We start from the raw sequence: 72,089 nt of genomic DNA, 5'->3' as shown, positions 1-72,089 counted from the left end.
CTCGGAACCTTGTTGCGGGCGCAGGACACACAGGCAGAAACAAAGTCTATTACATCCTTGTGCAGGGTAGGCCACCAGTAGTGCCGGGAAATAAGCTGGAGGGTCTTCTTCTGACCAGCGTGGCCAGCCAGTTTAGACGAGTGACCCCAGTGAAGGATCTTCTCCCGATCAGGTACTGATACGAACGTCTTTCCGGGAGGGAGACGATTTAGACTCACGGGAGCCACCTGCATTACTCTGGCGGGATCGATGATGTGTTTCGGATCTTCCTCGAGATCAGATACCAGAAAGGATCGAGACAAGGCGTCCGCCTTGACGTTTTTGTCAGCCGGGCGAAAATGAAGGACAAAATCAAAACGAGCAAAAAACAAGGACCACCGGGCTTGGCGCGGGTTAAGTCTCTGGGCATGCTGGAGGTAAGCCAAGTTCTTGTGGTCAGTGTAAATTATTACCGGGTGAAGAGCCCCCTCAAGCAGGTAACGCCACTCCTCCAATGCCAGTTTGATGGCCAATAACTCTCGATCTCCTATGGAATAATTGCGCTCTGAGGAGGAGAAGAGTTTAGAGAAGAAGCCGCAAGTTACCATCCTCCCGGAAGAAGATTTTTGAGTAAGTACCGCTCCAGCTCCAGAGGAGGAGGCGTCCACTTCCAGGAAGAACTGCTTGTTGCCGTCCGGGTGATGCAGCACCGGGGCGGAAGAGAAGGCCTGTTTTAAGGAAAGAAAGGCTTCTTCTGCTTCGGGCGGCCACTCTTTGGGATTAGTACCCTTACGGGTGAGCGCGGAAATTGGGGCAGTCCGGGAAGAGAAGTGTGGTATGAAGAGGCGGTAGTAGTTGGCGAAGCCCAGGAACCGCTGAATGGCCTTCAACCCCTCCGGTCGGGGCCATTTCTCGATGGCAGACAGTTTCTCTGGATCCATTCGTAGGCCGGTCTGAGAAATAATGTAGCCCAAAAACGGAAGCGAGGTCTGCTCAAAGAGGCACTTCTCGTATTTAGCGAAGAGGTGATTCTGCCTGAGCCTGAGCAGGACCTGACGAACGTCCCTCCGGTGAGTCTGGAGATCCGGAGAGAAGACCAAGATGTCGTCCAGGTACACCACTACGCAGGAGTAGAGAAGGTCCCGGAAGATGTCATTGACCAACTCTTGAAAGACGGCAGGAGCGTTACAGAGACCAAAGGGCATTACCAGGTATTCATAGTGGCCGTCCCGGGTGTTGAATGCCGTCTTCCATTCATCCCCTTGACGGATACGAACCAGGTTGTACGCCCCACGGAGGTCTAGTTTGGTGAAGATTCTAGCCCCCCTCAGACGATCAAATAATTCTGGAATGAGCGGAAGGGGGTACTTATTCTTCACCGTGATCTGGTTTAGGCCTCTATAGTCTATACAGGGACGGAGAGAGCCGTCCTTCTTTTTGACGAAAAAGAAGCCTGCTCCCGCCGGGGAGGTAGATTTCCGGATGAATCCCCTGGCCAGATTCTCCTCAATATATTCGGACATCGACCGGGTCTCAGCAGCGGATAAAGGATAAATACGCCCACGGGGAGGAGTAGTACCGGGTAACAGGTCGATGGGACAGTCATATGGTCTATGAGGGGGTAATGTCTCTGCCTCCTTTTTATTAAAGACATCAGCATAAGACCAATAAGGAATTGGAAGTCCAGGTAGATTAGCTGGGGTAGGAGAGGGACGGACGGGATGGACGGGAACCAGGCAGGTCTTATGACAGTCTTGTCCCCAGCGAAGGACTTCTCCGGTTTGCCAGTCAAGGACGGGTGCATGTTTCTGGAGCCAAGGCAGACCTAGCAAGAGGGCGTGAGAGAGTCCAGGCAGAACATGAAAGGAGATACTTTCAGAATGCAGCATTCCCACCTGCAGAGTAATGGATTCGGTGATGAGTTGGATGGGGCGTGGTAAGAGCCCCCCATCCACGGCAGCCACAGACAAGGGTACAGCCAGGGGTTTGGTGGGGATGCGGTATTTCTCTACCAGGGACTGTGAAATAAGATTCCCGGCTGCTCCAGAGTCCAGTTGGGCTAGTTCGAAATAACGGTTCTCCCCGTAGACGATTGAAACTGACAACAGCAGGGATGGAGAGGATTTATTCTTGTCTAGGTGGACCTCTCTGAGCGAACCTAGACACAGGCGTTTCCCGACCTCTCCGGGCAGGCACGGATCCGGTGCTCCTTACTGCCACAGTAGAAGCAGGTCCCCTCGGCACGGCGTAAGTCCTGACGGGTCTTGACCATCTTGGTCTGGTCGACCTGCATAGGCTCAGGAGGGTGTACCTGGTTAGAGACAGAAGGAGTGACGGGTTTCTGAAAAGTAGGAGCTAGACGTGGTAACCTCCTCTCACAGGTGACCTCTCTGGCACGCTCCTGGAACCGTAGGTCAATCCGGGTGGCAAGAGTTATTAAGTCATCGAGAGTGGTAGGAATGTCCCGACCGGCAAGTTCATCTTTAATACGGCCGGACAGACCCTCCCAGAAGACGGAAACCAGAGCGTCGTTATCCCAGGCCAGCTCCGAGGCAAGGGTACGGAACCGTATGGCATATTGGCCCACGGTGAGACTCTCCTGACGGAGGCGTAGCAACGATGATGCAGATGAGGTCTTCCGTCCGGGTTCGTCGAAGACTTTCCGGAAAGCCGTGAGAAAAGCAGGCAAGTTGGACACCAGGGGGTCTCCTCTCTCCCATAGAGGATTTAGCCAGGCCAGGGCCTCCCCGGTGAGATGGGACATGATGAAGGCAATTTTGGCCCGGTCGGAGTTAAACTGGTGGGACAAAAGTTCAAAGTGCAGGGTGCACTGATTTAAGAAGCCCCGAGCCTGGACGGAGTCGCCTCCGAAGCGAGGAGGTGCAGAGAGCCGGGGTCCGGGGTAGGATACCATGGTATTAGTGGGCAGCGGAGCTGCCGGATTGCAAGATATGGCACTGGCGGAGGTTGTTGGTGGATCAGACAGAGTGTTCAGGCGAGTATTGACATTCCGCAGGTGACCCAGGATGGACTCCTGTTGGGACCTCTGACGGGACAGTTCAAGACAGAGGTCCGAGAGCGAGGGAGCTTGGGTGCCACCGGGTTCCATGGCCCGAGCAAACTGTAACGGGTCTGGGAGGCGGAACCTCTGGGCTACAATACAACGGGGCGGTCCTTGTAAGGGAGCGGGTGGCGACCAGGCAGGTAGTCACAGGAGGTGACCAGGACAGTCTCTGGGTGTACGGGCAGGAGGACACGGCAAGTGATCGGGGCAGTCTCTGGATAAAGGGTAGGTACGACCTGAGATGGCTGAACCTCCAGGTAGGCTAGCAAGGCAGATGAAGAATGTGTGCTCCCAGGTGAGCAAGCGAGAGTCTCTGGAATAGCAGGTGGTCACAGCACGTGACGGCGGAGCCTCCAGGTAGGCAAGCAGGCAGGTAACGGAGAAGCGCTCCCAGGTGAGCGGGCAAGAGTCTCAGGAATAGCTGGTGGTCACAGCACGTGACAGCGGAGCCTCCGGGCAGGCAAGCAGGCAGGTAGCGGAGAAGCGCTCCCAGGTGAGCGGGCAAGAGTCTGGAGTAGCTGGTGGTCACAGCACGTGACAGCGGAGCCTCCGGGCTGGCAAGCAGGCAGGTAACGGAGAGGCGCTCCCAGGTGAGCGGGCAAGAGTCTCAGGAATAGCTGGTGGTCACAGCACGTGACAGCGGAGCCTCCGGGCAGGCAAGCAGGCAGGTAGCGGAGAAGCGCTCCCAGGTGAGCGGGCAAGCTGGTCCATAGACAGACTGACCGGAGTTGTAAGGCAGACCGTCGGACCTCAGGCAAGCAGGCAGGTAGCTGAGGTGCGCTCCCAGGTGAGCGGGCAGGCTGGTCCTTAGACAGACTGACAGGAGTTGTAAGGCAGACCGTCGGACCTCAGACTAGCAGACAGGTAGCAAGTAATCAGGCAGGAATCTGACAGGTAACTGGCAGGTAACTGGCAACGGGACCTGAGGGCTGAAGCACAGGTGAGACACAGGTGCAAACAACATTGCTCGGGCACCTCCATTTTGGAGGAGGTGCCTTATATATGATGAAGTCCTCCGGCCATTGGCCGGGGACTCCTTAGGACGGCGCGCGCGGCCCCTTTAAGAGGAGGGGAGCGCGCGCGCCCTAAGCACAGGGGCCGGGAAGGAGCGCGCGCTGAGAGCAGAGCGGGAGGAGGACGCCGGGAAGGAGCGCGCGCTGACAGCAGAGCGGGAGAGGGACGCCGGGCACGGGGCAGAGCGGTGAGGGGAGCAGCGTCCCTGCCTAGCAGAGGGCAGGGACGCCGGCACTACACAGCATAGAAGAGACAAATGAGTTTCCCCCGAAATTAGAGCATGCTGTGCCACATGATTTTTGGGCCTCAGACAAAACAGATGTTGGTAGGTTAAGAGTTCAACCAGTGATGGTGAAATTAAAACCAGGAGCAATCTTACCTCAACAGAGGCAGTATCCCTTTAGCTCGGCTCAGGAGAATGCCATAGCCCAGCAAGTCCAAAAATTACTACAGAGAGGAGTCCTAGTCAAAACCCAGTCCCCTTGCAACACTCCCCTGTTCCCAGTAAAGAAAAAGAGCGTGCCAGGACAACCAGCTGCATATAGAATGGTCCATGACCTCCGGTTTGTTAACAAAGCCACAGAACTTCTAACACCAGTTGTGCCCAACCCGCATACTCTTCTGTCACAGATACCTTCTAACTCTCTTTGTTTTTCAGTGGTCGATTTGGCAAATGCATTTTTCAGTGTACCATTACATCCTGACTGCCAGTACTTGTTTGCTTTCACATTCCAGGGTAGTCAATATACATGGACGGTGTTGTCACAGGGTGCCCAGAATTCACCCACAATGTAAACTGCAAGTCTGCAGGAAATACTGGAGGGATGGTCTGAACCACATATCGTTGTTCTGCAATATGTCGATGACCTGCTCATTTGTGCCCCCTCCAGGAAACAATGTCATAGTGCAACTATATCGCTTATGTTGTTTCTCTATCACGCTGGCTGCAAGGCATCGAAAGATAAGCTTCAGATTTGTAAATCTTCAGTCACCTTTTTGGGACATTGCATTACACCAGGAGCCCGTCATTTGACAAATGCACGTAAACAAGCAGTACAGGCATTCACCGTCCCCATTAATGTTGCAGCCCTCAGAACTTTTCTTGGACTTGTTTCCTATTGCAGACAGTGGATTCATGCCGTCTCTGTTTTAATGCAGCCCCTCTATGACTGTCTTACTCCAACACCTTTTGTACTAACACCAGAGGCAATAGACTGTTTTTATTCTCTCAAGAACCGTATTTTGGCTGCTCCAGCTTTGGGTACCCCTAATTATGAGCTCCCATTTACTCTGTACCTTCATGAACAAGCTGGACATGCAGCAGGAGTTTTAACTCAAACACACGGTGATAATCAGAGACCTGTTGCCTATTTTAGTGTCAGATTGGATGCGGTAGCCAGAGGTGCACCATCCTGCGTACGTGCTCTGCATGCTGTTGGACTATTACTCCATAAATCCGCAGACATTGTTCTTGACCACCCGCTCACCGTTCTAACACCTCATGATGTCTACACTATATTGAACCAAGTGCAACCCGCTCACCTCTCAGCAGCACGTCATCTTAGGTTACAATGTGCACTGTTAATGCCTCCCAATGTTTCCTTACAGAGGTGTACTACCCTGAATCCAGCAACTTTGTTACCTCTCTTGGATCTAAAGGAGGGGTCAGGTACTGTGCTTTATAAGGAAGATCCAAGAGAGGAAGTTCCTCATGACTGTGTACAAATGATGGCACAAGAAACGGCAGGTTTACCTACTGTATTTGAACATGAATTACAAAATGCAGATTTTGAATTTTTTGTAGATGGATCCCGTCATCAGGACGATTCAGGTACTTTCCATACTGGATATGCAGTTGTCTCCCTCAATGCAGTAATCAAGGCAGAACCAATGCTCCCACACCAGTCGGCTCAAGAAGCCGAACTTAGGGCCCTAACCGAGGCCTGTAAATTAGCGGAAGGTAGTATTGTTAACATTTACACGGATTATTCTAGGTACGTATTCGGTATAGCGCATGATTTTGGTCCCATATGGAAGTCAACAGGTTTCCTGACGGCAGCAGGACACCCCATAAAGAATGCTGATGCAGTCCAGCAGTTAATTGATGCACTACAACTACCCAAACAAGTAGCTGTCATAAAGGTAAGAGCACATACCAGACGCACCGACCAGGTAAGCAGAGGAAACGCGATGGCAGATGCAGCGGCAAAACCAGCAGCCTGTAAGCCGCAACAAGGGTCAACAGTACGTCAGATAAGTGCCCCTAAAAACCCCTTTGTGTCGGAGGACATCTTATCCCAAATGCAGGCTCAGGCTCAAAAGGAGGAGGTTGATAAGTGGTTAAAGGAAGGTGCATGCCTGAATGAAGCAAATGGGGTATGGGGGAAAGGGACACGACGATGCCTTCCAAGGGCACTGTACCCAGCAGCTGCCCAGATACTACATGGGCCGACACACCAATCTAAAACGGGTGTGATGAGTGTGATGCAGAAACATTGGGTGGCACCAGGATTCTCCACCTGTATTGAAAACCTGGTACAAGGGTGCATGATATGTGCTACACATAATCAGGGTAGAGTAGTTAAAACACCACCCAAACACCCCCCCCCCCCCGACCCCTCTATCCATTCCAGAGACTGCAAATTGATTATATTCAGCTGCCAAAGTCAGGTTCATGGGAATATGTGTTGGTCTGTATTGATTTGTTCTCAGGATGGCCAGAGGCTTTCCCGATTGCCAAAGCCACGGCTGCGGCAACCGCAAAGAAACTGCTTGCGGAGGTGGTCTGCAGGTATGGGGTACCAGAGGTAATTGAGAGTGACAGAGGTACACACTTCACAGGTGAAATAATGAATGAAGTCATGTCAGCTCTAGGAATTCAACAAGCATTCCACACCCCATATCACCCGCAAAGTAGTGGTAAAGTGGAAAGACTGAATGGGACATTGAAATTAAAAATTCAGAAAGCCATGGCTGAGACAGGAAAACCATGGCCGGACTGTTTACCGCTTGCTCTGTTTTCAGTAAGATACACGCCTAATAAAAAGACTGGACTCTCCCCATATGAGATATTGCTTGGCAACGTACCCAGCCTAGGGTGTTTCTATCCGCAAGCATTAGAAATGAACAACCATGTGCTAAGTTCCTACGTAATGGCTTTACACAAAAAGATTAAGCAAGTACATGATAATGTCTTCAGTTCTCTTCCAGATCCAGATCAAGACTCTAGCAGCCATACGCTGCAACCTGGAGACTGGGTGGTTATAAAAAGACACGTGAGGAAAAGCCTAGATCCACGGTTTGACGGACCCTTTCAAGTTCTGCTGACCACAAGTACAGCCGTTAAACTAGAGGGAAAAGAGACCTGGATCCACGCGTCCCATTGCAAAAAGATACTAGGAGAACCAGCGGACAAAGAATGAAGACATTGTTTATACTTACCTGCATACTTGCGACCACAGGTGCATGGACTAGGTTGAGCGCCACAGATGGAGGCGACAATAGATTCATTAAACACCATCTTGCTCTAATCGATGGACTAAAGGAGCAAAACCAGACCATTGCTAATTGTTGGATATGTACACATGCCCCTGTGACATCCACTAGCATACCCTTTCTCGCTGTCCCAGTCTCATGGGAAGAGATAAACTTTTGGGTGAACTGTTCAGATACTTTGGCCAATAATTCCACACAGAGATTTTCCTTTCTAAATCCCACAAATTGGTTTAAAGGTATCGGTGGGTGGTTGGCTGGTATAGTGCAAGCGATTTTTCAGGTTTTACTAATGTGTCTTGCGGTTTATTTGGTTTCTAAGCTTTTTCTAATCTGTATTCAGCGTTGTACTAAAAGAAAACATAGAGATTCGTATTGATAAATGAAGGAACAAAAGGATGGAATGTTATAGCAGAAGATGAGGCCCCTCAAGTCAAAAGCCCCATCTATGCTATATAAGTCTGAAAGTTACTTTAGGTCAAAAGAAAAACACCAGCTATGAATGTTCCTTCTTGAATCAATAATGTGACCTTGCCAGTCATCAGAATGTATCTGATTTAATGTGTCTAATTCAATGTGTCCGATTGAATGTTTCAACACAAGCACGAGAATAGAAGTTAGTCTTTGTGTGCTAAAATTATATAATCAAACCATATATGGTAAATCCGTTTCCTGCCTTCAGGGTGGATATAAAACCCATGCTTTGTAATAAAGTTTAGAGCTTGTTTGACACACATCCTGTCCTGTGTCTCACTCTCTCTCCGATATCGTAATCCAAAGGATAGAAGACTCAGAATGCAGTGACCACACAGGTGAGGAGAGAGAAAGAGTACAGAAGCTAGGCCTAGTTCCAGGCTGGCCAGAAGCTTTAGAGAGAGGAAGAAACAGATCAGGAGGCCTTATACCCGCTCACTGGGGAGAATCCAGAAGTGCACCCTTCCTATCAAGTACCCTGGACAGTACCTGCCGTCTACACCAGTAAAGGTACTGAAGCGAACACCCTGTGTGCGTGTCTGTTATTCTCCCCTGGCCCGTCTGGGCCACCTCTCACCTGCATCCCTTCCATCAACCCTGCCCCGGGGGCCTGCTCCGCCTGTGGGGAGCAGAAACATCCCAGCTGCCATCCCATCACCCCCGGAGGTCTGCAGCAGTGCCATTACCCATTACCGGGAACCACAGGTGGCGTCACGAGACAAAACTGTTAACAAACCCCTTTTAAAGAGTGACCCCAGAGTACGGGCCCGGGAGCCGACTGCCGTGACATCCCAAGGAGGTAAAGGCCCGGGTACCGAGTCCCCCATATCCCCCTGGGCGAGTCAGATGCTTCCTCCCATTGAGCCATCCTCAGCAACAGAGGAAGTGGGTGAAGTATCAGGAACAGGACACAGGAAAGTCTCTCTCCACTTGTTAATATCGGGTAGTACCCCAAAGGATTCACGGGACAACTGGAGGTCCTCCACCAGGTTGGAGGGGTGCAGAGACTCGGGCTTAACCACCGCTTTGACGTACACTTTGCCAAGCTTACAGGATGAAGTGGGCGAAGTACCAGGTACAGGGTGAAGAAAAGTCTCTCTCCATTTGTTATCAGGTAGCACCCCGGGGGATTCAGGAGACAACTGGAAGTCCTCCGCCTGGTTGGAGGGGTGCAGAGACTCGGGGGTAACCACCGCCTTGACGTACACTTTGCCAAGCTTACTGGATGAAGTGGGCGAAGTACCAGGTACAGGGTGAAGAAAAGTCTCTCTCCATTTGTTATCAGATAGCACCCTGGAGGATTCAGGAGGCAACTGGAGGTCCTCCGCCTGGTTGGAGGGGTGCAGAGACTTGGAGGTAGCCACCGCCTTGATGGACTTATTGCCAGATTTGTTAGAGATGGAGGATCCTTGCTTAGGGACCAACTTCAGTCTGGTTTCTGAGATGACACGTCTGCGAGGCAGGGCGGTGCCTAAAGCCAGATCATTGATACAATCGTCGAGACTGTGTGGGGACAATGCCTCCGCTTCCCTTCCTACAGAGACTTCAGCGCACAGCGAATCAGCGACTAGCAGATCTGGTGAAGAAGAAGAAGAAACTGCTGACTGTCCTGAAGATATGGGGACTGGACACCCCTTGCACCTCAGCAGTCCCCCAGGAAACACCATGCAGGATCTCCAGACCTGAGCGGGCACTAGATCTCTCAGCTCTGGACGACCTGTGGGTAAACCAGACAGCACCTGGAAGGTGAACTTCTTCATGTGTAATGCTCCAATTTGGAGCTTAATTTGTACAGACATATTTTGATTGTTTCTGAGTAGGGCTCGTCCTTCCGCTGACAATGCCCAAACCGGCTTCTGGAGTTGTCGGACGGGAATCAGACACCGACTCTTCAAGGCTTTAAGCCCGAAACTTCCGGTTAATCCGAGGCCTTCACTTGCCACGGAGACAGTTATGGTCATCTGTGGAGAGGAAACACTAACGCAAAGGGCAACCTCTCCTACAGGCCTAATGTCTTGGGATTCTCCAACCTTCGCTGAACAAAGACCGTCAGGGGGTCCCAAACAACTGCAGCGGGACCGCAATCCGATTTTGTGACTGAGTTCTGGCCTCTACTTTGCCTGACGAACATAGTCATCCTTCATGGATTCTGTGTGGCCTCTACAGGCTGGGGAACAGGAGGTCTTTTGGGAGGACAGAACCTGGCGTGACGGTTTACCTCTACGCCTTGCACGTCTGGACTGCCTCTTGAGGTTGGGAAGAGAAGTATTCTGTGGAGCATTGTCATCCTGTGTGGATTCTGTGTGGGCAGCAGTATATTCAGGCTGGAGAACTGGTAGGCTACCTACACACATCGCCGATCGGGGCTGCTCCAGGATATTGGGAAGGGAAGCTTTAGCAGAAGCTTCAGGATTAGGGTCATCGAAGACCATTAGAAAGGCCACCAGGAAGGCCTGCAGGTCAGAGACGATAGGATCCCATGCTTCCCATAGGGGGGTGATCCATTTCAAGGCATCACCCGCTAGGTAGGACATCAGAAATGCTACTTTAACCCGATCGGTAGGAAAATCGTGAGCATAGAATTTGAAATGCAGCATGCATTGCTCCACAAATGCACGGCTTCGCTTTGGATCCCCATAGTTCCGTGGTGGATTCGCAGGAACGAGTGCTGATAGCTCCATTTGGGCTGGTGCGTAAATCGCCTGGACCTCAGCTTGCAAAATTTTTTTTCCTTGGAGCACGTATTCGCCAGACAAGGATTCAAATGTCTCTGAGAGTGAAGGGCCGTGGGGCTCAACGGGAACCATGGCCTGAGCAAACTGTTACTTACACTCACGCCCGGACTGACTGGCGTGAGCGTGGTTAGTGATCCCACTGGACCATGAACCAAGGAGTGCCTGGAGGGGCATAACTAAGTATCAGCTCGGTCCGACCAAGGTCACATGTCGGCTCAGTCGACTCCGTGAACCAGGGAGGAACCGAGCAGAGGGACTAGGTGCTACTCCAGGTCAGACAGGTGGGCACTGGCAGGCACGGCTGGTCTGCAGACAGGAGGGGACTGGCAGGCACGACTGGCATGCAGACAGGTGGGCACTGGCAGGCACGGCTGGTCTGCAGACAGGCGGGTACTGGCAGGTAGGAACGCAGGCAGGATAGGTGGACAGCAGAGGAGAGCGAAACCGCAGATGCGGTGAACAAGCAGAGCAGAGCGAAACCACAGGTGCGGTGAACAAGCAAAGCAGAACCGCTGGAGCAGTGAACAAACAGAGCAGGGCGAAACCGCTGATGCGGTGAACAAGCAGAGTGGAGCAAAACCACAGGTGCGGTGAACAAGCAGAGCGGAGCAAAACTGCAGAACAGAGCAGAAGGTGCAGGCAGACAGGACAGGGCTCTGTTCACATGGAACAGACTGGAAAATACAGGAAGATGGTTAGAACACAGGAGGTAGATACGGAGGAAGGGAAAGAGGACAAGCAGAACCAGATACACACAAGGTACTTACAATGAAGTAGCGAGTGGACACAAAACTCACAAACAGAAGTACAGAGACAACGAGTTGGAGTTAGGTGCAGGTTCAGACACTGCAGGAAAAGGGAAGGTTCGGACATAGAAACAAACAGGTAACGGGCTAGGACACTGTTCAGACAGGAACTGAACCGGGAGCAAGATACAGGAATGAGCCTGGGAACTCAGCCCCCAGAGTGGCGGAAACAGACTAGAAGTCAGAGATACAGGTAGCGGCCCTGGGTACTCAGCCCCCAGGGTGGGGGAAACAGACTAGAGTCGGGACAGGACCTGACAACTCACAGTTGCACAGAACACACTGTAAGAAAGTGTTGATCAGGCATCTCCTACTGGGTGGAGGGGGTTTAAGTATCCAGTGACTCACAGCAATAGGCTGGGGATGCATTAGGACTGCGCACACTGTAGCTTTAAGAATCAGGAAGCAACAGCGCCGACGCCCTAAGCCAGCCGACAAGCGACATACAAACAGCAGGTACTGGAGCAAAGTGTGCTGCCTGGCCTGATAGGTAAGATTGCAGTCTTGCATGGTGGGAGATGGTAAGCCATGCAAGCACGCCGCCAGGGATGTTACATGGATAAAAGACAAATTGGTTCCATGGTGAAGTCGTGATGTGATAAAAAGGAGAGAAGTGAATGAAACTTGCTCACCTAGTGGAGTTGTGCAATATAGGGACAACTCTGAGATTAGTCTTCCAGGTGTAGACTGCTGCTCCATGGTTTCAGCTGACAAGGAGGCACATAAATAATGGAAAAGGCAAAAAAAAACCTGAAAAAAAACATTGCGGTGGGCTTTGTCAGATTGAAGACAGAGATGAAAAGATTTATAAAAAAAAAATACTTATTGGAACAGCAACACGTTTTTAAATCGGTCCAATTTCTCTGGCTATCAACTAGTCTGAAGAAGAGAGAAGACCAATTTTGAAACGCGTCGATGTTCCAATAAATGAGGTTTTTATATATATATATATATATATATATATATATATATATATATATATATATATATGTATATATATATATATATATACATATATATAATTGTCTTAGCCCGTCTGCCCGTCTGTCTATCTGTCTGTCTGTCTGTCTGTCTGTCCAGGAAATCCCGCGTCGCTCATTGGTCCGGCAGCGGCCAATCAGCGCCGCGGGATTTCTGAAAAAAGATGGCGGCCGTTAGCGGCTCATCTGCGGGACGGAGCTCAGCGGCGATGCAGCCGGTACCAGCAGAAGGACCTCGACCGCCGGACCCATCTGTGGGACGGAGATGCACCCGGGAGATGAGCGGCGCGAGGTGCTCATCTCCCGGCCGGTAGCAGCGGAAGGACCGCCGGCGTCGCTGACCTCCATGCGGAAGGGAGGACCGGGGAGCGGCGCTGTGGGTCAGGATACTTCTGCTGCGAGCGCCCGCTCATGTCCCGGGTTCTCGCTGCGGAAGTACCAGCACAGGCAGTGCCGCTCCCCGGTCCTCACCAAGATGATTTGATGATTGGTCGCGCTCTTCGGACCCGACCAATCACTGATTTTGCCGCAAAAGTTAAACACTACTGTGCTGATTGGTCGCGGACGCTGCCCGCGACCAATCACCGATTTGGGCGCCAAATTTAAATATCGGCCGCGACCAATCACCGATCTTGGCTCCACATTTAAACACCGCTGTGCTGATTGGTTGCCGACGCTGGGCGCGACCAATCACCAATTTTGGCGCCACATTTAAATAGCGTCCGCGACCAATCAGCACAGCGGTGTTTAAATGTGGAGCCAAGATCGGTGATTGGTCGCGGCCGATATTTAAATTTGGCGCCCAAATCGGTGATTGGTCGTGGGCAGCATCCGCGACCAATCAGCACAGTAGTGTTTAACTTTTGCGGCAAGATCACTGATTGGTCGCGGGCCAAGACCGCGACCAATCACCGATTTGTGCGGCACATTTAAATAGCGGCCGCGACCAATTGGATGTCAGCGCCACTCCCCGGTCCTCCCTTCACACCCTAGCCGCATGGATGTCAGCGGCGCTGCCTGTGCGGATTCTTCTGCTGCGAGAACCCGGGACATGAGCGGGCGCTCGCAGCAGAAGTATCCCGACCCGCAGCGCCGCTCCCCGGTCCTCCCTTCACACCCTAGCCGCTGATGTCCCCACAGTATCCGCATGGTGTTACAAAGGTCCGGACATTTGTGTTAAAAATCGCTGATTGGTCGCCGACGCTATTTAAATGTGGCGCCAAAATCGGTGATTAGTCGCGCCCAGCGTCGGCGACCAATCAGCGATTTTTAACACAAATGTCCGGACCTTTGTAACACCATGCGGATACTGTGGGGACATCAGCGGCTAGGGTGTGAAGGGAGGACCGGGGAGCGGCGCTGACATCCAATTGGTCGCGGTGGCTATTTAAATGTGCCGCACAAATCTGTGATTGGTCGCGGTCTTGGCCCGCGACCAATCACTGATCTTGCCGCAAAAAGTTAAATACTACTGTGACTGTGCTGATTGGTCGCGGACGCTGCCCGCGACCAATCACCGATTTGAGCGCCAAATTTAAATATCGGCCGCGACCAATCACCGATCTTGGCTCCACATTTAAACACCGCTGTACTGATTGCTCGCGGACGCTATTTAAATGTGGCGCCAAAATCGATGATTGTTCGCACCCAGCGTCGGCGACCAATCAGCACAGCGGTGTTTAAATGTGGAGCCAAGATCGGTGATTGGTTGCGGCCGATATTTAAATTTGGCGCCCAAATCGGTGATTGGTCGCGGGCAGCGCCCGCGACCAATCAGCGATTTTTAACACAAATGTCCGGACCTTAGTAACACAATGCGGCTACTGTGGGGACATCAGCGGCTAGCGTGTCAAGGTAGGACTGGGGAGCGGCGCTGTGGGTCGGGATACTTCTGCTGCGAGCAGTCGCTCATGTCCCGGCTTCTCGCAGTGGAAGTAGCCGCACAGGCATCGGCGCTCCCCGGTCCTCACTAATACGATTCCGCTCCCCGGTCCTCACCAATACGATTCGCTGATTGGTCGCGCTCTCCGCATGCGACCAATCAGTGATCTTGGCGCTAAAGTTAAACACCGCTCTGCTGATTGGTCGCGGCCGCTGCCCGCGACCAATCACCGATTTGGGCGCCACATTTAAATAGCGGCCGCGACCAATTCCCGATCTTGCCGCCATATTTAAACACTACTGTGATGATTGGTCGCGGACGCCAGCCGCGAGCTTGGCGCCAAATTTAAACAACGCTCTGCTGATTCGTCGCGGACGCTAGACGCGTCCAATCAGCGAGATTGGCGCCAAATTTAAACAACGCTCTGCTGATTGGTCGCGGACTCCAGCCGCGACCAATGAGCGAGATTGGCGGCAAATTTAAACAACGCTCTGCTGATTGGTCGAGGCCGCCGGCCGCGACCAATCAGCGATTTTGGAGCCAAATTTAAACCCCGCTCTGCTAATTGGTCGGGATGCCGGCCGCGACTAATCAGCATTATTGGCGCCAAATTTAAACCCCACTCTGCTGATTGGTCGCGGCCGGCAACCGCGACCAATCAGCAGTATCGGCGCCAAATTTAAACCCCGCTCTGCTGATTGGTCGCGGTTGCCGGCCAAGATCAATCAGCAGTATTGGCGCCAAATTTAAACACCGCTCTGCTGATTAGTCGCGGTTGCCGTCCGCGACCAATCAGCAATATTGGCGCAAAATTTAAACACCGCTCTGCTAATTGGTCACGGTCGCCGTCCGCGACCAATCAGCAGTATTGGCGCCGAATTTAAACCCCACTCTGCTGATTGGTCGTGGTTGGCAACCGCGACTAATCAACATTATTGGCGCCAAATTTAATCCCCGCTCTGCTGATTGGTCGCGGTTGCCGGCCGTGACCAATCAGCAGTATTGGCGCCAAATGTACACCCCGCTCTGCTGATTGGTCGCGGTTGCCGGCCGACATCAATCAGAAGTATTGGCGCCAAATTTAAACACCGCTCTGCTGATTAGTCGCGGTCGCCGTCCGCGACCAATCAGCAGTATTGGCGCCAAATTTAAACCCCGCTCTGCTGATTGGTCGCGGCCGGCAACCGCGACCAATCAGCATTATTGGCGCCAAATTTAATCCCCGCTCTGCTGATTGGTCGCGGTTGCCGGCCGCGACCAATCAGCAGTATTGGCGCCAAATGTACACCCCGCTCTGCTGATTGGTCGCGGTTGCCGGCCGACATCAATCAGAAGTATTGGCGCCAAATTTAAACACCGCTCTGCTGATTAGTCGCGGTCGCCGTCCGCGACCAATCAGCAGTATTGGCGCCAAATTTAAACCCCGCTCTGCTGATTGGTCGCAGTTGCCGGCCATGACCAATCAGCAGTATTGGCGCCAAATTTAAACCCAGCTCTGCTGATTGGTCGCGGTTGCCAGCCACGACCAATCAGCGATTTTGGCGCCAAATTTAAACACCGCTCTACTGATTGGTCGCGGCCGGCGATTGCGACCAATCAGCATTATTGGCGCCAAATTTAAACCCCGCTCTGCTGATTGGTCGCGACCGCCGGCCGCCATCAATCAGCGATTTTGGCGCCAAATTTAAACCCTGCTCTGCTCATTGGTCGCGGTTGCCGGCCACGACTAATCAGCATTGTTGGCGCCAAATTGCCGGCCACGACTGATCAGCATTATTGTCGCCAAATTTAAACACTGCTCTGCTGAATGGTCGCGGCCGTGACCAATCACCATTATTGCCGCAAAATTTAAACCCCGCTCCGCTGATTGGTCACGTTCGCTGGCCGCGACCAATCAGCGTTATTGGCACAAAATTTAAACCCCGCTCTGCTGATTAGTCGCGACCGCCGGCCGTGACCAATCTGCGATATAGGCGCCAAATTTTAACACCGCTTTGCTGATTGGTCGCGGTTGCTGGCCTCGAGCAATCAGCGATTTTGGCGCCAAATGTAAACACCGCTCTGCTCCTTGCGCCCGGTCGGCCGCATACCTATTCTAGAATACCCGATGCATTCGAATCGGGCCACCATCTAGTATATATATATATATATATATATATATATATATATATATATATATATATATATATATATATATATATATATATATTTTTTTTATTCCTGTCTTCAATCTGACAGCACCCATCACAATGTTTTTTCTGTCTTTTCCACATAACCAGTTAAACCCAAAATCATTATCAGTGGGTATTAAACATATAGACTCCAAATCATCAAGACCGACATTGTTCATACTGCTCTTGATGAGGGGGCGTTCTTGAGTCAGAGGCGTCTGAATCATTAAGAGGCGCATGTCTCTTGATGAATCAGGTGCGTCTGAAAAGTGCCTTGGGGCGCCTCGCCACAAATCTTTCTGGCATAAGGTACACCACAGCTCATCATGAATTAAATGAGTTGTGGCGTCACGCCATGTCCTGCCCCAACTCCAGCCATTTTATCAGAGCTGAGTGAAACTGTCGTGAAAACTCCAAAAGTCACAAGATTTTTGCGCTGTCTCGGGTTACGTAAAAACTTTGCGAATTATCAGAGAACGCTTTGATGAATTGGGGTCATAATTTATTAAAAAAGTTCCAATTGTGATGCATATAAACATATAGGGAACTTGATGTACAATGTCTTACAGTGCCATCTACTGGCTAATTTACTGTAAGAACACCAGTATTATACAGGTGCTAAAATGAAGTACATGCAAAATTAGTATTTAAAAGTTATATGGAAGAACATCACCCCAACTGTTTTTAATGTGTTTATGTGATAGTGTCAGTCTGTATTATGATCAATAGACATACAAATTTTTGATAATTTGTGTGTAGTGTAGTGTATTGTGGCGTAGGGTATTGTTGGGGTATAGCACTGTGCAAATGTTTTAGGCATACAGTACAGACCAAAAGTTTGGACACACCTCATTTAAAGATTTTTCTGTATTTTCATGACTATGAAAATTGTACATTCACACTGAAGGCATCAAAACTATGAATTAACACATGTGGAATTATATACTTAACAAAAAAGTGTGAAACAACTGAAAATATGTCTTATATTCTAGGTTCTTCAAAGTAGCCACCTTTTGCTTTGATGACTGCTTTGCACACTCTTGGCATTCTCTTGATGAGCTTCAAGAGGTAGTCACCGGAAATGGTCTTCCAACAATCTTGAAGGAGTTCCCAGAGATGCTTAGCACTTGTTGGCCCTTTTGCCTTCACTCTGCGGTCCAGCTCACCCCAAACCATCTCGATTCGGTTCAGGTCTGGTGACTGTGGAGGCCAGGTCATCTGGCGTAGCACCCCATCACTCTCCATCTTGGTCAAATAGCCCTTACACAGCCTGGAGGTGTGTTTGGGGTCATTGTCCTGTTGAAAAAAAAATGATGGTCCAACTAAACGCAAACCAGATGGAATTGCATGCCGCTGCAAGATGCTGTGGTAGCCATGCTGGTTCAGTATTCCTTCAATTTTTAATAAATCCCCAACAGTGTCACCAGCAAAGCACCCCCACACCATCACACCTCCTCCTCCATGCTTCATGGTGGGAACAAGGCATGTAGAGTCCATCCGTTCACCTTTTCTGCGTCGCACAAAGACACGGTGGTTGGAACCAAAGATCTCAAATTTGGACTCATCAGACTAAAGCACAGATTTCCACTGGTCTAATGTCCATTCCTTGTGTTCTTTAGCCAAAACAAGTCTCTTCTGCTTGTTGCCTGTCCTAGCTGTGGTTTCCTAGCAGCTATTTTACCATGAAGGCCTGCTGCACAAAGTCTCCTCTTAACAGTTGTTATAGAGATGTGTCTGCTGCTAGAACTCTGTGTGGCATTGACCTGGTCTCTAATCTGAGCTGCTGTTAACCTGCGATTTTTGAGGCTGGTGACTCGGATAAACTTATCCTCAGAAGCAGAGGTGACTCTTGGTCTTCCTTTCCTGGGGCGGTCCTCATGTGAGCCAGTTTCTTTGTAGCGCTTGATGGTTTTTGCAACTGCACTTGAGGACACTTTCAAAGTTTTCCAATTTTTCGCACTGACTGACCTTCATTTCTTAAAGTAATGATGGCCACTCGTTTCTCTTTACTTAGCTGCTTTTTTCTTGCCATAATACAAATTCTAACAGTCTATTCAGTAGGACTATCAGCTGTGTATCCACCAGACTTCTGCACAACACAACTGATGGTCCCAACCCCATCTATAAGGCAAGAAATCCCACTTATTAAACCTGACAGGGCACACCTGTGAAGTGAAAACCATTTCCGGTGACTACCTCTTGAAGCTCATCAAGAGAATGCCAAGAGTGTGCAAAGCAGTCATCAAAGCAAAAGGTGGCTACTTTGAAGAACCTAGAATATAAGACATATTTTCAGTTGTTTCACACTTTTTTGTTAAGTATATAATTCCACATGTGTTAATTCATAGTTTTGATGCCTTCAGTGTGAATGTACAATTTTCATAGTCATGAAAATACAGAAAAATCTTTAAATGAGAAGGTGTGTCCAAACTTTTGGTCTGTACTGTATGTGGAAAAAATGTTACAAAGTAAGAATGCTTTCCAAAATTATAAATGTTAATAGTTTATGTTTTATCAATGAACAAAATTCAAAGTGAATGAACAAAAGAGACATCTAAATCAAATCAATATTTGGTGACCGCCAATCATATTCAGAACAAAAGCATCAATTCTTCTAGATGTCCGGCCATAGGCCACTACACATTTTACAGAGCTGCTGCTGCAGCTGGAGCTGGTAGCACACCATCGGTGGAGGTGCTGGGTGTCAGACCCTCACTGGTGTGATACTGATGACCTATCCCAAGGATAAGTAATTAATATTATACGCCCAGCCAACTCTTTTAAATTAGTAAAGTTGTGCCTATTGAACTCCAACTCTGCTGAGAGCGTCCCTTTTGTTGATTTTTATATTGCTGATAGGTACAAAAATACATGTTTTTGCCAGGTTGATGGTGTCAAGCTCATCTTCACTAAATTTATAAAAGCTTGTGCACAATTCTTAGATAATTCTGAAGAGCCTTCAAAATTCATACTTCTGTCTAAGAAGTATGCCTTAGACAGATTACGTAAATTGCGCCCCCTTCCACCTTGAGTCAACTAAAAGTGATATTAGACTTTGATGCTGACTCACCTACTTCTTTGGAGAGTGTTCTTTAATTGGGTGGATGTTGTGAAGGGGTTTTTCTTCACTATGGAAAGGAACTTTTGGACCTTTTGGAGTTCCCAAGCTCACCAGTGCGCTCTTTTGGTTGTTTTTGCGGAATGTACCAAATTGTTGATTTGGCCACTCCTAACATTTATGCTATCTCTCTGATGGATTTCTTCTTTTTTTTCAGCTCAATGATGGTCTGTTTCACTTACGTTGAGAACTAATTTGACAGCATGTTGTGGGTTTACAGCAACAGCTTCCAAATGCAAATGCCATATCTGGAGTCAGCTACAGACCTTTTACCTGCTTAATTGATGATGGATTAAAGAGAGAATAGTCCATGCAGCACATTAAGGAGCTTTTGAGATAATTGTCCAATTACTTTTGGTCCTTTGAAAAAGAGGTAGCTACCTATTAAAGAGCTGTGATTCCTAAACCCTTCCTCCAAATAGGGTGTGAATATCCTCAACGTAAAGCTGAGAGTCTGCACTTTAAGCCATATTGATTATATAAAGGTATCTTGTACATGTTTTGGTAAACAGCTAAAATGTCAATGTTATGATAGTGTAGCAACTCACTTGGGAAAAATAAGTAACAGACTAGAGATCCTGACCCCACAGTCTCTAGTGGTTCCTGAATGAGCTAAGATAGTCCTAACCACAAACTAGACGATGGCAACTTGGACCTGTGCTTCCTGAAAGACCGTCAAGCACTTCATGTTCCTCCTAAATAACCAGAGGGCAGAGCAGAGCAATTACCTACAGAAGGGAAAGTGTGCTGAAATAGAAAAAGATCCCAGAGTGAGTAAAACAAACCACGAAAAACAAAATAAAGGATTAAAACGTACTGTTAGAGAATATTCTGCCTACTTCCTAAATAGAAACAGAAGATAGGTGCAGGGTAAAGAACATAATCAGCAGAGAGATAAACCCTAGCTGGTCTTTCACTGAGTGGCTTAAACTATAGCAGTATGGCTGGACATCCAAATGAGACTATCACCAGCAGGAAATACCAGCAGAGGAAAAGTATATAAAGCCGCAGCCGAAAGGTGAAAGGGCAGACAAATGAGTAAATGAAAACACCTGTTACCATAAAAAGACTGAAGCAAGGACAGCAGAAACTAAACACCTGGAGAAAAGGTGTATCTGCTGTGGCTCAGTGGACAGAGAAGCCGACCAAAAAGCACAGGCTCAAGGATGTGAACCCAAACACATGACAGCCAAAACTAGTGTCACTGTCCAACAGGATCACCCACATCATCAGCACCTACCAATCCACCATCTGTTACACCTGTAATAAACACTAATACAGTGGCATGTAAAATTTGGAAGCCCCTGGTTAAAACTACTGTCATTGTGAATGGTTAAACAAGTTGAAGATAAAATGATCTGTAAAAGGGCTAAAGTTAAAGATGACACATTTCCTTTGTATTTAAAAAAAAATATTGTCATCTCTTACATTTAAAAAATTACAAAAAGGAAAATGGGCTGATGCAAAAGTTTAGGTACCCTGCATGGTTAGTACCTAGTCGCGCCCCCTTTTGCAAGTATTACAGCTTGTAAATGCTTTTTGTAGCCAGACAAGAGTCTGTCAATTCTTGTTTCATTAATTGTTCCTTGGAAAATTCTTCCAGTTCTGTGAGATTCCTGGGTTGTTCTTGCATGCACTACTATTTTGAGGTATAGCCACAGATTTTCAATGATGTTCAGATCAGGGGACTGTGAGGGCAATGTGAAACCATCAGCTTGCGCATTTGAGGGCATCTATTGTGGATTTTAACATGTGTTTAGGATCATTATCCATTTGTAGAAGCCATCATCTTTTCAGCTTCAGATCTTTTACAGATTGTGTTATGTTTGCATCAAGAATTTCTTGAAATTTCATTGAATTCATTCTTCCCTCTACCCAGGGCCAGACTGGAACTGAAACTCAGCCCTGGCATTTAAGAGCACACAGGCCCACCCAATGCATGGTGAATGCATTTCGTGCACTTGTGGGTTATGGCTGATTTGGGTATATGTCACATTTTTTAAATATTTCGATTTGAGAGTCCTCAGTGGTTGATACCTTTTAAAGGCTATTTTTAGCCATTTTTTAGCCATTAAAGGGTATCAACCACTGAGGACTCTCAAATCTAAATATTTTTATATCTACTGGCTAACACGGTACAAGAATATATTTTTTAAACAAAAATAGTTGTAAACTGCACTTTATCATCGACAGACAAAACTGATTTGACATAATGTAAAATATAAATTTCCCTCCAGGAAAATAATCCCGTAAACTGTACTGCTTGCTGGAAGTTTCCTTTGGGGTGAGAAACCCCTTTATCGGCTGTGGTCAGCCAGGGTAAATGCACCTTAAAGAGAACCTGTCTGCAAAATTTTGCAAGTAAAGTCATTACTGTAAAGGCGCTGTAACACTGATTACATTGATGTATTTGGTGAATAAATTCACATTGTTGTTTCTCTTTAATCACCATGTGAAGTTTTCTGCTGATGAGATTTCCGTGGACAGGGGCCGGACTGTTTAACTGATCAGTTTTCGATAGACTTCATTGTTAAAAAAAACGGATCCAGTGGAAACAAGTTTTTTTTAGCAGTTGTTAATAACTTTTTTGTTAATGGATTGCTGCTGGATCCGTTCTAATTTATGATTAATGCACATGTGAACACAGCCTTACTCTAGGGAGCCTTGCTTTTTCTGTCCTTGGACCATCTATGGTCTTATCTCCTCACTGTCTGGACTCGCTGAGCTCATTCTAGAGGTCATTAGACTCTAACTTTATTAAAAGATAGGTTACAATACATCTGAGAATAGATGTGCAGCCATTCCTCCCTTTCTTTTTTGCTTATATTTTATGTTATATATGTTACACGCACACCGCTAGGTTCAGATAGGGGCGAGACGGGTTACATGAATTCTTTGGAATCCTGGGGGAACCGTTACTCAAGGCGACCATAGACCATGCGCTGCAGCTTCTCTCAGGCACACAGGGGTATTGACCCTCAGGCACAGACACATAGGTTGTTTCACTTGCTGACCAGACACACTTGACAAGAGTCCTCATAAACGGTAGAACGGTAGAACAGTAGCATTTAATAAGAAGCCGCACAGCCAGTGCAAGTTAAGTCTTCTGAGCAACAGGCTCCAGTGACAAACAGGACAGTTTCCTTAGCAGCACAGCAGTTCACAGTCTTCCCAGTAGTACAGGACAGCACAGTTCTAATGCAAAGGCACATTAATGAACACAGCATTCTTTACAGCACAGTGAGATAGAGGAGGGGGGAGGGTTTGCTGAGGGAGATGATCCCTGTAACACCATTTCTTCCAGTCCTTATCTTTCTCCCTGACAATAATCTGCACTGCTAGTTCAGAAACTCTACCTGACCTGTGCTTAGCTTCACTCCTGACTTTAATCCTTTTCACTTGCAGGGGCCCTTCTGTGATATACAGAACACACACACCACCTTTCTCTTCGGCTCCAGCCAGACAGTAAACAACTTCCCCACAATCCCCTTGGGGCTCTGCTAAAACACTCCCCTTCTCCTGTGACTGTGTTAACCCCTCTAGTTGCTGGATGCTTCTGGAGCACAACACTTCCTGTCTCATGTGCTTGTGTTTTTTTCTAATAGTTGCTGAATGCTTTTAAAGCAACAGCAATACTTCTGCATGTCACATATAGCGTTCCTCAGTATATTTATATGTCATCCCCCATTACCTTTTTCATCTCTCCTTACAAGTATGTCTTGTATTTAAGCTAAACATGGTAGTAAGTAGCACATTAGACACTTTTATAATAGGTAGTGGGTAATCACTGCATATTTCAGGGTTACAGTGCCTACAAGTAGTATTCAACCCCCTGCAGATTTAGCTGGTTTGATAAGATGCAAATAAGTTAGAGCCTTCAAACTGCAAACGAGAGTAGGTTTAATGAACAGAAGCATAAATCTTACAAACCAAAAAGTTATGCTGCTCAGTTGAATTTCATTAAATTTTAAACATAAAAGTGTGGGTCAATTATTATTCAACCCCTATGTTTAATATTTTGTGGATTAACCCTTGTTTGCAATTACAGCTAATAATCGTCTTTTATAAGACCTGATCAGGCCGGCACAGGTCTGTGGAGTTATCTTGGCCCACTCCTCCTTGCAGATCTTCTACAGGTTATCTAGGTTCTTTGAGTGTCTCATGTGGACTTTATTCTTGAGCTCCTTCCACAAGTTTTCAATTGGGTTAAGGTCAGGAGACTGACTAGGCCACTCCAACACCTTGACTTTTTCCTTCTTGAACCAGGCCTTGGTTTTCTTGGCTGTGTGCTTTGGGTCGTTGTCTTGTTGGAAGATGAAATTACGACCCATCTTAAGATCCTTGATGGAGGAGCGGAGGTTCTTGGCCAAAATCTTCAGGTAGGCCGTGCTATCCATCTTCCCATGGATGCGGACCAGATGGCCAGGCCCCTTGGCAGAGAAACAGCCCCACAGCATGATGCTGCCACCACCATGCTTGACTGTAGGGATGGTATTCTTGGGGTCGTATGCAGTGCCATCCAGTCTCCAAACATCACGTGTGTGGTTGGCACCAAAGATCTCGATCTTGGTCTCATCAGACCATAGAACCTTGAACCAGTCTGTCTCAGAGTCCTCCAAGTGATCATGAGCAAACAGTAGACGAGCCTTGACATGACGCTTTGAAAGTAAAGGTACCTTACGGGCTCGTCTGGAACGGAGACCATTGCGGTGGAGTACGTTACTTATGGTATTGACTGAAACCAATGTACCCACTGCCATGAGATCTTCCTGGAGCTCCTTCCTTGTTGTCCTTGGGTTAGCCTTGACTCTTCGGAGAAGCCTGGCCTCGGCACGGGAGGACACTTTCAAAGGCTGTCCTGGCCGTGGAAGGCTAACAGTAGTTCCATAAGCCTTCCACTTACGGATGATGCTCCCAACAGTGGAGACAGGTAGGCCCAACTCCTTGGAAAGGGTTTTGTACCCCTTGCCAGCCTTGTGACCCTCCACGATCTTGTCTCTGATGGCCTTGGAATGCTCCTTTGTCTTTCCCATGTTGACCATGTCTGAGTGCTGTTCACAAGTTTGGGGAGGGTCTTAAATAGTCAGAAAAGGCTGGCAAAAGAGATCTTTAATCCACACATGTGAAGCTCATTATTCTTGGTGCCTGAACTACTTCTTAATACTTTAGGGGGACCAAACAGAATTCTTGTGGTTTGAGGGGTTGAATAATAAATGACACTATGAATTAACTTTTAACGTTTTAAAAAAAAAAAAAAAAAAAAACCAAAAACAAAATTTGCTGCAGTGCATTTCCCACTTCCAGGCTGATCTACAGTACAAATGTCACAATGCCAAGTTAATTCCGCATGTGTCAACCAGCTAAATCTGCAGGGGGTTGAATACTACTTGTAGGCACTGTATGTGCTCCTGAAGATTAAGTAGTGCTGCCTTCCTCAGGCAAAACCTGGTTGTGACCTTGTATAATATGGGGCTAGCCAGTATCACCTACCAGTTTGGGTCACAGACCCTTTTTCTGTTTGCTTTAATCTTTTACTCATTGTTTATTATGTTTACATCTTAAATCTCTCCTAATCCTGGAGATCGAACCTATGAAAGCAATTTATGAATGATCATAACCCCTCTATGAAGGTAATTATTATCTCCTTAATATTTGCTTCCTTTTGCCCCACATTGCCACATGAGACACTTAATAGTCTGTTTGGGAAGTGAGGGCTGCAGTAAGCGGCAGAGATGTAAGCATTAAAGGAAATCTGTCAGCAGGTTTTTGCTATGTAATCTGAGGACAACATGAGGTAGGGGTGAAAACACTGAACTCAACGATGTGTCACATGTCAGGCTGTGTGCTGTTGTTTACTTAGACTGAAGCTTCAATAACCTTGTGATTAACATTGCTGTGATTATCTGGTCTTGTGAGTCCTGGTCTAACTCAGCTGCTTTCTGTGATAAACACCCCCCTGTCTAAATCTATGTACACTGAGAGCCTGGTGTGGGCGTGGTTAGTTATGGTGGGGGTGGGGTTAGCTTTCTCAGCTCTGCTGCATTGCTAAATCTAAAATCTAAGTGATACATCATTGGATTCAGGGTCTCTTTTCCTACATTATACTGCTCTCAGATGAAATAGCAAAAAAATGCTGACAGATTCCCTTTAAGCAAAAATTATTTTAACTCTGCAGCTGTTTTGAATCTAAAAGTAATGGATCAAGGCAATAAATAAGAGAGTGATCCAGCTCACCCACGTTGAACTAGCCAGCGAATCAGCTTGGATGAAAAACCACTCCTGCTTGGTGGTAGCAATAGGAAAATATAGAGATATCCAGCCGTTTTTTGGATAAAAAAAATTCAAAACTATTTTATTAGTAGAATTCCATAAAAACAGAACATTTCCAGTACTATAGAAAAAAGGTGAGACAATTCCAAAATGTTCTGTTTTTATTCAATTCTACTAATAAACATTTTTTTTATGCAAAAAACAGCTGGATATCCCTACCTTTTCCAATGGATCAAGGCATCCTCCAAACTGCATATGTTAATTATTAACCTCTGACATAATATTACAAAAGGATCTGGAAAAGATTCCTGCAAGTGCAAACACATGGCAGATGAAGCTTAATGTTAATAAATGTAGAGTAATGCACCATAACAGGAGTTAATTGTACAGCTGCATACAGATTAAATGTACATATAATAGAGATTACAGAACAGGAGAAGGACTTGGGTATTCTGGTTACAGGTAAGCTGAACAGCAGTACTCAATGTCAGGCAGCAGCCGCAAAAGCAAACAAGATTTTAGGATGTTTAAAAAGAGAACTAAAATCCTGTGATCCAAATGTATTATTACCCTCCTATAAATCCCTCTTAAGGCCACATCTTGAATATGTAAAGAAATGCAAGAGCGAAGAGCGCACTAGGGTCTTATCCACGTTGAAAAGTTGTTAATTAAAGGTAGAACCGCTCACCTTATGAGGTTGTGTGAGACACAACACTTATAGAGCCTGAAAAACAGATGCAGCAGCTTCCATGAAACAGTAAATTTCAGTAGCAGGATTGGAAGTGTTTCTGCACTCTCCGGAATATGACAAATTAGTGGTATGATAAAATTGTAGGTTTATTGTCAACGCGTTTAAGAGTCCACCGACTCCTTCAGGACAACCATACATAAATATAGGAAGGAGTTGGTGGACGATGAAATGCGGTGGACTAATTGTGCCGTATTCCGGAGAGCGCAGAAACACTTCCAATCCTGCTACCTAAATTCACATCCTGGATATGGGATCCAAGTTGGGCTCCAGATTTTAAAAAAGATATTTGGAATTTAGACTCAGTTCAAAGGCGGAAACTAAATTATTACATTATTACAAGATCTCATTTAGCAATACAAAATGTATAACTTTGAAGATAGTTTGAAGTTTATGGTCCTAGGTATTTTTTCAACCTATATTACTATGTAACTATGTATAATGTACATTAGGAAAATGCATGAAATGCAATTCCCTATAATATTATTTTACAGGTAATTTCCTCTTCATTTTTTTCTTTGTAAAGTGCTAGTTATAAGAACAATCTCTGGATCTAAAGAGTGTAAAACACTCCGGAAAAACTTGCATGTTTAATCTGTAATCTGCATTTCTTATGGTGCTTAAGGGAAGCCATAATGATAAGGTCTCTGCTTGGTAACAAATGCAGTTATTTGCCTCTATAATGTAAGCAAATTACCAATGATGAAAGGGTTAACACTTGGGCCCTCCATCAGTAATAGCCCCTGTAGTAACTATGACTACTGTTATGAGGTCATAAACAAGTGTCATAAAGAAGATTTCATAAAAGAAGGACACGCTGCCACGATCAGTGCCATTACCGATGCGCCTGAGGAACTTGAGCTTGACCACCACATGTAATGTGCAGAACTTGGTGTAATTTGGAGGTTCTAGCAGGGAAAGAGATTGTCTGCTTTAGACACCCCCAGGGCATGGGAAGGTAACAGACGGAGGTCCCCAGAACATTATCCCCTTCTGTTATCCTCTACATAGAGCAGCTTTCCTTTGGGAGATCTATGACTTTAATGGGTGATAAATTGGGAGGGGCGAGAAGGAAGGGGGAGGGGGTATTTATCCTATTAGAGTTTGTGCATAACAAACTGTAACCGAGTGTCCAACTTCTTGAGAGGCGGACTTGGATCTGTAAGGAAGAAATGTTTCATTCACCTGGGCAATCAAATCAGCTAAATTCATTCTAGCAATCAATGTCGTGACAGATATAGCAGCCAGATCTCTCCCACATCCGGTTTATCACATTTATAGTCTATATTTGTTATGTTGTTCTCTGTAAATCTGGTAAAATGAACACATTGTAAAATTCTACAGCTACATCTGTTATATATAGAGGCACTAACTCTCTAAGCCCAAGGGAAGGGCAATCATCCAGCCATGGTTCCCTAGAGGTTTCCTCCACAGGGGGTTTTCCTCTCCTGAGCGCTGTATGGTGACTCTTCGTGAGTCGGGGGTTGTGCTATTTTCGGTGTCATGTAAATTTAAATAAAGTTGAGAACGTTTGACACCTAATTGCAATGCTTCGTGTTTTTATTTTGTGTGCCTCTGTCTGATTCATTTTGTTTGGGAGTCGTGGTCCATCACATATAACTGAGTGATACGTCTGGACATCTGCCGGCCGCAGATTTGTCCCAGGGGTTTCCCCTGCTCTGGGAAGTATGATGGAGCAGAGAAGACAAGCATTACAACACAGCACCTGCAAGTGAGCACTCATCCTCGGAATAAGGATTTATATTACAGAATTACAAGCAGCTTCCTGGCCTCATTCACACAGTGAGTATTTTGGGCAGTGATTTACATCAGTATTTGTAAGGTAAAAACCAGAGGGGAACAAACACAGAGAAAAATAATAACTGAAACACTTTCACCTCTTCTGTGTTTTGGATCCACTCCTGGTAACAAATACTGATGCAGAATATTGGCATGTAAAAGTGCCCTAAATCCTCACTGACTGATTTGACAGTGTGAGTTGCAGTTAAGCAGTAGAGGTTGCAAGTGTTAAAAGAGTTTTCCGGTTTCAAAAACCCTGTCCCCTGGTTGACGTTTTAATAACAAACAAACTGTCCTGTCCTCACCCTCCCCAGGAAAGACTGTGCAGTACTTCTATGATAATGACCTCCCTATCCTCACCTCACTTACAATCAGCTACTGCAGCTGAGTATGAGATGCACTCATTTAGGCTAAGTTCTGCTGCATATTTTCATGCAAACAAACCATAATACAGCGCATTACAGTTTAAGCAACGTGAATGACATGTATATAATTAAAAGGCAAAAAAAATCAGCTCACCCATAAGAAGATCCACTGCACGGAGACTGCGGCGATAGGTAGGCATAAGCAAAAAACATTGATCCAGCATCAGAATCTGCTATTAAAAGCCATAAAAATAGAGCAAGGAAGTTGCAACTTCATCTCTAAAAAACATTAAAAAATGATGCAGATGCATTTCAGACGGCCACTACCAACATGCGCAGTACACGTATGGTAAGGGGTTAACCAGCCTGGCGCAATTTCACATGTGCGTGGCGCTGCAATGATGACATTGCATCAGGTCGGCTAAACAAAAGAGGAGCCACGAATGCTGCCTGTAGTTCTATGGGCTACTGTCCAGTGACCATAGATTACTGACATGGCCAATAGACTGAGTCCTGCAAAGCAATTCACACCCACCAACTGTAATTGTAGTGTGTTGAAGCACTGATTAAGCTTAGTTCCTAGGTGAACTAAAAATGGAAAAACTGTGTCACGGGTATACTGTGACAGAGAGGAGCCAGGAGACCGCAGCGTCTGAGTTCACATACTCCTGCATTGAGTAGAAGTACTTCTCCTTCTTATTAAATGGTGCTAGATTCTTTCAACAGTGCAGGAGTTAATCTGCTTAGCTTTGAGTCTCTGTAGCTTCCTTCTTGGAAGTTCTCAGCTGTGCAGTATCAGCCACTTCCCTCTCCTATATAGTCTCTGCTCTGGCAATCTGGCTTGCCAGTGTTAAGTCTTGTACAGTCTGGTGGGGAGTGGAGGATTCGATGTACGGTACAGGCGTTTAAGGAGAGTTGTTCTGTGACTGTTGCTTGGTGTTTTGGCTGTGTGCATAGTCCCATTCTCTGCTATTTTTGTTTACATTCCTAATCCCTTTGGTGTTTCCCTCTGTTGTCTGTGAGTGCATATTTTTTATCTTTGGTCTTTTCATTTTTCCCTGTATGTTATTTTCTTGTTTGTCTGGTTTGTGTATTTACATACTGTAATGCACACGCCCGGGCTGAGCGGCATGTGCGTGTGATTCCACTGGACCGTGCCGGAGAGTGAATGCCTGGGGGGGCGTAACTAGGTATTCACCCGATCCGACCAGGGTCGCACGACGGCATACGACGCCAGTGCACCAAGGAGGAACCGAGCAGAGGGACCAGGTGCTACTCCAGGACAGACCCCGGACACGGCTGTTGACCCACACAGGGGAATACAGGAACAGACAGGTTAGGCTGGCACACAGACTGGTGGGTATAGGCAGGCACGACTGGTATGCAGGCAGGCGGAAATGCAGGCAGGGGGGTACAGGCAAGCACGGCTAGAGTGCAGACAGGGAGGCACTAGCAGGTAGGAACACAGGCGGGATAGGACCCAGTACACACTGGGACTCAGGAACAGAACCACAGATGTGGCGGACAAACACAGCAGAGTAAGGCCGCCCAGAGTGGTGAGCGAGAGCAGGGCAAGACGAGACCGCCTAGAGCGGTGAGCGAGAGTACAGCAGGACGAGGCCGCCTGGAGCGGTGAGCGAGAGTAGAGCAGGACGAGGCCACCTGGAGCGGTGAGCAAGAGTAGAGCAGGACGAGGCCGCCTGGAGCGGTGAGCAAGAGTAGAGCAGGACGAGGCCGCCTGGAGCGATGAGCAAGAGTAGTCAGAGCAGAGCGAGACTGCCGGAGCAGTGAGCAAAAGGTCAGAGCGGAGTGAGACTGCCGGAGCAGTGAGCAAAGGGTCGGAGCGGAGCGAGACTGCCGGAGCAGTGAGCAAGGCAGAGCAGGCTAGAACCGCCGGAGTGGTGAGCAAGGCAGAGCAGGCTAGAACCACCGGAGCGGTGAGCAAGGCAGAGCAGGCTAGAACCGCCGGAGCGGTGAGCAAGGCAGAGCAGGTGGGACAGGGCTCTGTTCACACGGAACAGACAGGAAGGGAAAGGCAGAACCAGATACCCACAGGGTACTTGCAGTGAAGTAGCGAGTGGACCACAAACTCACAAACGGGAGTACAGTGACAACGAGCAGGAGTTAGGTACGAGTTCAGACTCTGCAGAAAAAGGAAAGGTCCGGACATAGAGAAACACAGGAAACAGGCTAGAAGAGTATACAGACAAGAACAGACAGAGTAGCAAGATACAGGAGCGGGTCTAGGTATGCAGCCCCTAGAAGGCGGGAGGAACAGGCCAGGAGCGTGTTCAGACAGGACAGACAAGATACAGGAGCGGGTCTAGGCATGCGGCCCCTAGAAGGCGAAAGGAACAGGCAAGGAGCGTGTTCAGACAGGCCTGGAAATACAGCCTCCAGGATAGGCAGACAAGCAAACACAGAAGGGGACCTGGCACATTCAGAGTGAAAGAGCACACTGAATGAAACACAATACTCAGGCCTGGGTTAATTGGAGCAGCTGGTTTAAATACCAGGTGACAGACAGCAATAGGCTGAGGACGCACAAGGGGTGTGCCTGCAGCAGGTACAAAAAGCAGGGAGTGATCGGGCGCCGCCCGTAAGCAGCAGAAACAGAAGCAAACAGCATGGAGGGAAGCCAGAGAGACATTCTGGATTGGAGATCAAGTGCGCGCTCTTGCACAGTGGGAGATGGACCACTATGCAAGGACGCCGCCAGGTATGTTACACATACACTATTCCTCCCAACTTCCCTGGTTGGGGAGGGGACAGATAAGGGCTGATTCAGGAGAACAGCAAGGTACGTGGCTCCAGCATCTTCACCATCAGAAGTAACCTGGGGAGAAGGGGTAGCAACGATGTCTCTAGTGTTAGGGACAGGGTAGGAGCCCCTGGTCCCAGGTTATCAGACAACAGTATCGTGACAAACAGTTTAAAAAAAAAAAAACAGCTATATGTGTATATATACAGTGAAAGAAATAATTATTTGATCCCTTGCTGTTTTTGTAAGTTTGCCCACTGACAAAGACATGAACAGTCTATAATTTTAAGGATAGGTTAATTTTAACACTGAGAGATAGAATATCCCAAAAAAAAATCAAGAAAATCACATTGTATAAATTAGATACATTTATTTGCATTTTGCAGTGAGAAATAAGTATTTGATCCCCTACAAACCATTATGCGTTCTGGCTCCTACAGACCAGTTAGACGCTCCTAATCTACTCGTTACCAGCCGTCTTACATAGTCACCTGTATAAAAGACTCCTGTCCACAGACTCAATTAATCAGTCAGACTCTAACCTCTACAACATGGGCAAGACCAAAGAGCTTCCTAAGGATGTCAGGGACAAGATCATAGACTTGCACACAGCTGAAATGGGCTACAAATCCATAAGTAAGACGCTGGGTGAGAAGGAGACAACTGTTGGTGCAATAGTAAGAAAATGGAAGAGATACAAAATGACTGTCAATCGGCATCGATCTGGGTCACCATGCAAACTCCCACCTTTGTGGAGTATCCTTGATCATGAGGAAGGTGAGAAATCAGCCTAAAGCTACACGGGCACAGGCATCTGGGACCACAGTCACCAAGAAAACCATTGGTAACACATTATGCCTTAATGGTTTAAAATCCTGCAGTGGCTGCAAGATCCCCCTGCTCAAGAAGGCACATGTGCAGGCCCGTCTGAAGTTTGCCAATGAACACCTGGATGATTCTGTGAGTTATTGGGAGAAGGTGCCGTGGTCAGATGAGACAAAAATTGAGCTCTTTGGCATTAACTCAACTCGCCGTGTTTAGAGGAAGAGAAATGCTGCCTATGACCCAAAGAACACCATCCCCACTGTCAAGCATGGAGGTGGAAACATTATGTTTTGGGGGTGTTTCTCTGCTAAAGACACAGGACTACTTCACCGCATCAATGGGAGAATGGATGGAGCCATGTACTGTAAAATCCTGAGTGACAACCTCCTTCCCTCCGCCAGGACATTAAAAATGGGTCGTGGCTGGGTCCTCCAGCAAGACAATGACCCAAAACATACAGCCAAGGCAACAAAGGAGTGGCTCAAAAAGAAGTACATTAAGGTAATGGAGTGGCCTAGCCAGTCTCCAAACCTTAATCCCATAGAAAACCTATGGAGGGAGTTTAAGCTCCGAGTTACCAAGCAACAGCCTCAAATCTGAATGATTTACAGATGATCTGCAAGGAGAGAGGACCAAAATTCCTCCTGACATGTGCGCAAACCTCATCATCAACTACAAAAAAAGTCTGACTGCTGTGCTTGCCAACAAGGGTATAGCCACCGAGTATTAAGTGTTGTTTGCCAGAGGAATCAAATACTTATTTCTCACTGCAAAATGCAAATAAATTTATCTAATTTATACAATGTGATTTTTTTGGATATTCTATCTCTCAATGTTAAAATTAACCTACCATTAAAATTATAGACTGTTCATGTCTTTGTCAATGGGCAAACTTACAAAGACAGCAAGGGATCAAATAATTATTTCCTTCACTGTATATACTGTATATATATATATTGTAAGGTAGCGCTATTCATCACGCTGGGGGCACCCGCTACATCGGGTCAATTAAAGCACACATGCAACGTTTTTCGGTAATTCACAGTCCAGCAGTTTATTACATCTCATAAACCGCTCATAACATAGTCCATCTCAGTGGCTCGCCGACATGTTACACATAATATCCCAGAGCCTTTCTAGTGACAGACATGCCCACTTGGCTCCAGACACAGCCTTCAGCGAGGTAACAATATCAATGTCCACATCAAGCAGTGTTTTTACCTTTCCCGGGTCGTAGCTGCTTCAGTCAGCTCGGTTCTGCCACAGCTGTAGCTTTAAGGCTTCCCAGATGGGGCCTCCGGGCCATGTACCTTCAAAGGCTACTGGTATCTCAAACACAGGGGGGATCCAGCCTCTGCCTTCCAGGCTAGTGGAGTCCCACACAGGGACCAGGCCTCTCGCCCTCAAGGCTAGTGGTATCTTAAACACAGGGGGATCCAGCCTCTACCTTCCCGGCTTCACCAGGCCTCTCTTTCTAGGCCTCACCAGGCCACTCTTTCTCTCTCTGTTTCAAAACTACCAGGGTTTATATATCCTTTTGTGGACACAGGACCTGTGATGATGTCACAGTCATGTAATCAGTCACCTGATGGGGAGGTAAATGGTCAGCTAGAGCACACCCCCTGGACATTCTAGCAATGCAGCAAGCCGCTGCATTACATATCCCCCCCCTCTGTTCAAACTTCTGAGGTTGAACACATAGCATACACAATCACATTACAACCCACGGTTCACACAGAGACCATGTACTTGACAATTGTGCTGCTCAGCCCCTGGAACATTAGTCATCGACATTATCCCATTCCTTAGGGACCTACCATCTGTCATTGTCACTAACTTCGTCAAGTCACATTTCCGAGTAGTAACCTTGTCAGACCTCCCCCGCTCCCAGCGGTCAGTCGTAACGTTGTCAGACCTCCCCTGCTCCCAGCGGTCAATACAGCAGTGTGACTTACTTGCCCTTGTATCTACGGTCAGGTCTGACTTCGTGCTGTCCCGTACTCTATTGGGTCGTTTGTATGGGTCTCTCAGACCTGAGTTACTGGAGGTCTCACTACCTCTAAACCCACGGCCCCTATCCTCAGGACATCTTGAAAGGTCTCTAACTTCTACTGTAGCCGTCCTATTATTTGAAGGGCCCTTTCTCTGTCTGGTCTCACAATTTATAGACAGCTGCCATCTTCTGCTGCTCAGACGATGCTGTCTTTCCATTCGCAGTCTGGCGAGATTCAACTGTTCTACCTCTCGCAGGTAGGTCACTCGGTACTCCATCAGCATTCGTATATATGCAAGATTTTCTTCCTTTCCTACAGCGGAGAATGACACCATGCCGTCTTCATCTGGTATCCAGTCCTGACATTCACGTGGACTGCTTACTTTCATCACACCAGACTTCTTTACCATCATTTGCATGGCTTGGCCATTTCTCCCAATGAGCTTTCTTACCAGAGCATGAGGCACCCGGATGACCTCTTCACGCAGACTTTGAGCTTTTCTCATAAGCTCCAGTTGTCTAATGGCTTGTTCTGTCTTCAACCGGACAAACCGCTTTGTGCGAATACATCGCCAGTGCATGTCACTTAGGATAGTCACCCTCTTCGCTGTGACTTCGGCTGTGGACAGGACCACCAGCTGTTTAGCTTCTGAGGTCGAGTACACCTTACAGGCTCCTACGGCCTTTTTAAACTCTTCATGCACTGACTCTCTGGTACATTCTTCTCTCAAATCTTCGGGTACATCTATGAGGCACTTGTACCGAGACGTTTCTGTCCCAACAGTGGTCTCCAAATGATCATCTGGCTCAGGTTTCAGGGACAACTGACTTTCAGCTTCTTCACCCTGTATGCTTCCACTGAGCTGACTCACAGCTATGAACTCAAGAATTCTCGCCTTGACCACCCCCATTTCATACTTATTTTCTTTCAACACTTTCTCTCTCTCCTCAGGTCCACGATCTCATGGCCCAAAGGACTGAGCGCAACTTGTTTGCCCTTCTCCTTCTGCAAGGAGGCCTCGTTCACTGATTGGTACTTTGCCAGGCGACCTTTGAGCTCGACAACTTCTTTCTCTAGCTCAGCTATTCGCCTCTCAGCAGCCCATCTCTGAAGTTCTTCCGGCTTCAACTGCTCCTTTATCAGCAGAATTTTCTCAGAGCTCTCTGTCTCCAATGCGCCCACTCGGTTCTCGATAGCCAGTCTCTCAAGCTTCTCTTGCTTCCAATGGGCTTGTAGCGACCCCTTGAGTTTCTTGATCTCGGCTCTCACATCCACCGAATCACCCAAACTCGAAGAGGCATTTGCTTCATACCTCCCTTCTTCGATGGACTCCTCCATCCTGCAGATTCTATCTTTAAGGCGCGTCTCTGACCTCTGGAGATCACCAAAGAACGTCTGCAGCTCCTTCACCTGAGCTTCCAGACCTGGGATCTTTCTGCGGAGATCATCATTCTCAGCATGGGTGTCCTGTAGAGTAGTCTCAATCACTTGGCGCATGTGCTCTGCATCAGTTTTATCATCCTCTAGTTTTTTCTTAACCTTGAGGAGATCCTCATAGTTTCTCTTGATTTGTTGCAGTTCCCTATTGAACTTTTCATGCCTCTTTTCTGCCTCACGGTCGTGACCAGACACTTCATCTTTTATTGCCTCTTTCAGGGCGGATAGCTCCCGATCTCGCTGGTACAGAGAGTCCACTAGCCGCTCCTTCTCTGGCATTAGAGGCTTTACTTGGTCCTGGAATTGCTGCAGCTCCCTCATGAGTTCACCATACTCCTGTTATGATCTGCTACAATAACTAAGGAAAGATAGGAAAACTGTCCCTACAATAGGACTAAGCTGATTCCCTACGATGCAGCGGGCAACCTGTTCCTTGTGAACAGACCCGCCTTCGTCCTCAGCTAGTCTGAACGCAGACCTATAGATATAAGGGAGGGGTCCCTAAAAGTACCAAGGACTGGGACAAAATTGGACACCTCCTAGCAGAAGTTGTAGCGGAGCAAAGAGACAAACAGACAAAAATATTTAGAGGTCCAAGGACCAAGCAAACTATAGAGATAGGTACAAAGCACCTGGCTAGATTAAGAGTCAAAGTAACACTGAAGTCCAGCAAAGCCAGAAGGGCGGAACTGGAATAAATAGGCAGCAGGTCACGTGACCATAAAATAGAAAAAAGCTAACAGGAGGGTTCTAACAACTCCTTCTTGGAGTCACACAGCACCCGATTGAACTGTTCGCGCAGTCGTTCTAGGTTTTGGTCACGTCCAGAAACTTCATCCTGCAGCGCCTCTTTTAAGGCAGACAGCTCCCTAACCCTCTGGTGTAGTCCCTCATCCAGCTTTTGCTTCACCTGCATCAGCTCTAAGTGTGCCAGGGAGAACCGATCTTTCAACTCGCACAGCTCATCTTCAAACTCCGCTTTGTCAAGCTCCAACTGAAAAACCTCCTCTTTACTTTTCTGGAACCTTTCCTTCCAATTGTTGCTTTCCTCCAGTTCTCGCTGTAAGTTCCTCACAACCTGGTTTATTTTCTGCCGTTCAGACTCCAGGCTCAGCTGGTTTGAGGACACGTTCTCCAGGTTTTTCCTTAGTTGTTGCACGTCACTCTTATACAGCTGCCTGATAGGCTCCAGCTCTTGGTCATGACTGGCCGCCTCCTCTTTCAGGGCTGTCGGATCCTGATCCTTCTGTCTCAGTACTGTACCGGAGGTTGCTACTGGCAATGTCACCTCCTCTTCTGCTTCTAAAGGGGGATCCCCACTCGGAATAAAAGCACACAGCATTACGTTTTCTTTATTTGCGCTTTCAGCAAAGGCTACAGGAGCAGCTTTTTTGTGGCCCTTGCGCCGTCGACGACGAGAGGGGGACTTTCTCACCTCGTCTAGCTCCTCCTGACTGAACTCTCTTTCTACTTTCGTAGTGTCACCGTCAGCTATGGGGTCTGTGTCGCTCCCCATGGTGTTGTGGACCAACAAGTCACCTCCCACTTTGACGTCAACCCCTTCTACTGGAGCTACCCTGTTATCAACGGTCAAATTGTCATTTTTAGGTGGTACCAACCCACAACCAGTAACCAATTTTGGTTTCCTATACTCCACTCTTTTGAAAATCCGCCCCCTTTTGAACATCCACACCTGTAGAGGGGTTGTTAAAAAAAACCTGCGCGATAGTCTTAGGACCCAGTTCACAACATCTCTTACCACCTCCCCGGGCACTCTGGGACAATACTGGCGCCCCCGGAGAACTCACAGAATGGTCCATTGCCGCCATTCTATACGGTGCCAACAGCTCCTGCCGTTCCTGCACCATGTCCTGTTGCTGCAATTTTAACAGTTACCTTAACTGCTCAGCAGCTTCAGTCTCATCTGCTGCTCCCTTCACAGCCATTTTCATCTGCTCCTGCACCTCTTCAGAAAACTCTATTTTGCTGAAGAGTGTTTGCAGCCGGTCATCTAACCACTTCTCCATTCCGTCTGGGGATACTGCTCCATTCATAGCCATCGCGGTACGCTGTTCATACTAGACACTCCACACCACTCTCCCCGGAAAATTTTCTTGGCCCCGCCGAGCCACAGCAAACCAGATTTGGGTGCGACGACAATTTTCGTAACCCCGCCGAATTACAGCCAGATGCTTATAATCTTCGTGACCCCGCCGAGCCACAGCAAACCAGGTTTGGGTGCGACGACAATTTTCGAAACCCCGCCGAGTTACAGCCAGATGCTTTAATCTTGTGACCCCGCCGAGCCACAGCTAGATGCCACACTCGTCGTCCTGTGCCGTTACCCCTAGCAACCAGGCTGCAGTTGCCCGTATTCTCCATCACATGTGAGGTACCGCTATTCATCACGCTGGGGGCACCCGCTTCACCGGGTCAATTAAAGCACACATGCAATGTTTTTCGGTAATTCACAGTCCAGCAGTTTATTACATCTCATAAACCGCTCATAACATAGTCCATCTCAGTGGCTCGCCGACATGTTACACATAATATCCCAGAGCCTTTCTAGTGACAGACATGCCCACTTGGCTCCAGACACAGCCTTCAGCGAGGTAATAATATCAAAGTCCACATCAAGCAGTGTTTTTACCTTTGCCGGGTTGTAGCTGCTTCAGTCAGCTCGGTTCTGCCACAGCTGTGGCTTTAAGACTTCCCAGATGGGGCCTCCGGGCCACGTACCTTCAAAGGCTACTGGTATCTCAAACACAGGGGGGATCCAGCCTCTGCCTTCCAGGCTTGTGGAGTCCCACACAGGGACCAGGCCTCTCGCCCTCCAAGGCTACTGGTATCCTAAACACAGGGGGATCCAGCCTCTGCCTTCCAGGCTTCACCAGGCCTCTCTTTCTAGGCCTCACCAGGCCACTCTTTCTCTCCCTGTTTCAAAACTACCAGGGTTTATATATCCTTTTGTGCACACAGGACCTGTGATGATGTCACAGTCACGTGATCAGTCACCTGAGGGGGAGGTAAATGGTCAGCTAGAGCACACCCCCTGGACATTCTAGCAATGCAGCAAGCCGCTGCATTACAATATATATATACATATATATACGGTATGTATACACACGTGGTCAAAATTGTTGGTACCCCTCGTTTAATGAAAGAAAAACCCACAATGGTCACAGAAATAACTTGAATCTGACAAAAGTAATAATAAATGAAAAATCTATGAAAATGAACCAAATGAAAGTCAGTCATTGCTTTTCAACTCTGCTTCCACAGAATTAAAAAAAAAAATTAAACTCATGAAATAGGCCTGGACAGAAATGATGATACTCTTCTTAACTTAATATTTTGTTGAACAACCTTTTGAGGCAATAACTGTCAATGAGACTTCTGCACCTCTCGACAGGTATTTTGGCCCACTCCTCATGAGCAAACTGCTCCAGTTGTCTCGTGTTTGAAGGTTGCCTTTTCCAGATGGCATGTTTCAGCTTTTTCCAAAGATGTTCAATAGGATTTCGGTCAGGGCTCATAGAAGGCCACTTCAGAATAGTCCAATGTTTTCCTCTTAGCCATCCTTGGGTGTTTTTAGCTGTGTGTTTTGGGTCATTATCCCGTTGCAAGACCCATGACCTGCGACTGAGACCAAGCTTTCTGACACTGAGCAGCACATTTCTCTCTAGAATCCCTTGATAGTCTTGAGATTTCATTGTACCCTGCACGGATTCAAGACACCCTGTGCCAGATGCAGCAAAGCAGCCCCAGAACATAACAGGCCTCCTCCATGTTTCATAGTAGGGACAGTGTTCTTTTCTTGATATGCTTCATTTTTCCATCTGTGAACATAGAGTTGATGTGCCTTGCCAAAAACTTTCATTTTTGTCTCATCTGTCCATAGGACATTTCCCAGAAGCTTTGTGGCTTGTCAACATGTAGTTTGGCAAATTCTAGTCTGTTTTTTATGATTTTTTTTCAACAATGGTGTTCTCCTTGGTCGTCTCCTATGAATTCCACTTTGGATCAAACAACGACGGATAGTGCGATTTGACACTGATGTTCCTTGAGCTTGAAGTTCACCTTTAATCTCTTTAGACGTTTTCCTGGGCTTTTTCGTTACCATTTGTATTATCCGTCTCTTTGATTTGTCATCAATTTTCCTTCTGCGGCCACGTCCAGGGAGGATGGCTACAGTCCCATGGATCTTAAATTTCTGAATAATATGTGCAACTGTAGTCATAGGAACATCAAGCTGCTTGGAGATGGTCTTATAACTTTTACCTTTAACATGCTTGTTTATAATTTTCTTTCTAATCTCCTGAGACAACTCTTTCCTTCGCTTCCTCTGGTCCATGTTGAGTGTGGTACACACCATGTCACCAAACAGCACAGTGAGTATCTGTAACCGTATATACAGGCCCACTGACTGATTACAAGATTGTAGACACCTGTGATGCTAATTAGTGGACTCAACCTGATTTAACATGTCCCTTTTGTCATATTATTTTCAGAGGTACCATCATTTCTGTCCAGGCCTATTTCATGAGTTTAATTTTTTTAAAATTCTGTGGAAGCAGGGTTGAAAAGCAATGACTGACTTTCATTTGTTCATTTTCATAGATTTTTAATTTATTATTACTTTTGTCAGATTCAAGCTATTTCTGTGACCATTGTGGGTTTTTCTTTCATTGAACGAGGGGTACCAAAAATTTTGACCACGTGTGTGTATATATATATATATATATATATATATATATATATATATACACATATATATATATATATATATACACATATACAGTGGAAAAAAAAGTATTTAGTCAATTGTGCAAGTTCTCCCACTTAAAAAGATGAGAGAGGCCTGTAATTTACATCATAGGTAGACCTCAACTATGAGAGACAAAATGAGAAAACAAATCCTGAAAATCACATTGTCTGATTTGGAAAGAATTTTTTTTCAAATTTTGGTGGAAAATAAGTATTTGGTCAATTACAACACACTGTTGTTGGTATGTTGGCCCATTCCTCCATGCAGATCTCCTCTAGAGCAGTGATATTTTGAGGCTGTCGCTGGGCTACAGACTTTCAACTCCCTCCAAAGGTTTTCTATAGGGTTTAGATCTGGAGACTGGCTAGGCCACTCCAGGACCTTGAAATGCTTCTTATGAAGCCACTCCTTCACTCAAAATCTCACGATACATGGCCCCATTCATTCTTTCATGTACACGAATCAGTCGTCCTGGTCTCTTGGCAGAGAAACAGCTCCAAAGCATGATGTTGCCACTCCCATGCTTCACAGTAGGTATGGTGTTCTTTGGATGCAACTCAGCATTCTTTCTCCTCCAAACACGACGAGTTGTGTTTCTACTAAACAGTTCTACTTTGGTTTCACCTGACCATATGACATTCTCCCAATACTCTTCTGGATAATACAAATGCTCTCTAGTAAACTTCAGATGGGCCCGGACATGTATGGCTTAAGCAGGGGGACACGTCTGGCACTGCAGGATCTGAGTCCCTGGCGGGGTAGTGTGTTACTGATGGTAGCCTGTGTAACGTTGGTCTCAGCTCTCTGCAGGTCATTCACTAGGCCCCCCCGTGTGGTTCTGGGATTTTTGCTCACTGTTCTTGAGATCATTTTGACCCCACGTGGTGAGATCTTGTGTGGAGCCCCAGATCAAGGCAGATTATCAGTGGTCTTGTATGTCTTCCTTTTTCTAATTATTGCTCCCACGGTTGATTTCTTCACACCAAGCTGCTTGCCTATTACAGATTCAGTCTTCCCAGCCTGGTGCAGGGCTACAATTTTGTTTCTGGTGTCCTTCGATAGCTCTTTGGTCTTCACCATAGTCGAGTTTGGAGTGTGACTGTTTGAGGTTGCAGACAGGTGTCTTTTATACTGATAACAAGTTCAGTGGAGGACAGAGGAGCCTCTTAAAGAAGAGGTTACAGGTCTGTGAGAGCCAGAAATCTTGCTTGTTTGTAATTAACCAAATACTTATTTTCCACCAAAATTTGAAAAAAAATTCTTTCCAAATCAGACAATGTGATTTTCAGGATTTGTTTTCTCATTTTGTCTCTCACAGTTGAGGTCTACCTATGATGTCAATTACAGGTCTTTCTCATCTTTTTAAGTGGGAGAACTTGCACAATTGGTGGCTGACTAAATACTTTTTTTCCCCACTGTATATATTGTGGTAAAGCGACTTGCTCCGCTCTCCAGAGGCAGACACAGGACACACGGTTTGGGTTAACTTCCTGCTGGTTATTCAGTGGCATAAACTTCAGCAGTGTCCCATAAAAATAAACAGACCCTCTCGGGGTTAACGGGAAAAACAAAAAGATAAGGTATGACAGAGTCCAATAGTAAGCAAGGCCCTGCCCGCTGCAGGTAGCACAGTGAAGTCTTCAGCAACGCCAGTCCTCCGGTGTTGCTCTCTGGTTTCACCCAAACACAGCCTGGAGACTTCACTCTCTAGACCACACACTCCAGAGAACCAAAGCTGACTGACCATTTAACCCTGCTCAGCCACACCCTGAGGGGAGGTAGGGGAATGACTTCCCTCCCATCTCTATGTCATTCTCATAAAACCACACTCTTTAAAAGAGTTAACCTCCAGCATATAACATGATGGAAGAAAGTTTATTGGTTTTAGTTCACACAGGCTAGCAACCTGTGTGACACATACCTCCCCTCATATACACTGCTCAAAAAAATAAAGGGAACAATCAAATAACACATCCTAGATCTGAATGAATGAAATGTTCTCATTGAATACTTTGTTCTGTACAAAGTTGAATGTGCTGACAACAAAATCACACAAAAATCATCAATGGAAATCAAATTTATTAACCAATGGAGGCCTGGATTTGGAGTCACCCCCAAAATTAAAGTGGAAAAACACATTACAGGCTGATCCAACTTTGATATAATGTCCTTAAATCAAGTCAAAATGAGGCTCAGCATTGTGTGTGGCCTCCACGTGCCTGTATGACCTCCCTACAATGCCTGGGCATGCTCCTGATGAGGTTGCGGATGGTCTCCTGTGGGATCTCCTCCCAGACCTGGACTAAAGCATCCGCCAACTCCTGGACAGTCTGTGGTGCAACGTGACGTTCGTGGATGGAGCGAGACATGATGTCCCAGATGTGCTCAATCGGATTCAGGTCTGGGGAAAGGGCAGGCCAGTCCATAGCTTCAATGCCTTCATATTGCAGAAACTGCTGACATACTCCAGCCACATGAGGTCTGGCATTGTCTTGCATTAGGAGGAACCCAGGGCCAACAGCAACAGCAAGGGGTCTGAGGATCTCATCTGGGTACCTAATGGCAGTCAGGCTACCTATGTCGAGCACATGGAGGGCTGTGCGGCCCTCCAAAGAAATGCCACCCCACACCATTACTGACCCACTGCCAAACCTGTCATGCTGAAGGATGTTGCAGGCAGCAGATCGCTCTCCACGGCGTCTCCAGACTCTGTCACGTCTGTCACATGTGCTCAGTGTGAACCTGCTTTTATCTGTGAAGAGCACAGGGAGCCAGTGGCGACTTTGCCAATCCTGGTGTTCTGTGGCAAATGCCAAGCGTCCTGCACAGTGTTGGGCTGTGAGCACAACCCCCATCTGTGGACGTCGGGCCCTCATACCACCCTCATGGAGTTGGTTTCTAACCGTTTGTGCAGACACATGCACATTTGTGGCCTGCTGGAGGTCATTTTGCGGGGCTCTGACAGTGCTCCTCCTGTTCCTCCTTGCACAAAGGTGGAGGTAGCGGTCCTGCAAATGGGTTGTTGCCCTCCTACGGCCCCCTCCACGTCTCCTGCTGTACTGGCCTGTCTCCTGGTAGCGCCTCCAGCCTCTGGACACTACGCTGATAGACACAGCAGACCTTCTTGCCACAGCTCGCATTGATGTGCCATCCTGGATGAGCTGCACTACCTGAGCAACTTCTGCGGGTTGTAGAGTCCGTCTCATGCTACCACGAGTGTGAAAGCACAACCAACATTCAAAAGTGACCAAAACATCAGCCAGAAAGCATTGATACTGAGATGTGGTCTGTGGTCCCCACCTGCAGAACCACTCCTTTATTGAGGGTGTCTTGATAATTGCCAATAATTTCCATCTATTGTCTATTCCATTTGTACAACAGCATGTGAAATTGATTGTCAATCAGTGTTGCTTCCTAAGTGGACAGTTTGATTTCACAGAAGTTTCATTTACTTGGAGTTATATTCTGTTGTTTAAGTCTTCCCTTTATTTTTTTGAGCAGTGTATATATGTTCCATGCGTTGGTATCGGAGGTGTATATACTATACGCTCACTGTGAGTTCCCCAATAATAGCAGTGGAAGCGGCCTCGGCCACCACTTGTCAGTCAATTGTGTGATTGTCCTGACGATTGGTGGCAGCGGTGAAATCTGCATGACCACCCGGATGTTATCCATGACATTTTCCAATGTGTTTTCTAGTTGTAGCGCAGTCAGTAGTATACCACCTCACAGGTTAAGTAACATGCTGGGAGTTGTAGTGTTTATTGGCAGTAACATAAGCTCCATTTATCGCAGGTCTTTCACATTAATATTTTTACATGGGCCATAGGGACCTTTGGGCCCCGGCTCCGGTTCCAGCTCCTACACCGATAGTTTTGCTTCTGGGCGGGACAACGAGTGTGAGGGAAGGACTCGGGTGATGGACACGGGGCGGAGCGGGGCATGCCGGGTAAGCGGACGCCGCCATCTTCGCCTTCCTGTCAGCAGCTGAAGGAGACAGTGCGGTCATGAAGCTGATCAGCGGCGCCCGGTTCCTCTCGGTAAGGACGGGTCTCCGTGTTATCGTCCTGTTCACAACGGCAGGGGGCGGCTATGTCTGCTGGTGGTCACGTACAGTGGGGTGGGGAGCGCTGGTGGTCGCTCAGACCTGCACCCCCGGTGTGTATGGGGAGCTGTGCCCGGTGACCCCGGGTACAGGAGGTTCTGCGGCAGCTGCTGGGGCTCCGTGGTCACTGTCCTGTGTGTGACTGTGGCGGGCCGGGGTGAAGGTGACCCCGCTGTCCTGTGTGACATCATGGCCTCCAGCAGAGCAGGGGGACTACTACTACCCCCAACAGAGCAGGGGGGCTACTGCTACTACCCCCAGCAGAACAGGGGGACTACTGCTACTACCCCCAGCAGAACAGGGGGACTACTGCTACTACCCCCAGCAGAACAGGGGGACTACTGCTACTACCCCCAGCAGAACAGGGGGACTACTGCTACTACCCCCAGCAGAACAGGGGGACTACTGCTACTACCCCCAGCAGAACAGGGGGACTACTGCTACTACCCCCAGCAGAACAGGGGGACTACTGCTACTGCACCCAGCAGAGCAGGGGGGGCTACTACTACCCCCAGCAGAACAGGGGGACTACTGCTACTACCCCCAGCAGAACAGGGGGACTACTGCTACTACCCCCAGCAGAACAGGGGGACTACTGCTACTACCCCCAGCAGAACAGGGGGACTACTGCTACTACCCCCAGCAGAACAGGGGGACTACTGCTACTACCCCCAGCAGAACAGGGGGACTACTGCTACTACCCCCAGCAGAACAGGGGGACTACTGCTACTACCCCCAGCAGAACAGGGGGACTACTGCTACTACCCCCAGCAGAACAGGGGGACTACTGCTACTACCCCCAGCAGAACAGGGGGACTACTGCTACTACCCCCAGCAGAACAGGGGGACTACTGCTACTACCCCCAGCAGAACAGGGGGACTACTGCTACTACCCCCAGCAGAACAGGGGGACTACTGCTACTACCCCCAGCAGAACAGGGGGACTACTGCTACTACCCCCAGCAGAACAGGGGGACTACTGCTACTGCACCCAACAGAGCAGGGGGGGCTACTACTACCCCCAGCAGAACAGGGGGACTACTGCTACTGCCCCCAGTAGAGCATGGGGAAAACTGCTACTGCCCCCAGCAGAACAGGGGGACTACTGCTACTGCCCCCAGTAGAGCATGGGGAAAACTGCTACTGCCCCCAGCAGAGCGGGGGGGGGGGGGCTGCTAATGCACACCAGCGCATTTCCAGGGCCTTATGCGGTCTGGCATCGGTCTCTCAGAACTTGTGGTCTCGTTTGTGTCCTCAAGTTCGGGTCTGGAGATCTGCAGTCAGTCTGGGCATTGTAGTCAGTGTACGGCCCTGGAAATACTCGTGTGGATCCTCCCAGTCATCTCCATGTTCATGAACTGAGTATCGATGATAAAACTACTTGGACAACACCCTTTTCTCTATCACTTCTTTGGGGGGCACAGGAGACCATTGGGGTATGCTGCTGCCACTAGAAGGCAAACCCTTTTTTAATCCCTATGTTTCCACCTTTTAAAATAACCCTTTATACTCTCATCTGGTGCCGGCTTTCCTGGGGATCCTGTGACATCGTGTAATCCCTGCGGCTTCTCTTCCCGTCTTCGGACATATGTTATACATCCAGAGAAGTGACCGCTTCTGCTGCTCTCTCGCCTCCTCTTTCATGTATGTGATTTGTCTGAAGGCGCAGAGAGTTATCTAAATGTAAGATTACTTTAACCATATTAGAAACTTTCCAATGACGCCAAGTAACCATTGCTGCTCTTTCTTCTAGAGACGGCTGTATTCTGCAACAGCAGCCGCCAAGTCAGAAGCTGCCGGAGGAGCACGTCTTCTGCCCGAGGAGCTGGAGGTAAGCCATGTCGGATTTTATGACTATCACAAAATGCTCTATGTAATGTCCCTGTAAATACCCGGCCTCCACGTGTCCGCTGTCTGTGTACAGACGTATGGTAAATAAGTGTCTTTAACTCTGTTGTTAATGGGGTTGTACAAAATTTGAAAGTTATTTCCCCTCCATGCATAGAATTGGAAATAACCTTCTGATTGGGATGCTGAGATTGGGACTTTTGTAGAGCCCCATCTTACTGGAGATAAAGTCGAGCATGAGTACCCCCATCCCATCCTATTCATTGTCGATGCTGGAGATCGCATGGACAGTCAATGGAGCACAAGTGACCGCTGATCCATTTAGGTAGTGTGCAGAGCCCTGTTTACTGGATCTGTGGGGCCCCAATGGTCGGACCCCCAGCAATCGCTATGTTGTCTCCTATTCTATGTATAGGGGATAATTTACAGTCTTAGTACAACTCCTTTTAATTCTTCACATAATTTAAAATTTGCTTTGGTGTTAAACGTTGATCTAGGTCAGTGTTTCCCAAACTCCATTCCTCGTGGCCCCGTGCAGGTCATGGTTTCAGGATTTCCATAGGTGAGAGAATTCCTGATGTCTTGATGATACTTCCATCACCTGTGCAATACTAAGGAAATCCTGAGAACATGACCTGTGGGGGGCTGTGAGGAGCTTGAAGCTCATCAAGAGAATGCCAAGAATGTGCAAAGCAGTCATCAAAGCAAAAGGTGGCTACTTTGAAGAACCTAGAATATAAGACCTATTTTCAGTTGTTTCACACTTTTTTGTTAAGTATATAATTCCACATGTGTTAATTCATAGTTTTGATGCCTTCAGTGTGAATGTACAATTTTCATAGTCATGAAAATACAGAAAAATCTTTAAATGAGAATGTGTCCAAACTTTTGGTCTGTACTGTAGGTGAATATTGTCCATGGAGATCTTGCGCCCTCGTGGACAGGGTCCTCTCTCCTGTACCAGTCGCTGACTCGTTTTGTTAAGATTATTATAATTGTTTTTGGTATGTATACCCCCTTACTCTGTCGCCATAAATCGGCATGGAATAAATGGCGCCATAATAATAAATAATAATAATATTGGATAACTTCCATCTGTTTCAATGGAGAGAAAATGACTATAGCGGGCAAAAGGAGGACAACCAGTCTGTCTACTGCCACCAAGTATGGGACTACTCAGATCCTGAATACTGTTGCTACATACTGACTTGTTACCATGCTGCTTATGTATAAAGCCATTTTACTTGGGTTTTTCAGATCACAAAGTTGCCAAATGGGCTTGTAATTGCATCTCTAGAAAACTACTCCCCGGCTTCTAAGATTGGGGTATTTGTGAAGGCTGGAAGCAGATATGAAAGTGGCAACAACTTGGGTGTTAATCACGTGCTGCGCCTGGCATCCAACCTGGTAAGGTTTACTGTACATTGGTTAGAATTGCACTTGACTTAAGAACCTTATGAAAACATTTTTGGCTGCATACATTAAGATTTGTTTTATATTATTATGTGGAAGAACATGGCAAACATACAGTGAAGCCATACTGCAAAAAAAATGCATCATGATGGCGTAAAATAACTTGCATTAAAGGTGTTTTCCAACTTAAAAAATATATATATAAAAAAATGCCACGGGAGGAAGAGATTATTTAAAAAAAAAAAAAAGTGTTGCTTATATCTCCAATCCGCTGCAGCACCACGACGCCGGTGGTCTCTACAAGCACCTGAAGAGCTGACAACTCAGACCACTGGTTGGAAAATAGCGTTTTGCAAATCTGTTCTAGTTGCCAAATAAAATAGTTTTTTCGCCTCTACCTATAAGTTTACTAATGTCCATGCTCAGAAGAGATCAGAAATTGCAGGAATTTTGAGATCTCACATTTAGTGCATTCAGAAAGATTATTTGGCCTCTGTATAATTTCCATTTTTTTTTCTCCTTACAGACTACAAAGGGAGCCTCTTCTTTTAAAATAACTCGAGGCATAGAAGCTGCAGGCGCAGGATTAAGGTTTGTATCCAGAATTTCTAATTATTCCCAACATTGAAAGTTATCACCTTTCCATAAAATAGATAAATACTTTCTGATCAGTGGAGGGCCGACTGCTGGGACTCTGAAAAGTTCAGAGTACTTAAAGGAAGGGTTCCCAGTGGTCCAATCCCCACTGATCACAAAGCCATCATCTATCCTGTAGACAGGTGATGATGATCAATGTTGGGAGTAACCTTTACAGCTTTGGTGCAGGGGTCGGGAATGTCTGTGTGATAAACATGAAGCAAGTTACGTGCAACAATTTTCAGGAGCTTCTCGCATATACGGTAATTGTGCCATGTTCTGATCTGCGATTGACTGGTGTAAAGCCTCATTCACACCACTTTTTTTTTTCCTTTCTCTTAGTTTGCTGCATCTATTTTGTATCCTTCTTCTGTGGGGCTTCTTTAATATTTCTTCTCCTTATGAAAAAAAAAAATCAAGTTTCTCATATAATTACGCCGTTCAAAATGTACTGACATCAGAGTACTTACTATCTTTCTTTCTGATAGAGATATATATATATAATATATATATTTTTGCCAATCCATTCACTTGAATGACAATTAGATCTACATAGGACATGTCTAAGTTTTTGTTTTTATTGTATGCGTTCTTTCAGTTTTCTGATGTGTGAATGAGCCCTAAACTTTAGTTTTGATGAGGCTTCCATAGAAGAAGCTTTTCTTCTTAGTTATAATGGCTATCACTTGGTGACAGATGTTGATAGTGTTAGGAATCACAGAATAATTGTATGGATTTCTGTTTGCAGTGTAACATCTACGAGGGAAAACATGGTGTACACCGTGGAGTGCCTGAGGGACTATGTGTAAGTATCTCTTCCGTTCTCTTCACCGTACCCTCCTGCCCCTGGTTTGTGGATCAGGGGAAGGAATATGACATTTTATCTAGATATTTTACTTTGCATTCACATTAAAAGGCTCACACTTTGTCACACACACGATCTGTATTTGAAAGAAGTGCAAAATATCTCTTTATTTGCTCCAGTGATACCGTAATGGAATATCTCATTAATGTCACCACGGCCCCTGAATTCAGAAGATGGGAAGTGTCTGACCTTCAAAGCCGAGTAAAGACTGATAAACTTCTGGCTTATCAGAACCCACAAGTCGGTGAGTAATGAGACAGGCTCTAATCACGTGATAAATGTTTTCTAAAGTGTTTTAACAATTGGACCTCATTTACACATCAGTTTTTTTTTCACATATGAGAAAAACGGACCACGTTTCATCAGCGTTTGGACCGAATATTATCAGTTTTTCTCATGAAAAAGAAAAGGAAGAGTTTCTCATATCTAACAGTCCATGAAAATCAGTCCGCACTCAGAAGGCATTCGAGTGCTGTCTGTTTTTTTTTTTTTTTAAACAGACCCATAGACTTGCATTGACGAGTATCAGCTCAAAATCAGACGTCTCCGCGATTTTGCACGGACTGCTTGGTCCACGGGAAATCACGGACATGTGAATGACCCCTTTTACTATTATAGGTACAAGTGCTATTTTTGAAAAACATGGATTGCACTTGTATGCAAAAAACGTCTGTCTGAATGAGGCTTTATTGTGTTGTGAAATGTCATAAAATCAGCACTACACTCTATAAAAACTTCTGAGACATTGTCTGTATGTTACAACTTGAAGGATAATACTAAGGGCATTCAAACATTCCTGTAATCCCCATGTATTTATTGCACGGCCATACTTGTACTGAATTTCTGATTTTGTTTATTCTCAGGTGTCTTGGAAAACCTTCACGCTGCATCTTATCGCAATACTCTTGCTAACTCCTTATTTTGTCCTTGCTACAGAATTGGAAACGTGTCGCCCGATGAGGTAACTATTTACACTAAATGTCTGTTTTTAAATGTGTAGTTTGTGTAAAATGTATTATATAAATTAATTGTGGCATCTATGAACCCTAGAGATTTTTTTTGTGACATGAATCATTGATGTATGCTAATTTAATTTATCTTTTTAAATAGTTAAAAAAAAACAACATTTTTTTGTCTTTTTGTAGCTACATCAGTTTGTACAGAATCACTTTACAAGCGCAAGAATGGCCCTGGTTGGACTAGGTGTGTATTAATGGGAGTATGGCAGAAGTCAGGTTATGGCTATGGTCACATCTCGGTTCTTTCTTCACGTATACTTCTGACAGACCTCTCGTGCACCAGTGCTGAGGCATACATTGGCTTTTGACTGCCACGAAAACACAAAAATTATATATGTACAGGTGCTGCAAACTGGAAAAAAAAAAAGGTGTGCGGACCATCTGTATACTAACAAGTGCCTTGTTGGCTTATGGTAGAGTAAAACTGAGTTGTGAACAGTCTTATAAAAAGCTTTTTCTACATAAATGCTGAATTGGACAATATATTATTATATATGCTGATATCGGATTAGGTGGAATAATTGATGCAACATTTAGTATTATTTTTTTAATTAAATTTTAGGTTTCCTGACTTTTTAAACAATTTTCGAACAGTTTTACTTCAAACATCACATCAGCGTACTCTTTGAATTATCTTCTTATTGATTTTAAATGGGAAACGCACATGATACGGTTTTCTTTAACTCCTTGTCTCCGAAGCCAGTTTTCGTTTTTGCATTTGTCCCTCGTTCTTCCAAGAGCCATAACTTCTAAGGCTGAGCAGCACAGGAGTACCAAAAACAGTATAGGCCTTTAGCCTGGCTGCCATGGTAAACTCGTCAGTGCCCCTGCGATCGTGTCCCGGGAGGCCAATGGGAGCCGGTGAGTGTCAGCAATGGCTCCATTTGTATGGTTAACGGGAGCTCCCTTCTGGCCCCTGCTGATACAGATACTAGCTATGTATCTGGGCACCCCAGCGCTGACGTTACCCACACCTGATTTTACGTCAGTGGGTTAAGCTTGGGAAATAAAGCAATATATCAATTTCAGTGGTGTCTGTCTTTAAAATAAAATCCAAATGTTACCACTGAATCAATTAGAAGGAAATAAAATGACCCATACACAAAAAAAAGGCATGAAATAATTCACTGAAACCTTTGGTTTTTGTTGCCCTTTTCTCAGCAGAAAACTTATCAAATAAACTGTCTGAACTTACATTTATAAGGTCTACAAAACTGACTGTGTCCTGTTTTAGGTGTCAGCCATTCTGTCCTCAAGCAAGTCGGAGAGCAGTTCCTGAACATCCGAAGCGGTGCTGGGGTTGCGTCTGTGAAGGCTCAGTATCGTGGAGGTAGGTGTGCGCCTGATGGTGATTTGCACTTATTTTCTCACTCTTTATTTAGTACATGCAGAGTAATGCATTTTGGTATATTGTCCATGTATTCTCTAGAAGTGTCAAAATAAACTAGTTGTTTACTGGCCACTTGTATAACTTGTGAGCCAAAGTGAATATGTCTGACAGTCTGAAGCAAATGATGACTGCGCTGGTCTTGTATCATAAGCCCTCATGCGGACTCTGTATACGGCCTGCGCCTACTGCTGCCATGCCCAGTCAGCTGCGGTGTGTATGGAGCGGTCTGCAACCAAGGAAGAATACTTTAAACGTATGGCATCTGATGGAGCAAACCTTTTTTGTTTCTTAGGTCTGTGCAGAATCTCTTCTATGACCTTAAAGTCGTCAAATGTTATGTTCACTAGACCGTAGTCCAGTTGCACACCGCAGTATTTTGCACTTTCTGTAGTTGTCAGCCATAACTAGGCAAAGAAGTTAAATAATGGAAAACTTTAATGGAAGCATTTGCACTTTTTCTGCATGTTAGACCCACTCCTGATTTTTGCTTGCAATGCTAAATAATAATAATGTTTTACAGTCACCTTAATCTGTGGCTGCAGGTCAAGAGTATCGATGTCTGATCTTTTCCACCAGGTGAGATCCGAGAGCAGAATGGAAACGATCTTGTCCACGCTGCTGTTGTTGTGGAAGGAGCAACCGTCGGAAGCCCTGAAGCCAATGCATTCAATGTCCTCCAGCACGTCCTGGGTGCAGGACCCTACATCAAGCGGGGAAGCAACACCACCAGCAAATTGTCTCAAGCTGTATCCAAAGCTACTACTCAGCCCTTTGATGTAAGTATAAAACTGAAGAAGTTGGAGCCGTAGAGATTGCTTTGTCATAGTGAGTTATTTGCTTACTAATATACAGTATATATCATATATATTCTAATTATTTTTATTTTTGTTACACGCCTTAAGAACTCTGGAAACTTGCATTATTGCACTTTCATTTAAAAGGGCCACATCTATCTATCTATCTATATACCTCCAAATGACCCTGATCAAAAGTTCACGTACCCTGGTGATTTTGGCCTGATAACATGCACAGAATTTGACACAAATGGTTTGAATGGCTACTAAAGGTAACATCATCACCTGTTATCTATTTGTTTGTAATCAGTGTGTGTGCATAAAAGCTGAGTGAGTTTCTGGGATTCAGACAGACTCTTGCATCTTTCATCCATCCACTGACTTTTCTGGATTGAGTGTCATGGGGAAAGCAAAAGAATTGGGAAAAGGTAGTTGAACTGTATAACACAGGAAAGGGATACAAAAAGATATCCAAAGAATTCATAATGACAGTCAGCAGCGTTCAAACTGTGATTAAAAAATGGAAAATCAGGAGCTCTGTAAAAAACAAACCACGGTCAGGTAGACCAACAAACATTTAGTCCACAACTGCCAGGAAAATTGTTCGGGATGCCAAGAAAAACCCACAAATAGCATCAGCTGAAATTCAGGACTCTCTGAAAACTAGCGGTGTGGCTGTTTCAAGATGCACAATAAGGAGGCACTTGAAGAAAAATGGGCTGCATGGTTGAGTTGCCAGAAGAATGCCATTACTGCACAAATGCCACAAAGTATCTCGCCTACAATACGCCAAACAGCACAGAGACAAGCCTCAAAACTTCTGGAAGAAGGTAATTTGGAGTGTTGTGACCAAAATTGAACTTTTTGGCCACATCCATAGATGTTTCATTTGCAGAGAGGTCAACAAGGCCTATGATGAAAGGAACACCATTCCTACAGTAAAGCACGGAGGTGGATCGCTGATGTTTTGGGATGTGTGAGCTACAAAGGCACAGGAAACTTGGTAAAAGTTGAAGGAAAGATGAATGCAGCACGTTGTCAGCAAATACTGGAGGCAAATTTGCACTCATCAGCCCGACAGCTGCGCATGGAACGTACTTGGACGTTCCAACATGACAACGATCCAAAACACAAGGCCAAGTCGACCTGTCATTGGCTACAGCAGAATAAAGTGAAGGTTCTGGAGTGGCCATCTCAGTCTCCTGACATCAATATCATTGAGCCACTCTGGGGAGATCTCAAGCGCGCAGTTCATGCTAGACAGCCCAGGAATTTACAGGAACTGGAGGCTTTTTGCCAAGAAGAATGGGCAGCTTTACTATCTGAGAAAATAAAGACCCTTGTCCACAACTACCACAAAAGACTTCAAGCTGTTATTGATGTTAGAGGGGGCAATACACGGTATTAAGAACTGGGGTATGTGAACTTTTGATCAGGGTCATTTGGATGTTTTTGGTTGTCATTAAGATTTAAAAAGAGAAAACACAGTAGTTTGACAATAAATGGCTTCACCCAACCAATAACCATGAATGGAGAAAAAGGTTTTTTTTTGCTATCATTCATATTTTCTGAAACCAGGCCATGAAAGGAAAACTTCTGCCGTACTTTTGTTTCTTGGACTTTGTTTTCATCAAGTACTGTGTGGTAAAAAAGAGCTGCCAACACTGTTTTAATTTTTTTTTTTCATGATTTTCAGTGCGATTACAGCTATGCCAAACTTGTCCAGTTTATTGTGTTGGTGGTGGGGGAATTTGTTAATAAAAATAATAATAATAAAAAAAAAAATGATTGCAGGCTGATTTCTGATCTGTAACACAGCTGGCATCTGCCTGATATGAACCGGCCTCTACTCCTGAGCTATTTCCATATTTTCTTTAGCAACCTATGACGAAAATTTGTCATAGGGCGTTAAGGCATTACAGTGGAGTGGGATACTTTGCTTTGTGAATCAGTTAAAGTTACTTATTTGTATTAAACTTAATTTTAATTTTTTGTAGGTTTCTGCATTCAATGCCAACTATTCCGATTCTGGTCTTTTTGGAGTTTATTCTGTGTCTCATGCAGCCGCAACAACAGATGTAAGCAAAAGAAGAAACATTAAGTGTTGCTGCTTCAGGTGGTTGTCCAGGAGTTTACCATTGATGGCTGATTTATAGCACCGCTCATCAGTGTGTGATCGGTGGGGGGAGGATGTTCAGGACCCGGCTGCGGACACTATACAGTCGACGGAGCTGTGCTGTACAGTTCTTGCTAACACCAGGAATAGCTTAATGGTGGGGTCCCGTGTGTTGCACCCCCACCGATCAAACATTGATGACCTAATCTAGGGATAGGCTATCATTAAAGTCCCGGACTACCACTTTAAAATGAGTTCTGTAAGGCTACATTCCCACGATGAGTATTTAGTGAGTTGTCAATGTTCCAGACTATCTGCAGCATTTCTGCACGTATGTGGTAAATTAGATCAACTTGCATTTTCTTTGTGTTTTTGAGTGTTTTTTACATGCATTTTTATCTCATTTTTTGACTGTTTTTTTTTGTCTTTTTTTGATATGTTATGTTTTAAATATAGCTGCTTTGTTTTTGATACTTCCTAATATTTAACTTTATTGATAGTCATGTGCAGATTACATGCACAGCGAAAATGCACACATTTTTTTGCCTGTGTATTTTCACCATCTAATGCTATGGATGGGGAAAGTTTGCACATAAAACTCTGCGTACCCGCAAGATAGGAGAAATTGACATGTGGATATCAAAAATGCTCCACAGGTCAGTTTATTCAGTGTCGGGAAAAAAAAAATTCACCGTGGACGTAAGATTTCTAGAAATCCCATCCACTTGCTGAAACTTTAATACTCTGTGGGTTCTTTGTGCAGTGAAAATATGCTTTATCAAAAACTCATTACAGAAGCTTAATTTAAGGGGATATTTGCTGCAGACATTTCTGCAAATGAAAATAAGTTACATTTATCTAACAGAGGTTGTATTGGCGGCGATAAATGTGCTGTCTTGTGAATCCACCCGACGTTCACTAATTTGTTGCCTGTATACGATAGGAGGGTTTTTTGTGTGGCAGGTCCATACGTTGTATTTCTTGTAATAATTAGTATATACTTGTTCCAAAACTCCTATAACCTTCTCTTTTTTTTAGGTGATTAAAGCTGCAGTGAATCAGGTGAAGGTTGTTGCACAAGGCAGTGTCACAGAGGCTGATATTACAAGGGCTAAGTAAGTAATAAGAGACAGCCTGGCGTACATCGGTGTAATATCAGATGCGTGCAATGTAAATAAGCTATTTTTTTGGACAATTCTAGAATTATCTTGTAGAATCACAAAGATTCTTCCTCTAAAATCTCATTCAACAGCCATTTGTTAAACTCTAATGTGTATTTATACAACGTGACTGGTTTTAGGGCACCGTAATCTCGTCTCGCAGCCACTGTGTTTAGAGAATTGGGTTTACATGCATCACTCCCCAATCACTTTTATGGGAGGTCTACTCTCCATTGCCATTCAGAGCTGCCACGTGACAGGGGAATGAGGTGGTGACTGGTCACACACTGCCAAAACTTTTCCCACCCACTGTGGCTAAGGACAGTATAATTTTGAAGCAAAATCTGGTTATTGATCACTGCGTGTGGAGGGCATATCAGCCACCTGCGGCCAGCCTCAATATGTGGTTTCACCCTTATGACGTTGTGGAGACACTGGGTTCAGTGGGTGCTCTTGTTGACCTGCGAAACCAAGCTACATGGACTGATACAATGGTGAAAAAATGTATTGGCAAACATGGATTGTTCAGTGACCCTGCGTCCTCGTCTCCCAAAGACAGCAGATAATAAGCTGCAACAAACATCAACTCGAGTCAACGTTCAGGCTCATATGACAATAGTCTGTTTCTTGACCAACCGAAGAAAAACACATTAACTTTCAATAGTCAGCGTTCAGACAATAGTCTGTCTTTTGACTTACTGAAAAGATACATGTGGCATAATTAAGATTTAATGTTTTGTCGTGACGGACGTATCCTGTAGATGTGCTATAAACGTCTGGGTTGGGAGTACATTAGAGTTTGTGCAGGACTCAGTCCATCGGCCACGTCAGTAGGCTCTGACCGCTGGACGGAAGCCCCTAGACCTGCCTGCTACCTCTCCGCATCTGCAGCTAAGCTAATCAGAAGACCGTAGTTTCCTAACGTTAGGAGGCTGGTCTCGGGGATCCCGTCCAGCGGTCAGAGCCTACTGACCTGGTCGATCAGCCGAGTCCTGCGTATGGTATCGCACTAATTCTAGAGTATAACTTATTTAAAACTCTCCCAAGTGAAAAGATGTAAAAACGCACATTTCGCCTGGATGTCTTTGCATCGTTTTTTTTCAACATCAGCAGTAGTACGTCTATACTGAAAATGTATAATCAGATGATTTGTACCTTTTAAGTGTTTTGGGTTATGATGTGATGGGGCCTTAATGAAAGCATAAAAAGCTTAGTTGATAATTCGATGCCTGCTCTTTATGGTGGAAACAAAACCCCATCAGAAAGTGATGTGTATTCAAAATGGTGAGAATACTAACCATTGTTGTTTCAGGAACCAGCTAAAAACACATTACCTGCTGTCTGTGGATAACTCCTCCGGGCTGTTTAATGAGATTGGATCCCAGGCATTGGCCTCCGGCTCATATTCCTCACCAGCGGCCGTCATCCAGAACATAGATGCCGTCACCAGTGCCGATGTAGTAAATGTGAGTCTTGTGGCGGGATTTTGTTTTTATTATCTTATGAAATAAAATAAAAAAATCACAACACATATAGGGAATAGGATAAAGGTATTAACTGCCTGTAATGGGCAAGACATACTGTATTTACAAATCTCCTTTTACGTCATTCATAAATCTGACTCTTCTCATTTCCGTATCAGGTGGGGAGTGGGGTTGGTGAAGAGACTTCTACAGATGTCTGCCGGCGCTAGTGTTCACCTGTATTTTTCTTAATCTGTGAGCCGGCAGGTATCTGTAGACGAGACGTCACTTTTCCTCTAACTTTGCTTTGTGAAGATTATATGCAAACGTATTTTTTAGTTGACTTTATATCTGATTTGTGGTATGAAATTAAGCTTAAAAAATATATATATTATTTTTCTTTAATTCTAGGCTGCAAAGCAGTTTGTCTCTGGAAAGAAATCTTTAGCAGCTTCAGGAAACTTGGAAAATACTCCTTTTGCTTCTGATCTGTAATGTCCGAGGAAGTCGCCTGTGGAGAAGCCAGATCTCTTGCTAAGAATAACAAGTGGACCCTTTGAGTAGATGTCTTTGATCCACACCATGTAGCTCAAGTTATTTATAACATTTAAGCCATACATGTAAAATGCTGATGTGGAATCAACAAAGGCTTCAGATCGTAATATATTGGGGGATGAGCTCACATGTCTGTGTTTGCAGCATAACATACAATAAAAGATTTATTATTTCTATCATTTAGTTGGATTATGTTCAAGTGAGTCCTGTACAATGAGAAGCCTTATCTTACATGCAATAAGACAATACGGCACTCCCTTGAGGTTTACAATCTAGGCTGAAGTATGGATGAAATTAACACAGTTGAGAGATTTTCCTAAATCTTATATTTGTGGAAACATTTTTCAGATGGGGCAGGTATGAAACTTTTATGGTTGCAGCTCCGGCAGTAATCGCAGCTTACTTCCTGTTTAAAGACTGACAGATCTGAAGAGTTTTTCAGAAGGATTTCTTTTTTTTTTTGCTTCCTTTAGAGCTTTTGAAAGACTGTTTTTTTTTCTGCAGCATTTTTGGTATTCTTTTGATTTTAGAGTGGGTAGTATATAGCTGATTCCATCAGAACTGCTTCCCCTTCCCCCCCACCAGGCGTTTGTAAAATCTCTTTAGTAAAAAAAAAAAAACCCCTTCATATTGGCTATGTGCACACAGTCTTTTTTCCCCTCACCCATGACAGCACACCTTGAGAGAGAGAGATCCGCCCCACCAAGAACAGGAAACCGTCTGAAATAAAAGGGCGGTACCTCTCCCTCGCTTCAGTTGGTTTCCTGTCCGTGATGGGAACCTGTCTGAAAGAAGATGTCCATACTTACCTGGGCCTTTTCCAGCGTGGAAGAGTGGGCGCCAGCTTGTGCACCGGGTTCCAGAAGCGCCGTCCGCGGTTCCCTGGAGCCGTGTCTGAGCGTGCGCAGGCGGTGAGGAGGGCTTCAGCTCCCCGCACGCTCCTGGCTGGCCGCACGCCGGGAGCGGCGTCTAACGGGTATGATGTGCCTTACGTCACGGCGCGGTGCACGCTGGGAGAGGCTTGCCTGATGACGTCGGGGGGCGGCATCTGGATCCATCATGGCGGCGCCCTGTAAGCGCTTGCTGGCCGGCTTTTGAAACCTCGGCCGGCGTGCGTCAGGAGGGGGGAGGACACCTGAACCGGAGGAAGTTCCGGATGTACCCTATTTTAGGTGGGGGGGTTGTCCTGGTCAAACGCTGCCTATACTCGTGCTTGTGGTATAGCAGCTATGGCAGACCAGGACAGCCAGGAGCAGCAGCAGCTGAACCCTCCTTCTCAACAACGGAAGAAGTCGGATGTCTCTCACACGGACAGCCGCTCCAGTTACCGTAGCGGCAGCAGGAGAAGTAAGGTGTCGGACGCTTCAGGGCCATCCAGAAGGGATTGATCTTATGTCCCACCACAGCCTCCAAATCCGGTACCCTTTTGTGACTTCAGTGATCTTCGTGAATGTCACTTAATAGTAATGGAAAGTTATGTGCTTCATTCCTTAGGAACCTAAGAAGAGTAGCGACAAACGGAAGCACAGGGTTTGTGCCTTATGCCAAGTCCCCCTTTCCATAGATTGGCAGAACCATCTTTGTGCTAGCTGTATTAACCAAACCATAGCGGAGAGCACCCCGGATTTTGCTTCTAATTTGAGGTCCGTAATCCGTACAGAGGTTCAAGATTCCCTAAAAGGCTTACTTAAGGGGAAAAAGAGATCCCATATGGATATCTCCTCTGACTATGATTCATCCTCCCAGTCGGAGGATCCATGCCTCAGTGATTCATCATCCTCCTCTTCATCAGACAGTGGTAAGCCCTGTTTCCCTATTGAGGGTACGGACAAGTTGGTCAGAGCGGTCAGATCATCCATGGGGTTGAGGGAGGAGAAGGCAGCCAGGTCCCTGGAAGACATTATGTTCGCAGGCCTGGAGGAAAAAAAGAGACGCTCCTTTCCAGAGAATCCTAAAATTCAGACCATTATAGACCGGGACTGGAGGAAGCCTGAGAAATTGGGAGTGTTGCCCTCATCCTCTAAAAGAAGGTACCCCTTCGAGGATAGTGTCTTTGGGTCCTGGGATAAAATTCCTAAAGTTGACGGGTCTGTCGCCCGATCATCCAAAAAATCGTCCCTAACCCTGGAAGATTCGGACAGTCTAAAGCAGGGGTCTCAAACACGCGGCCCGCGGGCCGCATGCGGCCCCTGAGGCTGCTTTATGCGGCCCGCAGGCACAGACCCCTTGACGATCCCGACCTGGTCCAGGAGGAGCCGCCGACAGCAGCGCTGAATTGCCGCACAGAGACCGTCTCCCAGCACTGCATTTCCAATGCCAGCCGCCGGCCAATCAGAGGCCAGCAGCTGATATCTGCGTGTCGGCGCAGCGAGTATGACGTCATTGCCATATGCAGATGTCAGCTGCTGGTCTCTGATTGGCCGGCGGCTGGCATTGGAAATGCAGTGCTGGGAGACGGTCTCTGTGCGGCAATTCAGCGCTGCTGTCGGCGGCTCCTCCTGGACCAGGTCGGGATCGTCAAGGGGTCGGACTCTGTGGTGCCTGCGGGCCACATCTGCAGGAAGGCCGCCGAGGGAACGGAGGACAGGTGAGAATCATCTTTTTTTTTTTCTATTTTATGTGTGTGAAGAACAGGGGGCACATAGCCACAAGAGGGGACCTGGATGGGGCACAGAGCCACAAGAGGGGACCTGGATGGGGCACATAGGCACAAGAGGGGACCTGGATGGGGCACATAGGCACAAGATGGGGACCTGGATGGGGCACATAGCCACAGGATGGGGACCTGGATGGGGCACATAGCCACAGGATGGGGACCTGGATGGGGCACATAGCCACAAGAGGGGACCTGGATGGGGCACATAGCCACAAGATGGGGCACAGAGCCACAACATGGGGACCTGGATGGGGCACAGAGCCACAACATGGGGACCAGGATGGGGCACAGAGCCACAACATGGGGACCGGGATGGGGCACAGAGCCACAAGAGGGGACCTGGATGGGGCACATAGCCACAGGATGTGGACCTGGATGGGGCACATAGCCACAAGAGGGGACCTGGATGGGGCACATAGCCACAAGATGGGGACCTGGATGGGGCACATAGCCACAAGATGGGGACCTGGATGGGGCACATAGCCACAAGATGGGGACCTGGATGGGGAACATAGCCCCAAGATGGGGACCTGGATGAGGCACATTAGTACAAGATGGGCACCAGGATGGGGAACGTTGCCACAGGATGGGGACCTGGATGGGGCACATTAGTACAAGATGGGGACTTGGATGGGGAACATTACTACAAGATGTTTTCCATTATTACTATATGATGCTAATTGTAAGACAATATTACTGTATGTGGCCAATTGGGGGAAATAAAATTGTAAAAAAAATAAAAAATAAAATAAAGCATGAAAAAATATTGGGCACTAAAAATGCTGTTTTATATGTAAACTAAAGTAAACACAAAAAAGTGCACGTTTATTATCGCCACATCCATAACGACCCAAGCCATAAAAAAATAAACACAGCAAAAATGTTCAAAAGGTGTATACAAAAAAAATGGTATCACTAAAAATGTCACATTGAACAAAGAATGCGGCCCCCCAAATTCAAATTTTTTCCATGTGCGGCCCATATACCCAGCCGAGTTTGAGACCCCTGGTCTAAAGGATGCTCTAGATAAGAAGGCATATTCCTACCTGTGTCACACCTGGGAAGTGGCGGCAGGGGGCCTGAAACCAGCGGTAGCAGGCACTTGTGTCGCTAGGTCACTCATGGTGTGGCTTCAACAATTAGAAGACCAGCTCAAGGATAAAAAGGACCATTATCAACCTCAAAAGTCTAAATCAGCTGATAGAGAACCAAACTTTCAAGATGGAATCAGTGAACTTTGCAGTAAAACTCCTACACCACAATTGTTGCATGGCAGTTATCGACCTAAAAGATGCCTATTATCACGTCCCAATCCATCCAGACTACCAGAAGTACCTAAGGGTAGCCCTATTCATCCTAGGGGAATTGAGGCATTTCCAATTTACTGCCCTACCTTTTGGACTCTCGATAGCACCGAGAGTGTTTACAAAGGTTATAGCGGAGGTGACAGGCTTTCTCCGGATCAAAAACATGGTGATTGTTCTCTACGTAGACGACTTTCTGGTAATAGGGAAATCGGAGGACCACTGTTCCTCTAAACTCTTAGAGGTCAGGACAGCCTTACATCAGCTAGGATAGTTGATAAATATTCAAAAATCAAAACTATCCCCCTCAAGGACTTAGATCTTTCTGGGCTTGACCGTAAATTCCCAACTCCAAGCCTGCTTCCTCCCGGAGAACAAGGTTTGCAAAATAATCAGCTTGGTCTCAAGGGCCATAAAGTTTCCAGTGATGTCCCTGAGAGGAGCAATGTCCCTACTGGGCTCCATGACGTCCTGTCTCCCGGCAGTCAAATGGGCCCAAGGTCATATGAGGCTTCTTCAGTGGGAGGTCCTGTCAGCCCAAAAATCCTTCAACGGACATTTAGTAAAAAGACTATCGCTTTCCTTGGAGACGGTAGACTCCCTCTCATGGTGGACAAACTGGGAGAATCTGACCTCAGGCTTGCAGTGGTCCATACCAGTCAACCATACAATTACAACAGATGCAAGTGGCTCCGGCTGGGGGGGGGTCATCTAGCAGATCTCTCAGTTCAGGGGCTCTGGCTACATCACGAAATAGGGACATCATCGAACTTAAAAGAGCTTTTGGCAGTGGAGAAATCCCTGATAGGCTTCCTTCCCCACATACAGGGTCGCCATGTCCAGATCAGGTCCGACAATCGGACGACACTAGCTTATATAAATCACCAGGGAGGAACTAGATCACGCTCCCTGATGGTAGTGGCAAACAGAATCCTGCCACTAGCAGAACAGCATCTCCCTTCCCTCAGTGCTCTTTATATCCGGGGGGTACAAAATTCAAAGGCAGATTTCCTCAGTCGCCACACTTTAAGACGGGGAGAGTGGGCTCTAAATCCGATAGTCTTCCAGCAGATTATCCAACTATGGGGGTCACCAGACATAGATTTGTTCGCCACCAGGGCAAACAGGAAGGTGGAGAGATTCTGTTCACTAGATCCAACAGAGAATCCCTATGCTGTAGACCAGGGGTCCTCAAGCTGCGGCCCGCGGAGGATTTTTATCCGGGCTGTGGGCGGAGGAGAGCAGTGGCAGCGCCCGCTCCCCTCCCCCTGCGTGCTCAGGGCCCCTGCAGCCGGATACTTACCTCTCCCCGTGCCTCCGCAGATCCGCTGTCTTCCTGCTCTGTGCTCCTTGTGACGTCTCAGGTCAGAGGGTGCGGTAACGTCTTTACACCGCGCCCTCCCCTGAGCCGTCACAGGCAGCGCAGAGCGGGAAGTCGCCGGCGAACCTGGAGTCCAGACCAGAGCAGCGACAGCAGGTGAGGAGGAGTGAGGTGAGTATTTCATTTTTATTTTTTTATTTTTTTTTTAATGTATGGAGGCACGGGACATAATATTAGGGGTGACATCCTGCATGGGGCATTATATGGGGGGAGTGATGTGCTGCATGGGGCATTATATGGGGGGGTAACAGCCTGCATGGGGCATTATATGGGGGGGTGACATGCTGCATGGGGCATTATATAGGGGAGTGACATGCTGCATGGGGCATTATATAGGGGAGTGACATGCTACATGGGGCATTATATGGGGGGGGTGACATCCTGAATGGGGCATTATATGGGGGGGGGTGACATGCATGGGGCATTATATAGGGGAGTGACATGCTGCATGGGGCATTATATAGGGGAGTGACATGCTACATGGGGCATTATATGGGGGGGGGTGACATCCTGAATGGGGCATTATATGGGGGGGGTGACATGCATGGGGCATTATATGGGGGGTGACATCCTGCATGGGGCATTATATGGTGGAAGAAAGGGACATCCTGCATGGAGCATTATATGGGGGGTGACAGCCTGCATGGGGCATTATAAGGGGGGGAACAGCCTGCATAGGGCATTATAAGGGGGAAACAGCCTGCTTATTGAGGACCTATGCTGCCTATTGGGAACATTTACCTGCCTATTGAGGACCTATGCTGCCTATTGGGGACATTTACCTGCCCATTGAGGACCTATGCTGCCTATTGGGGACATTTACCTGCCTATTGGGGACATTTACCTGCCCACAGAGGACCTATGCTGCCTATTGGGGACATTTACCTGCCTATTGGGGACATTTACCTGCCTATTGGGGACCTATTCTACCTATTGGGGATATTTACCTGCCTATTGGGGACATTTACCTGCCCACAGAGGACCTATGCTGCCTATTGGGGACATTTACCTGCCTATTGGGGACATTTACCTGCCTATTGGGGACCTATGCTGCCTATTGGGGACATTTACCTGCCTATTGAAATACCGGTTGATTTAACTTCACTTGTTCTTCATTTTAAATATTGTATTTGTTCCTGTATTGCTTTTTTACTTCAAAATAAGATATGTGCAGTGTGCATAGGAATTTGTTCATAGTTTTTTTAAAAAACTATATTCCGGCCCTCCAATGGTCTGAGGGGCAGTGAACTGGCCCCCTGTTTAAAAAGTTTGAGGACCCCTGCTGTAGACGCTCTCCAGATACCCTGGAAGTTCAGGAGCGCCTATGCTTTTCCACCGATAGTAATGATCCCAGCAGTTGTGAGGAAAATTCAGGAGGAGGGGGCAAGGATAATTCTGATAGCCCCCTTTTGGCCAAAAAGACCCTGGTTCTCCCTGCTTCGCCTAATGTCGGTCTCGGATCCCTGGGTTCTGCCGGACAGGCCGGACCTTCTCATCCAGGGGCCGATGTTCCATGCACAAGCCAAAGGTTTCCATCTGGCGGCTTGGATTTTGAGAGGTTGTTACTGAGCAACAGGGGTTTTCACCGGGCCTAGTTTCCACCCTATTGGGTAGTAGAAAGCCCATAACAACAAAGATTTATAGCAGAATCTGGGGAAAAATCCTGGATTTTATAGACTCCCCATTGTCGGATAAATCTCCAATTAAAGATGTCCTAGAGTTTTTACAGAAGGGACGTGACCTGGGGTTAGCTACGGGAACACTTTTAAAGTTCAGGTGTCCGCCCTAGGGGCGCTCTATAATTGCAACCTGGCGGGGATCCCCGTGGGTCTCTAGATTCATTAAATCCTGTTCCCGAGCTAAGCCAGTTCGGGCTCTGAGTTCCTCCCTGGGACCTGAATTTGGTTTTAAACGCACTCTCTGGCGACCCATTTGAACCCCTGCAGGTTATCTCTCCAAAGTTCCTCACCCTCAAAACCATTTTCCTAGTGGCCCTAACATTGGCTCGTAGGGTGAGTGACCTGCAGACCCTTTCTGTTGATCCCCCATACACCCAAATTCATGATGACCGGGTCGTCCTACATACAGATCCAGCATACCTTCCGAAAGTAGTTTCCAGATACCACTGTAATCAAGAGATTGTGCTTCCCTTATTCGGCAGTAACCCAAAAAACCCCGGGGAGGTTAGATTCCACAATCTAGATGTTAGAAGGGCTTTACTACAGTACATAGACATGACTAGTCAATGAGAGAAGGACCACTCCTTGTTTCTGGCCTTTCAGGGAAGTAGGAAAGTTCACGGGGTATCAAAGGGAACTATTTCTAGGTGGCTTAGGGAGGCCATTTGTCTAGCTTACAGATGTTCCGGCACCGGACGGTATTAAAGCTCATTCCACCAGAGCTGTAGCGACCTCCTGGGCAGAGAGAGCAGATGTCTCAATTGACCAGATATGTAAAGCTGCTACTTGGTCTGCACCATCCACCTTCTACAAGCACTATAGGATGGATCTATCCTCCTCTGACCTCACCTTTGGGAGAAGGGTACTGCAGGCGGTGGTCCCTCCCTAGGGTGCTCATATTCTCCAAAATTCTCTCAAAGTGTGCTGTCATGGGTGAGGGGAAAACACCAAGGTTACTTACCGGTAGCCGATTTTTCCTGAACCCATGACAGCACCCGTAGTTTCCCCCCTCTGTCTCTTTCTCACACCATGGTGAGCACTTTACATTTTGGGTGATTATATATATTGTAGGTGTTGGTTATGTGACTAACCTTTTCTGGAGGTCCTCTCAAAGCTCTGTAATCCAACTGAAGCAAGGGAGAGGTACCGCCCTTTTATTTCAGACGGTTTCCTGTCCTTGGTGGGGAGGATCTCTCTCTCAAGGTGTCCTGTCATGGGTTCAGGAAAAAACAGCTACCAGTAAGTAACCTTGGTGTTTTTGGAGCTTAAACTGAGGAGAGACTGAGAGCAAAGTCTTCAAATCCTCCTCAAAAACTTTGGAGTTTAAGCTCCAAAATCTCCTCTCAAAACTCTGTGTGCACATAGTCATTAACTCATATTAATAGGAAGAGTTTTGGTGGCTGATCTGCCTTAACCCCTTAAGGACGGAGCCAATTATGTCCTTACTGACCAAGCCAAATTTTACAACTCTGACCACTGTTACTTTATGAGGTAATAACTCTGGAACGCTTCAATGGATCCCACTGATTCTGAGTGTGCAAATTGCCTCTTCAGAGAAAAAGAGGACTTGTACTCAATAATGCCACCTATTGGAAGTAGCAATCCTACAAGTCACAATCAACCCTTTAACGAGTCCTGCAATATGACTTAGGATAAAAGCCAAATCAGAATCTCAATTTGCAGACAGTGTTTCGGGCTGTTGGCCCTCGTTAGTGCAAAGTATGAGAACTGATTTGGCTAGATGAGAGGCTCTGGACTGAGGTCTAAGGGGTAACGTTTCTCCTTATGGAGAGTGACACACCAGGTCTGGCACGTCAAGGTAAGGAGGCTTATTCGCCATGCAATGCTCCTCTGGGAAATTTAATATGCAAATTGCCTCTTCAGAGAAAAAGAGGACTTGTACTCAATAGTGCCACCTATTGGAAGTAGCAATCCTACAAGTCACAATCAACCCTTTAACGAGTCCTGCAATATGACTTAGGATAAAAGCCAAATCAGAATCTCAATTTGCAGACAGTGTTTCGGGCTGTTGGCCCTCGTTAGTGCAAAGTATGAGAACTGATTTGGCTAGATGAGAGGCTCTGGACTGAGGTCTAAGGGGTAACGTTTCTCCTTATGGAGAGTGACACACCAGGTCTGGCACGTCAAGGTAAGGAGGCTTATTCGCCATGCAATGCTCCTCTGGGAAATTTAATATGCAAATTGCCTCTTCAGAGAAAAAGAGGACTTGTACTCAATAGTGCCACCTATTGGAAGTAGCAATCCTACAAGTCACAATAAACCCTTTAACGAGCCTTGCAATATGACTTAGGATAAAAGCCAAATCAGAATCTCAATTTGCAGACACGGTGTTTCGGGCTGCTGGCCCTCGTTAGTGCAAAGTATGAGAACTGATTTGGCTAGGTGAGACAATTCTCAGACAATTTTTTCGTGACATATTGTACTTCATTATAGTGGTAAAATTTCTTCGATATGACTTGCGTTTATTTATGAAAAAAATGGAAATATGACAAATTTTGAAAATTTAGCTATTTTCAAACTTTGAATCTTTATGCCCTTAAATCAGAGAGATATGTCACACAAAATAGTTAATAAATAACATTTCCCACATGTCTACTTTACATCAGCACAATTTTTTTTTTTTGTTAGGAAGCTATAAGGGTTAAAAGTTAACCAGCGATTTCTCATTTTTCCAACAAAATTTACAAAACCATTTTTTTTAGGGACCACATCACATTTGAAGTGACTTTGAGGGGTCTACATGACAGAATATACCCAAAAGTTACACCATTCTAAAAACTGCACCCCTCAAGGTGCTCAAAACCACATCAAGAAGTTTATTAACCCTTCACAGGAACTGACACAACATGGAAGGAAAAATGAACTTTTAACTTTTTTTTTTTACACAAATTTTACTTTAGGCCCCAAATGTTCTCAAGTGTAACAAGAGAAAATGGGCAACAAAATTAGTTGTGCAATTTCTCCTGAGCACACCGATACCCTATATGTGGGGGGAAAACTACTGTTTGGGCGCACGGCAGGGCTCGGAAGGGAAGAGGCGCCATTTGACTTTTTGAATGTAAAATTTGCTTGAATAATTAGTGGATGCCATGTTGCGTTTGGAGAGCCCCTGATACGCCTAAACAGTGGAAACCCCCCACAAGTGACCTCATTTTGGAAATTAGACCCCTCAAGGATTTTATCAAGGGGTATAGTGAACATTTTGAACCCAGAGGTACGACACAGAATTTGATAACATTAGGTCATTAAATTGAATAAGTTGTCATTAGTCTTGGGCGCAAGTGCTCACTACTTGAGTTTGCATCTGGTATCGCGGGTGCTCAAGTGACATGTTCGAGGCCCCGCATGTTTCACGGTTGTTTTGAAACCCCCAAAAAACATACGGGGATCGCTCGTGTATGGCAGGCAATCCCCACGTGTTTTTTTTTTTGCTGTATAACAGCGAAACATGCACTTTTTGTATTGAAGAACGGAAATGAATTAATCAAAAAGTTATATTCTACTTTTGTGAGATGCACCTGTATATGCAGTGGACTTTCTGCTTCAGCAGTAGTGTAGTTGAGCTTTCCACAATGAATATGGTACGTGGGAACATACCCTAAAAGCGCATTTACACTGACCAATTATCGTGACCATGCGTTCCTAGGATTGCTCGTTTCTCAAAAATTGTGCAGTGTAAACAGGCTGCCAATTGCCAAATGCTCATTCGTTGGGTGAAATTACTTTTAAGTTTGATTAAAACTCCTCATTCTCGGCAGCACATCATCCTTTAAGAACAATGGCAGTCTATGTACACAGAACGATCTGTTACCAATTTTTCTGTGCACATTGGAAGTGTAGGCAGTCGCTTAACTACCTCGATCGTGTAGTGTAAATGCCCATTAACATATCTGAAATGTGATGAAGTTGCAAAAATCAAGTCTCAGAGGTGTCTAGGAATTGCCAATAGAACTATGGAAATGTCGTTGGGTATATTTTGTTAGTCCAGTAGGTGGCAGCACTCTCATTCCAAGCACACTTCTTGACTTTTCTAATAGTGCACATCCCCATCCCTCTTTTAAAGCACCACTCAAGCGTTGTTGTTTTTGTTGTCACCTCTGGAATAGCCCTCTAAATGTAAGTCCCCTGCCCCCGATCATATACTCACCCTACGGTGTCGTCACTGTTTTTCGGCGCCGGTCCGGTCTTGCGATGCCACCTTGTGAGCGTAGCTTCTGACTGGCCGGAAGTCAGGAGTTGGGTCACACACTCTCAATACAAGTCTATGAGAGCTAGACTTGTATTGTAAAGTGACCTCCATGCATCTCAATGAAACACTGGACTTGGCAGCAGGTAATTTTTGGCCGTAGATCTGCAGTTATACCCCCTAGGTGTGTTTGACATTCCCTTAACTTCTTAAAGTGGTTGTCCATTACTCTACAACCCCTTCTCAATCAGCATGTTTGCCCCTAGTAAAATAACACTTATACTCACCTCTGGTGCCAGCATTTTTCCAGCAGGGTTGGCACTGTCTCTCGCGTGAGAGAGCAGCAGATCTCGCTCCCGATGTATGTGATTTATCCGAAGGTGGTGAGAGTGAAGCGTCCACTGATTGGCCACAGGGATTGCGTGACATAACAATGTCACACAAGCCCTGGGAGAGACAGTGCTAACACTGCTGGAACAGCACCGGAGGTGAGTATAAGTGTTAGTGTTTTACTGGGGGAAAGCATACAGATTGAGAAGGGGTTGTCTGAGTAGTGGACAATGTCTTTAAGGGGCATTTACAATGCCAGATAATCATGAATGAGCATCTTTGATTCCAGTGGGGCAGTCCTGAATTTGGTGAGCCTCCTGCTATCATGGGAGGTCGGGGTATGTTCCAACTATGACTGCATCTGTGTCCTCTGAATACAAATACAGATGGATATAATGATGAAGCAAAAAGCCAAAAAATCCTTGCTTCACAATTCCATTTAGGAAGAGCTTTTCGATCCTGCGAGGACCTTCAGGTCATGTGACCTGAAAATGTCTCATGTCCTGAAGGTGTTGGCAAGTTTTTAGGCACTACCTTGACTGGCAGCAGAGACCAGTTCAGTATCACAGGAGCAGTGAGCAGGGGTGTGACAGATAAGTGTGATACTCGTGGGGATATCATACTGTGTGTGAGTGAATTTATTGTGGAGACTTCATATTGTGTGGGGGGAATGTACTGTGGGGACATCAGTACTGTGTGTTCAAGCATTATACTGTCTGTGGGGGTATTTGGGCATCATATTGTATGGGGGGAAATCATACTGTATGTGGAGGGCCATAATACAGTGTGTTGAGGAATGTGCAGTACTGTGGGGACATCATACTGTGGGGGAATGTACTGTGGAGGACATCATACTTTGTGTGGGGGGATGTATTGTGGGGGACTTCATACTGTGTGTGGGAATATGTACTGTGGGGGACATCATACTGTGTGTGCGGGAATGTACTGTGGAGATATCATACTGTGTGGGGGGGAATATACTGTGGAGGACATCATACTGTGTATGGGGGGAATGTACTGTGGAGGACATCATACTGTGTGTGGGGGGAAGTACTGTGGGGGACATCATACTGTGTGTGGGGGACATCATACTGTGTGTGGGGGGGATGTACTGTGGAGGACATCATACTGTGTGTGCGGGAATGTACTGTGGGGGCATCATACTGTGAGTAGTGGGCACTGTGAGGGCAGTAAAAGCGGTACTGTACTGTGTTGGAACACTAATGGGCTTCACTAGGAGCAATATTTCTGTGTATGTACAGTACAGACCAAAAGTTTGGACACACCATCTCATTTAAAGATTTTTCTGTATTTTCATGACTTTGAAAATTGTACATTCACACTGAAGGCATCAAAACTATGAATTAACACATGTGGAATTATATACTTAACAAAAAAGTGTGAAACAACTGAAAATATGTCTTATATTCTAGGTTCTTCAAAGTAGCCACCTTTTGCTTTGATGACTGCTTTGCACACTCTTGGCATTCTCTTGATGAGCTTCAAGAGGTAGTCACCGGAAATGGTTTTCACTTCACAGGTGTGCCCTGTCAGGTTTAATAAGTGGGATTTCTTTCCTAAAAAATGGGGTTGGGACCATCAGTTGTGTTGTGCAGAAGTCAGGTGGATACATAGCTGATAGTCCTACTGAGTAGACTGTTAGCTGCTTTTTTCTTGCCATAATACAAATTCTAAGTAAAGAAAAACGAGTGGCCATCATTACTTTAAGAAATGAAGGTCAGTCAGTCCGAAAAATTTGGCAAACTTTGAATGTGTCCCCAAGTGCAGTTGCAAAAACCATCAAACTCTACAAAGAAATTGGCTCACATGAGGACCGCCCCAGGAAAGGAAGACCAAGAGTCACCTCTGCTTCTGAGGATAAGTTTATCCGAGTCACCAGCCTCAGAAATCGCAGGTTAACAGCAGCTCAGATTAGAGACCAGGTCAATGCCATACAGAGTTCTAGCAGCAGACACATCTCTACAACAACTGTTAAGAGGAGACTTTGTGCAGCAGGCCTTCATGGTAAAATAGCTGCTAGGAAACCACTGCTAAGGACAGGCAACAAGCAGAAGAGACTTCTTTGGGCTAAAGAACACAAGGAATGGACGTTAGACCAGTGGAAATCTGTGCTTTGGTCTGATGAGTCCAAGTTTGAGATCTTTGGTTCCAACCACCGTGTCTTTGTGAGATGCAGAAAAGGTGAACGGATGGATTATACTTGCCTGGTTCCCACCGTGAAGCATGGAGGAGGAGGTGTGATGGTGTGGGGGTGCTTTGCTGGTGACACTGTTGAGGATTTATTCAAAATTGAAGGCATACTGATCCAGCATGGCTACCACAGTATCTTGCAGCGGCATGCTATTCCATCCGGTTTGCTTTTAGTTGGACCATAATTTATTTTTCAACAGGACAATGACCCCAAACACACCTCCAGGCTGTGTAAGGGCTATTTGACCAAGAAGGAGGGTGATGGGGTGCTACG

At 46.3% G+C, this 72,089-nt stretch overlaps 1 protein-coding gene across 1 annotated transcript; it reads left to right on the top strand.

Moving 5' to 3' along the window:
* The first annotated feature begins 44,570 nt into the window (after positions 1–44,570).
* On the top strand, positions 44,571–58,223 carry UQCRC2 (ubiquinol-cytochrome c reductase core protein 2). The gene is made up of 14 exons (XM_073647609.1): positions 44,571–44,723; positions 46,542–46,619; positions 47,894–48,043; positions 48,576–48,640; positions 49,434–49,490; positions 49,670–49,794; positions 50,414–50,511; positions 50,696–50,753; positions 51,804–51,899; positions 52,536–52,735; positions 54,751–54,831; positions 55,908–55,984; positions 57,342–57,495; positions 57,904–58,223. Exons 1-14 carry the CDS (start codon positions 44,691–44,693, stop codon positions 57,985–57,987), a joined length of 1,356 nt encoding a protein of 451 aa, XP_073503710.1. The 5' UTR covers positions 44,571–44,690; the 3' UTR covers positions 57,988–58,223.
* The last annotated feature ends 13,866 nt before the right edge of the window (positions 58,224–72,089 follow it).

This window comes from Phyllobates terribilis, unplaced genomic scaffold, assembly GCF_046119375.1.
Source record: "Phyllobates terribilis strain yellow unplaced genomic scaffold, ASM4611937v1 Scaffold_9__5_contigs__length_417890890, whole genome shotgun sequence".
Taxonomy (NCBI): Eukaryota; Metazoa; Chordata; class Amphibia; order Anura; family Dendrobatidae; genus Phyllobates; species Phyllobates terribilis.
This window is presented reverse-complemented; position numbering and strand designations above follow the sequence as displayed.

Excerpts from the sequence above, each read along its gene's own strand:
- UQCRC2 (XM_073647609.1), top strand. The coding sequence starts at position 44,691 with ATGAAGCTGATCAGCGGCGCCCGGTTCCTCTCG. Across the intron at positions 46,620-47,893 it reads TTCTGCCCGAGGAGCTGGAG|ATCACAAAGTTGCCAAATGG; the intron begins GTAAGCCATGTC and ends TGGGTTTTTCAG. Across the intron at positions 52,736-54,750 it reads CTACTACTCAGCCCTTTGAT|GTTTCTGCATTCAATGCCAA; the intron begins GTAAGTATAAAA and ends AATTTTTTGTAG.